At 40.7% G+C, this 72,089-nt stretch overlaps 3 protein-coding genes across 3 annotated transcripts; 2 read left to right on the top strand and 1 right to left on the bottom strand.

The window, feature by feature from the left end:
- The first annotated feature begins 550 nt into the window (after window positions 1-550).
- On the top strand, window positions 551-2,544 carry LOC307018635 (tripartite motif-containing protein 29-like). Its single transcript, XM_079648966.1, has 2 exons — window positions 551-2,135; window positions 2,299-2,544. The coding sequence occupies exons 1-2, from the start codon at window positions 1,545-1,547 to the stop codon at window positions 2,368-2,370; spliced, it is 663 nt and encodes a 220-aa protein (XP_079505092.1). The 5' UTR covers window positions 551-1,544; the 3' UTR covers window positions 2,371-2,544.
- Window positions 2,545-13,473: 10,929 nt separating this feature from the next.
- On the top strand, window positions 13,474-34,830 carry itgb2 (integrin, beta 2). The gene is made up of 16 exons (XM_079648953.1): window positions 13,474-13,587; window positions 17,891-17,942; window positions 18,250-18,347; window positions 22,361-22,568; window positions 22,780-22,950; window positions 23,206-23,447; window positions 24,230-24,388; window positions 24,650-24,745; window positions 24,853-24,942; window positions 25,054-25,191; window positions 27,054-27,244; window positions 28,839-29,071; window positions 29,459-29,678; window positions 30,043-30,257; window positions 30,861-31,027; window positions 33,425-34,830. The coding sequence occupies exons 2-16, from the start codon at window positions 17,894-17,896 to the stop codon at window positions 33,488-33,490; spliced, it is 2,343 nt and encodes a 780-aa protein (XP_079505079.1). The 5' UTR covers window positions 13,474-13,587; window positions 17,891-17,893; the 3' UTR covers window positions 33,491-34,830.
- Window positions 34,831-53,757: 18,927 nt separating this feature from the next.
- LOC307018633 (beta-1,3-galactosyltransferase 5-like) lies at window positions 53,758-65,100 on the bottom strand. The gene is made up of 2 exons (XM_079648964.1): window positions 64,968-65,100; window positions 53,758-56,222 (listed from the first exon to the last, which is right to left on the bottom strand). Exons 1-2 carry the CDS (start codon window positions 65,035-65,037, stop codon window positions 55,228-55,230), a joined length of 1,065 nt encoding a protein of 354 aa, XP_079505090.1. The 5' UTR covers window positions 65,038-65,100; the 3' UTR covers window positions 53,758-55,227.
- Window positions 65,101-72,089: the final 6,989 nt, after the last annotated feature.

Below are 72,089 nucleotides of genomic sequence, written 5' to 3'. Positions count from 1 at the left end.
ACAAAATGTATTGAAGTTACATGGGATGTTTGCTGAATTTGAAATTCAATTGAAATATTTGTTTATCACAGAAAAGAGTAACTGGCAGTGAATGTATGTTAGTGGAACTGTCAGGAAAGTGAATGGTTTATTAAGGAATGTAAACGAAAACTGAAATGCATATTAGAGAGAGGTAATATGTTTAAATTATTTTGTTGTGTAATAAAACAACCAGAGAAGCGATCTGGAAGGAAACATAACACACCGTGTCCTCATTGCTCCTGTTTCACCTGCTTAATACAGGTATCATCACTGCTCAGGAAGTGAAACCCAGACACTCGCTGCCACTGAGAGGAGAAATGGTGCAGAAAGGAGTTCAGATGGACCGGGAAACTTTCTCTTGTTCGATCTGTATGGATCTACTGAAGGATCCGGTGGCTACTCCCTGTGAACACAGCTACTGCATGAAGTGTATTACAGACTTCTGGGATGGAGAGGATGAGAAGAAGATCCACAGCTGCCCTCAGTGTAGGCCAGTGGTTCTCAAAGTGGGGGGGGCGCAGAGGCATGACAGGGGGGGTGCGAGAGACCAGGAAGAAAAACGTTTATTAATAATTTTAAAAATCATAAATTGAAAAATGATTGATTCGAAAATAATATGATGCAGTACTATTACGTCTGTGTTTCATTAAAGCTCGGGCCATTTTGTGTGCGTGCGCGACAGAGAGAGCGCACCGGTACCGGAGATCGTTGTTGTTAGCTTCTGGTGCTAGCGTGCTACACTAACGGATATAAGGAGTTTTTTCAACAACAAAGTGGAGGAGAGTCCTCTCCTGTCAGACTGAGAGGCTCAGTGAGCTAAAGGACTCTCAGTGTTATCTCATCGGGTCTCAAACATTTTGGTCACCATTAATGTAAACAATTATTTCCGAGGCACACGTTTATGTGATCATTAAATTATAGTTATAAAAAAACAGGTATGACATTAAAAAATGAATAAAGTTTAAAAGGGGAGTGATTTGTAAAATATCCATAAAGAAATAGTAAATCTATTTACAGTTCTGTTTCAAATGGGTGTTGAGAGATGTATCCATAGATCTCTTCATGTTGCTCTCAAAGTGCACCAAATTGATGCTTTTCACTTCAATATTTAAAAATCTTCCCGGGGGAGCTTGCCCCGGACCCCCCTATGTGAGGTCCACACACCACCTATAAAAATAGCACTTTACCCCCGCTTACACCTATATGCCATGAGCTGATTATCGAGCCTTCATTGTAACTGGTACATTGTGTATATGTGTGGGGATTGTTGAAGTAAAAAGTTCCACTGTAGCACCTGGTACATTAATGGGAAACCCTAAATGTTTGAGCACCCTCTATGAAACGTCAAGCTACCCCACAGCACCCCCAAAAAAAATCTCTGGCGCCGCCACTGAGCCTGACTATTTGTGTTTGGGGGGGCCTGACTTTTTTTCTCCTCCAAAGGGGGGGCCTGACAGAAAAAGTTTGAGAACCACTGGTGTAGGCAGAGCTTCACACCGAGGCCTGTCCTGCTGAAAAACACCATGTTAGCAGCTTTAGTGGAGGAGCTGAAGAAGACTGGACTCCAAGCTGCTCCTGCTGATCTCTGCTATGCTGGAGCTGGAGATGTGGCCTGTGATGTTTGTACTGGGAGAAAACTGAGAGCCTGTAAGTCCTGCCTCGTGTGTCTGGCCTCTTATTGTGATAAACACCTCCAGCGTCATTATGACGTAGCTCCATTAAAGAATCACAAGCTGATGGAGCCCTCCAAGAAGCTCCAGGAGAACATCTGCTCTCGTCACGACGAGGTGATGAAGATGTTCTGCCGCACTGATCAGCAGTGTATCTGTTATCTCTGCTCTGTGGACGAACACAAAGGCCACGACACGGTGTCAGCTGCAGCAGAGAGGACTGAGAGGCAGAGAGAGCTGGAGGGGAGTCGACTAAACATCCAGCAGAGAATCCAGGACGGAGAGAAGGAGGTGAAGCTGCTTCAGCAGGAGGTGGAGGCCGTCAATGGCTCTGCTGATAAAGCAGTGGAGGACAGTGAGAAGATGTTCACTGAGCTGATCCGTCTCATGGAGAAAAGAAGCTCTGATGTGAAGCAGCAGCTCAGATCCCAGCAGAAGAGAGAAGTGAGTTTTATGTATTTTATCAGAAAATGTCCATACAATTATATTAATCACCATTAAGATCATAATCAATAAGTAAATAAGGTATTTTATTTTAAATAGCTCAGATTTTGGTCAAACTAATTGAATCCCCGAGGAAAAAATACCTTTTAACATATTTTTGCAGACGAACTGTTGTTGTTGTTGCCTGATATACGGAGGCGTGTGGTGCATACGGAGGCAGTGGGTTGTGAGTTGATGTTCGGATCAGGGGGTCACAGGTTCAAACCCCACTGCAGTCAGCATGTCGTTGTGTCCCTGGGCAAGACACTTCACCCCAAATTCCTCCTGTGGGGATTGCCCACAGTATTAAGTCGCTTTGGATAAAAGCGTCTAACATATAATGTAATATGTAATAACTGTACACATTAAGTGTTTTATTAAACTTTAAGTGAATCATTTCTTATTCTGTTTTAATAGCTGAGATTCTGGTTGAACACATTGATTGTGCGTGAAGTGAATCTGATCTTGTAATCATTGAACAGACTTTACTGATGGGATGCTTGATCTAAAATGGAGGTTTACATAATGAATAAAGGTGTTTCAATTAAAGGTTGTTTTGGTCTTCATTTTATGTCATCATGCAAAGCTGATGGAGAAAATGTGAAATTGATCAGAGAATAGAACTGAGGCAGTAAGTAATGCAACTGAAACATCTCAGAGAAGTTTTCCTATCACTTGTTGCTTTTTACAACTAAGATGGTGTTTGAGCACTAAGACAATAAAGAGGATTGATCACAGAGGCTTAAAAACTGTAAAAATAGTCTGAATTAATTTGGTCAAGTTTGGTTGTGAAGACATTTTGTTTAGCCAGACACACACGAGGAAACAGATATTGAGTAGTTCTGGTCTTGAGGTCATTTTATTCATGTTGGGTCAGAGTTTATGTCGCCAGTAGGTTGTTGATACGGGAATAGTCTTCCACCTTCTTAAAGTATTGCTAAGGAAACAGTAGGCTTATGTTGCAGAGCATGCTGTAAAAAATATCTGCACCACCATTCAAAACAACATAAGATAAGTTATTCTTTACAACTCACATATGGAAAAAAGAATTACTCCCGTGGATGTTATTAAAAGAAAAACAATGCGTGCTTGTGTTCGATCCAACAAACATTTTCTAAGGTTTTTATTTCATACTTTAGTCTGTTTTATAATTGTGAGTGTGATAGAGATTGTTTTATTGTGTACCTGCCCAAGGACTGCAGTTGGCCATATGTCCTTTGTAAACATTATGTGACTAATTCAATCTTTACCATCTGCTGTTTTAGTTTTCCGTTTTCCTCTTGACCCAGTAGGCTACTACTCGGCAGTCATTACTAAAACCGTGTTTATATTTTCATCTTAGTACTTATACTTAATTTATTCCTGCAGATTGTCATAAGAAAGCACATGTTGGATGACATTAAAGCTGCTCTCTAGGGCCCTGAAACACCAAGCACAAGCAGTCACCAGAGAACTCGCCGACGCCGACTGTTGCGTTGGCGTCTTCTCCTGCGTCTTGGACATGTGTCGCACTGGAACACACCGCAAAGACTTCAGCCGAGCCAACACACTCTCACTCCATAAACGTCCAGGAGCGACGCTTGGTCAGGGTCCCGTGGCGTGCAGTTGTGACGCTCCTAGGCTCCTTCCGCTTCATAAAGGGACGCAAATAGCTTTCAACTGATTGCAATGTATTCCCATCTGCGGCGGGATTTTACGCTCATGGAAGCACGGCATTCGTTTGTGTCGGCTGCCCTTAGAGGCAATGTGAGCGTCCATTCCCATTGGATAACGGAGAATTGTACACCCGGAAGTAAGTATTCCCCTCGATTGATTTTACAGTGATATCTGCACTACTCATCGACTAAAAAACACCAGATTATCCTTGTTAATTACACAACATTGATTGGTTTAAATTGTGTGCAATGCTTTTGTATTTTTCCCCTTTGATTCGGAGAAACAAATATTTGTTCTCAATAAAGGATGGCAGAAGACACTACACTACCCAGAATCCCCAGCTATCGTTTAGGACTACACCATGTGCTCTGTTTGACAAGCCCCGTGATTAGTTCTCAAGCTCTGTGATTGGTTGACCTCCAACTGCATTCCATTCATTCCAATGGCTGGCATCTATGTCACGTGATCTTCAAATTTCTCCCGGCAGAAAAAAAAAACATGGCCGAACTTTGTTACTCATGCACTGATTCGCTAGCTGAACAGCCAATCAGAGTGATTTCTTTGTCCGACTGCCTGTGGCTGACGCACGGCCATGAAAGGCCAAATAAGGCGTGTCATGGCCGATGGTGCGGGACAAACCAAATTGAGTTTGGGCGACAGGGCACGCTTCGTCGTCCGACTAACGAAAACGGCCGATTTCGGCCTGGTGTGTCAGGGCCTTTAGGCGTGTCACGGCCGACGGTGCGGGACACACCAAATTAAGTTTGGGCGACAGGGCACGCTTTGTCGTCCGACTAACGAAAACGGCCGATTTCGGCGTGGTTTGTCAGGGCCTTTAGGCGTTTCACGGCCGACGGTGCGGGACAAACCAAATTAAGTTTGGGCGACAGGGCACGCTTCGTCGTCCGACTAACGAAAACGGCCGATTTCGGCCTGGTGTGTCAGGGCCTTAACGGCCCGTCCACACGGCGGCGTGCGTTGAAGCTTCAGCATTCACTTTTAATGGGCAGAAGACAATGGAACAAAAACAATGTCCAACTTTTAAAGTTTTGGCGGAAGCGTCAGCCAATCGAATCGTATGCCAGTACAAGCTCTAGCCAGTCAAACCGCTTGCTTGTGTGTCCGGGGCGGGAGATTCATGTGATTGGTTGTTGGTCAAGTTTCAGACACGCCCGCCGGCAAGATTCAATGCACGCCGCTGTGTGGACGGGCCGTGGACACAGCCTAACCCTACCGTGCACTCTATGAGGTGTGATTTGTGCCAAAGACTGAACTAATTGAGCAGCCAATCGTGTCGATCGTCGCCTACCATGCCGTAAACTATGCCGCGAGAGAATTAACGTGACCCTCTCGTCGCCACCCCTCTCGTCTGAGAAGCTACGTGACGTCTGCGTCTGAAGTTACTTTACTTTGGTAGTTATCACCAAATAACCCAGTAATGTTACAGCTACTTAGTTGCTGTTCAAACTAGACTCTATATCAATATCGTTTTAGTATTCAAATAATGTTACACCTCTTGTTTCCCCTGAACGCAAAAACAACCACAGACAAGAATATATATTTGTAATTATCAAAATGATAACAAAGGCTGAAAAAACAGGAGATGCCTGTCTTCCCTTGGTCTCCAGGAGAAAACGCCACTGTATATTACCAAGTTTTCATAGTTTTGTGTGTGACATAGATTGCTGTAGTGAACACCGCTTTATGTATTTGTTTATGGTTTATTTGATATGGAGGGATGCAGTATACATAGAAGTTCAGAGAAGAAGCAACCCCTATATATTGTTTATTTCATTTCATTTTGGCACCATGGTAGAGGCAAATATAGAGTTAATGTGCGGAGATTGTAATGTCCCGTTTACTAAAATATGTATTGTTTTATGATGTTTAGTTGACAAAATAGTCACTGAGCTAGATTTTGCTGCACTCAAGCATACATCTGAAGACAAGAGTTGTGTCCCCCTTTGGCCACAAGGGGGAGTATATCTATTGTATAATATATACTGTATATGTTTGTATAGATGTTGCAACTATACAGAGCTTTGGCAATACTATGTAACTGAGGTCATGCAAATAAAGCTATTGAATTTAATTGAGTAGACCTTTAAGTGAGCTGTCAGGAGGAAACAAAGGTTTGCCAACTCATTACTCTACTGCTGTGTATTTTTGAAGAATGCCAAGTAAAGGAAGAAAGTAATAACTCACACTGAGTCTTAATACATCACTTTATTACGCGTTACTTTACTCGTTACTTTACTATCAGGGCAGTTCTGTCCCAGCACTGAGCTCTGCTTGCATCTCTCCCTCAGGGCCATCACCATCAGCATCATCTGATAGTGGAACTGAATAAGGAGAACATGTAATCATTACATTAACAACTATTTATGAAATAACATTATTCAAGAACATATATTATACAACACTTATTTTATCACTTCGTTTACCCTGTATTTGCATGGCCTAATACCATAATTATTCTCTCCCCTTTAGACAACATAACCATCTCAAGTTATTCACTCACAGTATGAGGGGTTTGTAGCCCCACAGTAGCTGCAGTCTAACGGCTATATTACATATATTTGCCTTGAGTAAAATTAAGGACATGTTTGGGTTTTGTGTAGCCTTATAGTCCCCAGTCACACAGGGTCTGCCACTAACTTAGCATTGGACTGAGAAACTGTTTTGTTGATAGTCGATGTGCTATCAGGCTACAATATAGAAAGAAATGTGGCTCATAATGTTTGCTCACTTACTTTCTGCTTCGTCATTCTATACTATACGGGGGGTTCTGAATAAATCAGTGATTTTAGCACATTTCGCTGCCTTTTTTTGTTGCAGGATGGGGTTCCATCCTTCCACAATGATTAACCTTGCCGTCAGTTTCAGTCGGTCCAGTCCACACTAATGTAAACAGCAGCGCGCTGGTCTCATGAGAAACGGAGAGTGGAACAACCAATCACAACTTCAATATTCTCCTGAAATTCAAATGTGCCCATTCGCTAGTTTGACCCAATAGTATGCGTGGTTCTCACTGCGCCTCATACCGGTGCAACTTTGAACAACTTCAATATATGCCGCATTAATGGATTTGGCCAGCAGTCACCGCATCCGGGCTGAATTAAACAATTATTATTTTAGTCCTGTGTGTTTATTAGAGGCCATGTCAGCAGGCCACATTATATTATGCCAGCGTTGCGTTCACAAGACATACAAGCCACAAACTGGCAATCGAAACATACCACAACCTGTGGGAGAGTGAATGAGACACACAGACACACCCACACACACCTTGAGGGAGGGAGGGACAGCTGATCGCCGTGCAGCGATCAGCTGTTCCCGAGCAGAGAGAGAGCTGCTAGACACAACTCTTATTAATCCACACCAGAGGCGTCAATTGGGTATGGCAAGGTATGGCAGCTGCCACACCTTGGCTCCAGGGGAAAATGTAAATGTTCGTTTTTAAAAAATTAATTTATGGAATTACTCTGTGTCAATTTGTATTGATTATTCTATTATTTAATACATATAAATTAAATACAAATGAAAATCAGAACAACACAATCGATTTCTCTAGTCTAGATATTATCTTTCCCAATACTTATCGTAACGTATCCCCCCTCCCTATCTTGAAATGTGGTATCTCCTGACGAGAAGCCGCCGGAGGTCAGAGCGGGTCATGTTATCGCGGTTTTTTTTATTTTTCGGCTAAGCTAATTAACTAAAATGAAAAGAAAGCAAAGAACTTTAGAATCTTTTTTTATCAAAAAAAAGGCAGGTGAAGGTGATGGCTCCAATGTTGCCCCAGCAGCAGAGGGAGAAGGACCAGGTAGTGAAGGTGGGATTCAAGCTGTTAACGAGGCTGTTAGCCACTCCAGCACCTGCGCCGGGGATGCAGATGCTAACAGGGAGACGGAGACTACATGCATGGAGGCTGAGAACTCGTCCACACCGACTTCTCGAATTGAATCCGAGTCTGAGTCCCCACCAATTTCTCAGATTGAAAGAGCTGGATCAGACGTGGACAGCGATAAGGAAGGTCAAGGCCCGGGTGCAGCAGCAGTAGCAGCCTCTGGGTCAACTGGAGCAGAGAAGAAGGATATTAGTGGATGTAAAACAGACGGACTCAGGCGTCCTCGTTTGACCCACTTCCCAACTAGAAATGGAAGACGCTTTAATGTCAGTGTGTATCAGGAATATGACTGGGTTGAATATTCTGCGCAAGAAGATGCAGTTTATTGCTTTGCATGCCGTCATTTTGGAGGAGCCTCAACTTTAACAGGTGACAGGCATGGACTGCGTGTCACACTGGATACACATGTTGGAAGAACATGAAAAAAAATCTCCGGGATCATCAAGGGAGCAGTAGACACAATTGTGCTGCATTAGCGTGGTCTAACTTTAAGGCTGTGATCAGCGGACATAAGGAATCCATCGCAAGTCGGATTGACGCAAACAGGACAGATGAGGTGCAGGAGAACCGGGCTCACGTCAAATCCTTGTTCAAAATCACGTCATTTCTGGGAAGACAGGCCCTCCCTCTCCGTGGCCACAACGAGAGAGATGAGGATGAAAATAAAGGAAATTTCCTTGAACTTTTTGACGTTATTGCAACAGATGACAGGAACGTGAAAAGCAAACAGGAACGCAGGTATGCGCACTATTCTTCCCCAGAAGCCCAGAATGATATGGTGAGAGTTATTGGGGAAAATATCAGAAGTATAATCATAAATTAAGTAGGAGAAGCACGGTACTTTTCAGTGTTAGTGGATGAAACGAAAGACCTGTCTAAGAAGGAGCAGCTGGCCATTTTGATCCGTTATGTACATGACGGGATTATAAAGGAAAGAGCCATTGGAACCTATCACATGAAGGACCTGACAGCTGAATCCCTGGCCCAGAAAATAATAAAGGAATTATCGAGTTTAGATATTCAGCTGTGTGTTGCACAATGCTACGATGGTGCAAGTGTTATGCGGGGTAATGTGCGTAATGTGCGTAATGTGGTAATGTACTGAATTGATTGATTGACGTGCGTAGTTAAGTGTTTGTGTCCATAGTTACTTGCGCTAGCGGGATGTGAGTGAGGCTGCATTTGAAAAAGTTCAAATTTTCCTAACCACACAGAAAAGCTACATAGCAGACTTGTCACTTTTGTTATGATTATTTGCTGGGCATGTATATTGATTGATACTGTAGTTAAGTCATGTGACTAGTAACCTTGCCATACCTTAGCTTTGGCTGAATTGACGCCACTGATCCACACGTACGTTATTCACGCGCATATCCACACGTACGTAATCAACACGCAAATCTAAAATAGTGCCTTCTAACCTATGAGGTGTGACTTGTATGAGGTGTGATTTGTGCCAATGAACGAGCTCACTGAGCTCACTGACGTGTCGATCGCCGTGACTATGCCGCAAGAGAAGTAACGTGACACTCTCGTCACCACCCCTCTCGTCTGAGAAGCTACGTGACGTCTGCGTCTGAAGTTACTTTACTTTGACCAAATAACCCAGAAATGTTACAGCTACGCAGTTGCTGTTCAAGCGAGACTCTATTTCAATATAGTTTTGGTATTAAAATAATGTTGCACCTTGTATGCCCTGAACGCAAAAACAACCACAGACAAGAATATATATTTAAATATGTATTGTTTTATGTTTAGTTGACAAAATAGTCACTGTGCTACATTTTGCTGCACTCAAGCATACATCTGAAGACAATAGTTCTGTCCGCCTTTGGCCAGAAGGGGGAGTATTGTATATTTATATTTTGTATAGATGTTGCAACTATACAGAGCTTTGGCAATACTATATGTAACTGAGGTCATGCTAATTGAATTGAGTATACCTTTAAGTGAGCTGTCAGGAGGAAACAAAGGTTCACCAACACATTGCACTCTACTGCTGAGAAAGGCTGTCATTTGAGAAACACTATCCAATGATGTATTATTTCTGCGTTACACACACACCATTACTGAATTACCTACAAGGACGGACAAAAGAAGGACACCACACATGATTCTTTTCCAATTACAGTATATTTATTTAAGTAACTAAATTGTGATATCAGTTTAATCAGTAATGTGTGTGTATGGGTGTTATGTGTCAGTATATCAAGCAAAGAGAGATAGAGAACATCTTGCATTTTATGCAATAAAAATAACTTTATATATTATAACAGATAATAAGTAAATGTAAAAAGAACTATTTACAACATTCAAAATAGGAACCAAAAGCCAACAGGCTCAGTGACCAGAAACCGGCAAAACATGCCACAATCTTAATAAATATTGCCTGATTTGCAAGTGTATGAAATATACAGAAATGCAAAGAAAGGAGAAGTGTTAAACTCTAAACAGCAAATGTTACACAATCCCAAAAATCTGACATACATATTTACAAGAGATTTACTGGTGAACAGGAATCTTAAAATAAAAGGCGATGTACTTTCCAAAAGCATGGACTCTTGCAAAAATAGTCAAGCTTAAAAATGTCCAGGTTCTGCTTGACTCATGTTACAAATTGCTGTACGAGGAAATGAGCAGAGCCCCGATAGAAGTCTGTAGAAACCCACAACGAAGAGTTTTCCCTCTGAGGCTGAAACGCAGCTAGCCAGGGCAGTGGACAGACGCAACATGGAGAGGAGGGTTCGGGCGGAGAAAGAGAGAGAGAGAGAGAGAGAGAGAGAGAGAGAGAGAGAGAGAGAGAGAGAGAGAGAGAGAGAGAGAGAGAGAGAGAGAGAGAGAGAGAGAGAGAGAGAGAGAGAGTGCTACCTCCCCCCCCCCCGTTCATAAAGTCAAGTACCCCTCAAAAGGTCTGTTTATTTCATTTTAAGGATGCGCACCAAGCACCATCTCCAGGTGCTCCTTTGAGGACCAGGGCAAAAAAGTTATGTACACCCCTGGTCATGTAATCTTTGCTGTTATGTTCACCATTGGTAGTCCCTCCAGCCAGCAAGGGTAGAGCAGTAACAGCCTGGGTGACAGGGTGGTCTATAGGCACCAGGGCCGTGGGAAGTAGGGGTGCTGAGGGTGCTGCAGCACCCCCTGGTGGAGGACAGGGGATCTGCACTTCCACAAGATTAAATACAAATATAATACGGTTACATTTTCCATTTGCCCCGTACGATGGGCGCTGTAAGTGATGAAAGTGGGGGATGTTGGCTTATCAGGCGCCCGCAGCTCACAGCCAGCGTGAGAGAGAGAGAAATAGATAGATAGAGAGAGGGGGTGCACCGGTACCGGCGGGGTTTGTTGTTAGCTTCTGCTGCGCTAACGGATATAAGAAGCTGTTTCTACAATAATGTGGAGAGAGAGTTCTGTCCTGTCAGACTGAGAGGCTCATTGAGGTAAAGGACTCTTGAGTGTTTAGATAGTTCACGTTAGTCTAAGTTATCTCAGTGGGTCTCAAATGTTTTGATCACAATTTATGTAAACAAATATTTCCAAGGCACTCCTTTATAATTATTAGGATAAATAAAAACAGTTTTGAAATCATTCCAATGTATACTATAGGACAGCAAACCAAAAATATTGTTTAAAACTGGAGATATTTAAAAATATGCATAAATAAATAAATGTTAACTGATAAAATAAGATATAAATTAACCACAAAAATAAAAAAAAGTTAGCATAAATTTATTTGTTATTGGCTATGGTAGGTTATTGGTTATGTTCACATACTTATTTGATTGTTAAAATGCAAACTGATCTTTTTCATATGGGTGTTTTAGAGTTGTATCCCCTAGATCAGTCTCTAGTTTGGGGGGTCAAAGTGCACCAGATTGAAGTATTTTACTTTAAAATGTTAAAAAAAATCTTCCCGGGGGGGACCCCCGGACCCCACTAGAGGATGTGAAGTCCACCCCCCAATTAAGACATGTTCATTCAATACTGAATACATTTGAAGCCTTTTTATATAAGCTGTCCACCATATCAATACGTTTCTCTGTTTGTAGTGTATTGGTCTTTTGTAGAGGTTTTTCATTGCCAGCTAAAATCTTGCCTCGGGCAGCAAATTGGTCAAAACCGGCCCTGGTGTCATCCCCACAGCACCCCCCATTTGAAACATGTTCCCACGGCTATGATAGGCACTGCATTACTTGAGGAGTTCCTTGTGAGAAGTTTGGCTGACATGGTCCCTTATGTGTTAGGCTACTGTTCATGAACTTAACTTATAATAAAGATTATTGTGTTACCTGAAATCTGCCTGCTCCCCGTGTGTGTGGGTTAATTGGGGGATTAAAATAACTGGGTGCCAGCCAGTGGGCCATTACATGGAGGGCTCACTGGCGACACATGCACCCTTTAGGCCTGATGGTCAAACAGCTTCAACTGTTATGCTGCAAATAACTCTTCCACTGACTTCAGTTTCCTCAAAGTTATTCATTGTTGTTTTTATAAATGTCTTACAGGAAGCCTTTTTCTGGTGTTTAAATCCTTATTGATGAGTCAACAATAAAGCAGTTGGGTGTTTATGGTCATTAGGCATGTGTATTTGTTGATTGGTTCATGTTTGTAGCATTTTTAATGGAAGTTTTTTGAAAATGGCAAACAAGTGAATATGTCGGATTGCTGTGTCTTACTTAGAGAACTGTGTGCAGTGTTTTGCAAAAAGTGCCAAGTTGAATTGCATATTGGGTTCAGAGCTGAAAATGTGTTTAGAGTTTTGGAGATTTTAGTTGAGGTTTTGCTTTTTGACTGAGTTTAAATAATTATGCTTTATGTGAAATGTGTGTGTGTTAGCTACTGAACAAAAACTGTAACAACAACAATGGATATATGGACAGCACTAAGAGGGAGAGGTAGAGGGAGGATGAGAGAGAGGGAGGATAAGAGAGAGGGAGGATGAGAGAGAGGGATGAGGGAAAGAGGGAGGATGAAATGAATTCAGTTGAAGAGTTATCTGCAGCATAATGGTTGGAGCTGTATGACCGTCAGGCCTACAGGTGATGCTTCTTCTGGAGGTGGATGAGGGGCTGTGGTCAGACCCAGCTAGGTGGTAAAATATATTAGGATTTTCCTTTCCTCTGCTTTTCTGTAAAAACATTTTGTTTTATTTATTTTTCCTCAAAGTTTTCAATTTACTGTGTTTGACAAATGCATCCTTGTTGTTGACATACCTGTAACTATGAGTTCTGCATGAATGTTGCACCAATTTGTTTTGGAGAAAAACAAAAATATAACAGCAGTATATTTGTGTTTCTACACATATTTTTGTAGACTTCAACAGTCTTTATACACCATAAAAGATGAGTGTGCTTTAGATTGAGCCCCACAGTGTCTAATTGGTTGGACAAAGAGTCTGGTATACTTTGACTGAAGTGTGCCATTAGATGCAAAAGTTTGGTTTTGGTAAGTGTTAGTTTGAGTGCAGTGCTCCCTTCTGCAGGGTAAATGAGGTGTTTTTTACTTTGTGTGTGGTTTTGTGAATTGTGTTTATTGTTTTGATAAAATAAACCCTGCTTTAAAAGCACAACTTTAATTTAAGTGGAGTTTTTAAGCTTGCTGCGTAATGTATGTTAAAATGATGTGTGAACACCACCCTTCCTGTTCTCTAAACATACTCTCGTTGCTTCACACTTCCTGTCATGTGGGTGGTTTAGCTGCTGTATTTAAACAGTACATCTTTTAGAAGAAGCCTCATCCAGCTTCGAGTGTTACTGAGACACAGTTCCCTCCGTCACGGAGTGCGAGGGTGTAGGCTGGTTTACCAACCACACAATTCAAATTCTGCTTTAACTGCTGTTACTGGTAAGTTTGCTTTTATAACAATATTGTTTTTTGACTCTCACTACCCTTTTTTCACATTCTTATATGACAACCTGATGATATTGTGTTTCAAGCCAAATCTGATTATATTTTACTTCATCAAACATCGAGTCAAATCTATTTTGTAACATTGTCACACTAAAATATGAAGAAAATCTATGTAACAACACCGCTGTTTTGTACATTTATATTATCAACATAAACAAACTTCTTGTTTTTTAAGAGGAAGTTGACTAACTTAAGAACGGACAGAAATAACTTACCAAGTATTGGTAGTATTGTAGTTCTTTATTTGATTTCTGAATCCAAAACTGCTTAATTATAATATAAAGTTGAGTGATAAGTTATAAGCAAGGTCTTTTTTTTACTAATCTCTCCAACATCATAGGTTATCTGTACAAATGAAACACTGATACATACAAGTCAAGTTCTGCTTTGCCCTGAGACCATTTTCAGCCTCGTGAAAGAGGAAGTGTTTTACTGAACTGACACTTTAATGTTCGCTATTACCTTTTATGGCGTCAACAGTGTTGAGAAAGAGACAAGCCTTTTTGAACACGACACCATGTCAGTGTAAAACTTTAAAACCAGGGCTCTAAATAAGGGTGCTTATTTTAAAAAGACTGTATGCATATGTGGTAATACAATGAGGAACTACTTTTTGTAAGATATCACACAACCTTTATGAGGATACATTATTCACATTTCAACAAGATGACAGTAATTTCTGTATGTAGTCCAATGATTGCATGTTGATCGAGGACCGTAAGATATTTTAACATCAACTGTTCTTTGGTTGAAGTAGTGAGTAACTTAATAATTGGTGAACAAACATAAAATAAAAAGTTGTGCTGTTAAATTGTCAATATGTAAACAATGCTAAAAGGTTTCAAATCATAACAAACTGTTGCAGCAAATTCCCTAGTTTGATTAGGCTAGTTTGTGTTTTTGCATGAATAATTATGGAAAGCCCCACTGTACATTCCCTTATAATGGTATACGTTCCGGCAAGGAACATTTTATTGTTCCCTTTTACATTTAATGTGTCAACAAAGATGACTGATTTCTGCAGTTGGGAAATCGGCAGGTTAGACAATTAATACTCAAGGGCCTTTCTCGTAGCAAATCTGACATAGCAAGGGCGTACCTTTAAAACTCATGATTTTGGTGATTTTTCATCTTTAGTGATGTCAATCCATCAGAAAATATAATTGGATTAATCAATAAAATAAAATGTTGCTAATTATGATCAATTACAAGTATAAAAATACTAGTAGTTACTATTTACGACGCTGGAGCATGGACAAAACCCGCTGTCACAGAGAGCCGCTGTTATACCCCTCTTTATAATGTGTGATACACCGGACATATGCTTTGGTAGTATTTCTACTGCGAGCACCTGCAAACACATTTTCATGTTTGATCAAATGCCTAAAATGACCTAGCCTATGCTTATATTATTCTGATGAACAACTCATTGTTTTGTAATTATACAACTGAGGACTGTCCTCTCATGTGCAAAGGATCAAGTAATGTGAAGTCATAGGGTGAGTCTTTTTAAATATGAACGATATCAGTTTCTAGCCTTACCAGTTTTTTTAACTATGAGCACCATCTGGTGTTTTGTAACCTTGATCCTTATGTTATTTTAACGTTTTCTTATTGCAACTGCCATATTTGACAAGTTGAGAGAGGGAAGGCAGTGCATTCACTGACTGATTCAACCACTCAAACTGATTGTTCCTACTTTATACTTGCAAAGATGTCCAAGGTAGGTTGGTGCAATTTATAGAAATAACATGATAAACAATCAACAAAATCAAATAAATCTAACCTCCTTTCTAGGTAAACATGCGGTATTCATTTCATTTAGAGATGAACAGATGCATCGGCCTGACATCGGCATCAGACTGCGTCGTTTTTCCAACCAAATTTAGCTCTAACCACGGCCACTTTCGCATTAACGTAGCTCTGCGTGACTGCGGGACGGGAGTATAAAGAGAACGTCAACATGTCAACAACGCTGCAGTAATATCGTGTCTACTCTAGCTTGGGAAAAAAACAATGTGGGTTGTTAATATCTGCACCTTAAATGTATATTTAAAGGTGGGGTAGGTAAGTTTGAGAAACCGGCTGGAGATACACTTTTGGTTAGATTCCATGGAATGCTCTTAACATCCCGATAGCAATGAATATCTGAAGTGCTTTGACAAAAATCCATTAAAAAATGTAATCTGTGGAAGCCGTAGCGCTGTAAAAAGCACGACCAATCATTTTAGCCGGCCCGGCTAAAGTAACTGGATGGCCTACCTGCCTATCAGCCTTCCATCTGCACAAACTTATCTCGTGCCCTCATTGGTCATGTGCACGTTCGTGTGTGTTGGAGGAGGGGCTCTGTAAGGAAGTGGCAGATTTACTCCGGTCGTGTATTTTCAAATTCTAGCGATCTCGAGCCGGTTTCTCAAACTTACATACCCTACCTTTAATATATCTGTTCTGCCGATCATAGTTTAAATCAGATACTTTGTGTTATTTCTATGAATAGCCTACTGTTAAAACATGTTTATTCTTATCAAATTACATTTTGTTATTTGACTTTCATTATTATGTGTAGTCTACTATCAGTGTATCCTCCTCTTTCGGTTGCTCTGAAAAAGGACGTGAATTTTCTTACGGGGGTGACTAAAGGTCCATCTTATTTTACCTTAATCGGTCAGACGTAACTAGGAGTCTAGTGGACGGTATCAGTACTACAAGTAAACAAATATATATATATATATTTTTAATTAATTACGTTGTTTATAAATTAATCTGAGGGCCGCAAAAAGAGGAGGTGGCCCCCGGGCTGCCATTTGCCCATCCCTGCTCTAGATGATAGGAAAGGAGGTTCAATACTTCCTTTATAACCTCCAGTGGCGTCGTTAGACTAGCCCCGGATGTTTTTTGCAAAGTCCCGGATCTCAAAAATGTTAATCATAAAATATGAATGTTAATAACAAAACTATGTTCATAATTGAAAAAACAGTCCCGGATCTATTAATCTGTCATTCCGATCATGCATTAAAGCCCTTGAAAATAATAATATATAAGTAATCTAACGTTACTTTTACTGTCTATTGTCACTCCACGCACTGAGCACGCTCACCTGAGTGGGCACAAGAGAGAGACATTGCGTAACTTTGGCATGGTGGTAGATTGCTAGCTAAAATGGATATAAGAAACTTAAAAACAAATGTAAGGGATCATGAAGACAACGAGGCGCAGGCCAGGCAAGATGAGGTGGAGGAGTTATCTACTGTTGCCACTGCCTCATCTTCAAGCTCAGGTTGGTGAAGATGAGGGCTCTTTATCTAGCTAACGTTAATGTTAATGTTGGCTAGTCCAGCTAGCCTGCAGTCACTGTGATATGAATGTGGAACAGCCAGGTGCTAGTAAGCAGCTGCGTGTCGGGCAAGAAAAACTGGGGTGTGCGTGTGTTCACAATTGGGCTGACTTTATGTCTGCATATCCTGATAAAATAACTCGTAAATATTTTAATCCACTATTTTAACATTATATTCCAGTACTTCAGATTGTTATCTCTCGATTAACACCAATAATGACCAGGAACTGTCAGAAACACGGTGGATCCAACCAAATCAAAACATGTCGCCTTCCTAAACCTAACATTGAGTTTTGAAATGTAGCCTACTACATAAACTCCATCACACACATGTTATATGATTATATTTGGAGGAGGAATTGGCAAAAGAGCAGACAGAAAAAGTAAGGTGCATGTGAAACACAGAAAGAAGATTGAGTTAAGAGTGGGATACACTACAAACATTTCACACTATTTAAATGAAACTCAAGGCCTGAAAACCTTTTACTTTACTTCTCTGCATGCATGCATGAAATGCAAGCATTTAATTATAAGGCCAAGCTTTTGATATTTACACCTCATTCTCGGAAAATGTCACAGTTTATTATTTGTTCCAATGATTTACCTTTTTTTGTGCATTTGATTGCCACAAACCTATAAACACAATATCTTTAGTGTTAGCTATATTTTGTGGAAAAAGTATAATAAAGTGAAACTGTAAGATTGTATTTTCATCAATTCGATGTTTGTTCATTTTAAGGAATTGTACTCCTTTAATCAATGCGAAAACCAATTGTGGAACACATTAATTATTCATTAATGACATCCAATCTGTGGCTAGTACAAGTAATGAGGCCAATGTAATGTTAATAGAATAATGAATGTCAGTTAAGGTTTACATTGAAAATGTGTATTGGTTTACAGGAAATGGAGAACTATTTGCTGTTTCTTCTGCTCATGCTGATGGGTAAAAATGGTAAGTTTTTAAAACGTTAACATTACCTAATTTAATTGAAAATCTTTAAAGCTCAACTAAAACATATTTGTTATATTAATGAGTGAAATGATTGCAATGCCAAATTAGACATGTGTGCGAGCAAGCCCTGCAGTTCATCAGAGCATTTTTTCCACTGTCATTGCATAGTAAGAGAGGCTATATGTAATTGTCCAAAAACAAAACACACAATCTTGATAAATAATAATGATAATAATGTTTAGAATTAAGAATTCATGGTTCAATATCTAGAGTTGATGTTACACATAGTTTGTGCTTTTCTCTGCAGGATTGTGTCAACAGGAGAAAGGTTGCTCAAAGTCGATGGTCAACTCATGTGGTGACTGTATGAGATCTGCGCCAGAGTGTGTGTGGTGCAAACAGCTGGTGAGAAACACAATTTATGTAACCTATAAACTTTCTACTCAGGAAAGGTATGTCTAGATTTTCCTGATTTAGGTGGGGCACTGACTGATGGTCGACAGGGGTTACACACAGGGGTTAATCTGGGCAAGGCCTGAGCACATAGGCCTACGTACTCACCTGGGGCCTCATTTATAAAGGGATATGCGCTCAAAAAATGGCGTACGGCAGTTTCTACGCAATGTTTGCGATTTCTAAAATACTAACTTGACGGGAAAACGTGCGATCCTCCACGCAAACTCTAACCCATGCGTACGCACTAAGCACAAAAACAGGAGAAACGAGAAACTGCGACACCGTTGGCAGAAGGAAGAATGGAGAGAAATATTTGGAAATAATACCATAAATAAAATGTTACCTCTCATTTATCATATATGAAGAGTTCATTTTCAAACATTGATCAAAGCCAATCTTAAAATGATTTAATAAACGCCTGTTTGAGACACCTCAGTGCACACAAAAACATAACTGAGAGAAATAAATAAATACGGATATGTTATTTAAAACCACCTCGAATATGTTGTGTTAATGTTATGAAATGTTTCATCATAAATGATGCGGTAAGAAGGAGGACAGAATTACGTCTAAACTGACGCCGTTTTACATTTCTATAGGTTGTAGATACGAGCATGGTTTTATATACTTTCATGTTTAATCGTGTTTTATGCCGTTTGCGGGGGGTGGGGGGTTGAGATGCACAGGCTGCAGTGGAGACGCTGCGCACAGCTGATCGACAGCTGGTACACAAACCACCAAAAACATAATTCAGATCCAGTCGTCATGACTCCACTCCGGAGGGATTCCCCGATAATTTCTTACAAGGGGGGGGGGGGGTCTCCTGTCCCCGGTACAAACACACTGCCTGTGGAAGGCTATGTGTATTTTTTTTGTCATTAACCTTTTTCGGACCACTTATTTATTTATTTTGGTGACGGTCCGACCTCCATGCTGCTACTCTGGTTCAAACTGCATCCACCAAACAATATGATTTATGTCGACCTCCCCAAAATAACCAAAATCTGACACGGTGTGAGATGTCTTTTTTAGCTGTTCTGTCGTCATTCCCTGCGATCTTCTCCATGCAGTCAGTCAAAATGAATGAATGAAAGGGCGTTTCTTCGACTATTTATAGGCAAATATGGGCGTTACGTGAAGCCCGCAAAAGCTGCACCGCATTTCGAGTCGGTTGTGATTTATAAAGGGAAACCGGCGTAGGAAGTGCCGTACGCACTTTCCTCCCCGGTATGCAATGTTTGGTGAATCGGAAAGTGGCGGAAAATGTATGGACCTATTTTTCGGATTTCTACTACGTAAGCAACCTTCCCATGTCAATCCTACGCACGGCGTTATACATGAGGCCCCTGATCAGCCTCACACATCTTCAACAATGGATATGTTTACGAAAATGTTTTGTAAAATGCCTGCTCTTCTCATTAAAACCATTGGTGCACATCGAATCAAGCGCATTCCAAACTAATAACTAGACACCAGCCGGCTACCAAAGAGGTTTTGACTTCACTTTTGGAGAGCCGTCATCCCAACCGGCTTTAGTTGGTCAGCTCTTCAATAGTGAGCTATAATGTTTATTTATTGTGATTTCAATATTTATCAGAGAAATATTGGTTATCGTTTTGGTGCACATGTGATTTCGATTTTCTCGAGCAAGATTGCAAGGAGCTGGTATTTGAAAGTAGCATTTTAAGGTAATGGAAAGGTTTGGATATCTGAAACGGTTTGTGTAACATGTTATATTTTAATAGGTACAAATATTTACAGTTAATTGTGTAAGAGTGAGTGAGCAGGCAGGACCCAAATGCAGATTTCACAGATAATACCTTTATTTAAAGGCTAAACTATAATAAACAGAACACTACCCCGTGAACACAGTCATAGACAAACAAGGAACAAGGAACTAACAAAGACAGACAGAAAAACCAGAACTTAAATACACACAAGACTAATCAAAGAAACCAGAGACAGGTGAGGAGGAAGGAGAAAACACAGGGGCACCAGGTGAACACAATCGGGTAATCAGACAGGAGGGAACACAGACAGAAAGCAACAGGCAAGACAGGGGGTGAACACTTTTCAAAATAAAACAGGAAACCAAAGACAGAAAACGACAAGACAAAAGACAGATCGTGACAAATTGTAACTATGACAAATTATGTTCTTTTCATAATACCCCCAAAAAAACCCATTATGAATAGAATTAGCTACTGACATGTCTACCTCCTGTGATGGAAACTTCTGGAGCAATGGAGAGGAAACTCATCGAGACACGGGGAGAGCTGGAACTTTGATGGCAAACACTGATGGTTTATTATGGAGTTACGGCCGGAGAACTGAAAAGGAACGATCGAGGATCAGGTCTGGAACTTGATTGAAATCTCCTCCCATGTGAGGGTCCGATAGATTCAAGAATAATTTCTCAAATAATTGGGGATTATAAATATTGGGTATTTGTACCGTATGCATTACCCAGTGTCATGGGATCAGATTGTAAAAGCTCTTATACTATCACAAATCTTCCAAAAGTGTTGTTGGTGACAGAGTTTACCTAGGATGCAGTGACGTGCGGTGAGGTTCATGGCTGGGGAGGCACTGACTCTTTCAGAGTCAGATTTACAAATATTATATTTTGACCGTAATCGAAATATTCTGTTATGTCCAAAACAAAAGGTTACCCAAAATCTAAATATTGGATTGTTCTTTCTTAGTAAGATCCCATTTTCATTACAATTGTGGTCTTACCTTGACTTGAAGATGAAGTCCATGCTCTCCTTCTGGACAACAATCTCTATTACTTGTTTGGTAAAGTCCTCCTTATCTTCCTCTTGTTTCAAAAGTCTAGTTTGTTGTTTGCGTCTACCGTCTCAGCGTAGAATAACAGTAGCAACAAGAACCTGTGGGCTCACGTGCGCCCCTTCAGTGCGGCAGAGGTTATGGCTGCTCCTCTGGTGCTTTCTCATTGCCGTTGTATGATGAGACCAGCGAGCCTAAATTTCATATACGTTGTAAGGGAAACTTCTGTAGCAATGGAGAGTCAGGACTCAGAGAGACACGAGGAGAGTTGGAGCGTTGATGTCAAACACTGGTGGTTTAATTGGAGTTACGGCCGGAGAGTTGACAAGACAGGTGGTGTGTCACGAGTTGACACAGCGGTTGCCAAACCAATTCTGAAGAACTCTTTCTGTAGCTCGAGGTTTTATCTAGTTCGGAGTGTAATAATCAACATTCTTCATCAGTGAGACTAAACACATATGGACCCTGAATCTAACTAGAGCTCTCGTCCATAGAAAGGAGCCAACTAAGAGAAACTCATCTGATGAAAAGAATATCTGGCTATAATTTCCTTGTGTTAGTTGAACATGCTCTGTGTCTGTCAGATGTGTCTCCTGCAGAAAGGCTATGTCAATATTATGTTGTATCGAATAATTTTGAATATGTTTCATTTTCACATGGTTTTCAACCCCCCTTACATTCCAATCCTGTCTCCTAAAAATTAAAGGAGACAGGGTTGTACATTCCAACCAGACACCTTTATCCCATTGGTCATGTTAATTGTGCTTAGATATACTATATAGCGCCTGCAACAAATAAGATGACATATTTAAACTATTACTGAAAAGTTCCCTCCTTTTCCAATGTAATGTTTAGGTAGACCTACTTTGCTGATTGTAAATAAAGAAAACTTTGGACTCTAACGTCTTTTTCCAAAACTAAAGAGGTACCTCAAAAAACTGGTATCTGGCATTTTAGATCATTACAAATTTGCGCAACACTCAATTATAGTGATCTTAAAAGTAGCCTTCAAAAGACTTACTGCGGTTCTATTTATTATGTCAGTCCCCAAGTATGAGTAGACTATAGTTTGCTAAAACCATATGCAAGAATTAATATAAACAACATAATAGGCAGACACAGATGAGTGAACATAATATATATTTTGTGTGTTTTTCATCCTCTTCGTACAGAATTTTACAAAAGCAGGTGAGCAGGAAGCAGTGCGCTGTGACACCACAGCTCAGTTGATGAAGAGAGGCTGCAAGAGGGAAGAAATCATCTCCCCGGAGAACACTCTAGTCATTGTGAAGGCAGACCGTCTGTCTGTGTCATTCGACAAACAGCTGAAACAGCCTGTTCAGCTGACACCACAGAAGATTAGTTTGAGACTGCGACCTGGTGAGTGGAATCAGTTGATGCGGTCATTTGTGAACGGAAAGGAACTACAGTGATTTGTTGCCTGTGTTGGCTGGTCAAATTGTTTTTCTTAAATAACCACTATCATCAAATTTGATTTGAGGAATTGTAAAAACTACGGGCACTAAACGTCAAATATGCTTGAGCAGTTTTCTTTCTTTTCTGTTTGTGTGTTTATTTTTTGTTTTTACAGGGCTTCCTAAGACATTCAGGGTTTCTTTCAAAAGAGTTCAGGGTTATCCTGTTGATCTCTACTACCTGATGGACCTGTCTTACTCCATGAAAGATGACTTGGCAAATGTCAAAGAACTGGGAAAAGATCTTTTTGCAGCTCTGAAGAGTATCACTAATTCTGCTCAAATAGGTAATAAGATTCAAATGTTAATCCGACAATTCAAATCATAAAAAATACAATTGTCTATTATTTGGTAACAACCTCGTAGAATTGGTATAGAACTGCCACTGTGTATAATGTGTTTATAAGTCTACACAAATATCACTGCATTTCACCATTCAAACATCTTGAGAAACAAGTAAATCACCCCTGGCTTTGCCTTTTATTTCAGTTAATGAAAAGGCAAAAAAGATTACAAACCAATTGCCCTTTCTTTAACTACAGGATTTGGTGCGTTTGTTGATAAGACAGTTCTTCCTTACACTAACACCAACAAGGAGAAACTGCTGAAGCCGTGTGATGAGAATGACCAACAGTGCCAGGCTGCCTTTGGCTACAGACATGTGCTTAGTATGACGTCAGAAGAAGAAAAGTTCAAGACAAAAGTAACAGAGGAGTTCATTTCTGGGAACTTGGACTCTCCAGAAGGTAGTCTGGACGCCATGATGCAGGCAGCCGTGTGTGGGGTAAGGAATCTACCAAATAAGTATGAACTGTGAGTTAGACAAGGAGAGCAAGAACGGGTTCATTATTAGAAAAGGATTAACAGTAAACAAGAAAAAACTCTTCGGCCGTTTCAAGTAGAAGTAAAATATCAAATTTAAAATGTTTCAGGGTCTATGCTTTCAAGCAGTGAAATAGCCGTACTCACTATGAATTGAAACTGAATTCTGAAGTAGACATAATGACATTGTCAAAACTTCAAAATATACTTCATGTGTCCTGACATGTAAAATTAGGCTTGATGCTATTTTTTCTAACATCAAAGGGCCTGTGATCTGAGGAAGCAAGTATAGACATAAAAGAGAGTTGACAGGAGAAAGTATTTTGTTTATGTACAAAGGAGGAGCCTATCAGAGCAGTACATAATGCCCCTTGATGTAGGAAGAGTAGATCACATCATTTGTACATTTATCCCATCATCTAGATGGTTCATATATCAAGATATAAAATGCAGCCCAACAAAAGCTTACCATCCCCATCATTTCATTTTGTCTTTAACACAATCACAATGTCAAAAAAACGTTTTCTATCCAAACTAAATACACAATCTTATTCTGGTATCCTAAACCTAGGACCAGAAGCATTACAACATCCTCATTGTAGTTACTCCCACATGTTTTTGACAATGCATCTTACTTGGGTTTAAATGTACTTTGTAGGAGACTGATAAAATTCAAATTTCAATTAAATGGGCCTTTAAATTGTTCTTACTTAAATTGTCCCATACGCATGTATTGTTGTTTAGGAAAGAATAGGTTGGAGGAACAGCAGCACTCGGCTGATTGTGCTGACCACTGATGCCGGATTCCACATGGCCGGAGATGGAAAATTAGCTGGCATACTGGAACCCAATGATGAAAAGTGCCACATAGAAAGGAGCTTGTACACCAAAAGCAATGAAATGGTATGGAATCACATTAGCAAATGCCTTTTTTGTACCCGCCATGCCACTTTTGCTGTAACAATGTAAATGTCCCCGATGTGGGACTGATAAAGGATTTCTGATTCTGATTTCTGAATTAATTTGTTGCAGTGGCATGGTTACCAAGATTGTAATACATTGTTGAAAAACTTGTGTAGTGAGGTTAGCACATTAAATAGTTATGTAAGGTGTGTAACATAAGGTTTACAAAATGTCTCTGATTTCTTGGATGGTTGTGTGCAGGACTACCCATCTGTTGGACAACTAGCCATTCAGTTGGAAAAAAACAATATTCAGCCGATATTTGCAGTGACAAAAAATGTGGAGGATGTGTACAAGGTAAAATAAATGTACCTTTTGTTTTTGTACCTCATTTCATTTATTCATGGTTCACACATTTCATTCTTATGCTAATTGTTTTAATTTAACCTTGTTTTTTATCCCAGCAACTCACTAAATTGATTCCAAAATCAGAGGTGGGAGTTCTGTCATCAGATTCAAAAAATGTGGTTCAATTGATCAAGGAGGCCTACAAAGTAAGTTGTCCGTTTATCACATTCTCCTTTTTGTTGGGTGTGCATCAGTCAGTTATTTTCCTCACACGTTTTTGTTTCATCCAACCCTCTTGAATGTGCACTCCACGGCAGAGGTTGTCCTCCAAAGTGACTGTGACCCATGACAATCTGCCTGAGCATGTGAGCGTTGTCTACACCCCTAACTGCAACGGTGCAGGACCAGCAGGGGAGAGCGAAGGGATTTGTGATAATGTACCAGTGGGAGAGGAGGTCAGTTCTTTCTGTAGTATTTTTAAACTTTTCAATTTGATTTAAAATGACTGTTATATTAATTTGAGGTCTTTGTGGCACTGGATTTAGTAGGGTAATAATAATGACATAACTAATAAACACATTTAAATGTATCATAGCTCCTTTTATCTCATTACTCAAAGACACTTTTACATTTTAAAAACATTTCATACCAACATCCAAACAAACACATACACAAATGAAAAAAAACACAATGCAATGAAATGAATATTACTTACTGTTTCATGGCAGACACAGCGACACCACGAGAATAGCAATCAACTGGTTAACCTGCTAAAAAACAACAACACAGAACTCACCAGAGCAGTGCAGAGATGGAGTACTCAAGTCCTGGACTCGGACTCCAGTGCCAATTTTCGGACTTGTGACTCGACTCGGACTCGCGCACTGATTGAGAAGACTCGGACTTGGACTCGTGAATTCTCACGATGACTTGGACTCGGACTCGTGAATTCTCCCCCCCCCCCCCCACGAAGACTCAGACTCGACTTGTACATTGACGCTCCGACTTGGACTCGGACTCGAGCAAGTTTTCTCTGGAGTCTGATGTCCTCTATCCTGGCTTGTGCACCTGCGAGGCGAGTTCACGTACTGGGCCCCACTATTCCAGTCTAAAGATGTCCAGAGACACACCCCGCACCGTGCTGTATGCTTTCACACATTCTGCTTCCACATTGGAAAAGAGCAGCGCAAAAATGCTCGTTATGTGGAAACAATATTGAAGAGTAATAATAATATAATAATAATAATAATAATAATATTAGTAATAAGCTTTATATTTGTACAGCACCTAAGAATTGTAGCCAAACTCGCTTAACAGCAGTTCAATAGATAGATTAGTATAACATGACAGGATAAAAGCAATGTAGAGGAGCAGCTACATTTCAACACATATATCCACGAAGATTAATACATGAAGACTGGTGACTCAGACTAGACTCGGACTCTTCTTAAGTGACTCGGACTTGAACTCGGACTCGACTCGGACACTCCTTGGGTGACTCGGACTTGGACTCGGACTCGACTACGACCCTCCCTAGGTGACTCGGACTAAAGATAAGATAAGATGGACTTTTATTAATCCCTCGTGGGGAAATTGTTTCTCTGCATTTGACCCATCCTAGTAGTAGGAGCAGTGGGCTGCCATTTGGAACGGCGCCCGGGCAGCAGTGTAGGGAACGGTGCCTTGCTCAGGGACACCTCGGTAGCACTTGGTCTTGCCGGGACTTGAACTGGTGACCTTCCAGTTGCCAAGCCAACTCCCTATTGACTTCGCCACCACTCTGACTCGAAGAGTGTTGACTCGAGAGTGACTTGGATTCGTGAATTGGTGACTTTACTACAACACTGGAGCAGTGCGCGCACCTAAAGCGACACCCCCATATAATGCGGTCAGTGCAGTCTCTACGGGGGAAGCGGGTTGAGAAACTTGTTGCAGCACATTTCACCTGAAATATCTTCACCGCCAGTCCTGAATTACCAGGAGGAAAGAAATACGTCCGTGCTGCTTAAACTTTCAAATATATCTGTTTTTTTTTTTATTAGTGGTAAAAAGGCACTTTTCATCTGAAGCCAACAGCCAACAAGACTTTGGTAAAGAGGCATGTACAAAGGCACTTAAGACATAAGACAAATTACTGTAAAAAGTAAAGAAGCTGGAAGGGAGAGTTCCATTGAAATGAATATAAGTACAAGGGGGGATCAAGAATGTAGCTTTCACAAGTTTACCATTTAAAACCAGTGTGTATTTTTTATATATTTAAAGTGTCACAATACATATTTTACAGCTCTGACCCTTTAACCCTGCCTTCCCTCTCCAGATTTATTTTGATGTCACAGTGACAGCAGACACATGTATTGAAGACAAGTCTTTCACCATAAGACCACTGGGAATTAAAGACACATTGACAGTGACCCTATCTTCAAACTGTGAGTGTGATTGTAAAGACCCACAGGACATCAATCACCCACACTGCAACGGCACGGGAAGAGTTAGCTGTGGTATTTGCAGGTAAGCTTTACAACTCCTAAACATTGACGGTAAATTGGCATGTATTTAAATAAATGCAGTGAAGCAGTGTGAGTAAGCGTGTACAAGTTGTTTATGGTTATTGCAATGAAAACATAGACTGGAAAATAAAGTCAAAAATAAACGACAGACTATGAAGCTGTGAGTTCTCTGCTAATCATAGGGGAGGCTTGTGGAGGGTTATTCCAGATGCAAAGATTTCCTCTATCTGTCCTGTCAGTGTGTGGAGAATAATCTCTGCTGTGTGTCCAGCAGCTGGTGGAGAGGGTGGTCAGGATAATCAGTCATGGAGAGCAGTTTGTGCAGAGTCCTTCCCACCACAACTCCAAACACATATTGACATGATTACATGTAGAAGGCCCTTTAGGTTGTATGTTCAATATGATGAGTATGGTGGCCGATATGGGCAAATACTGTACATTAAAACAGCCCAACGTAAGGAGAAACGCGCTGCAGTTTCAAAACCAATGCAAATAAAAAAACACAAATGTGCTATAATACATGCAAATGAAGAAACATCTTCAGCAACTTGAGGAAACGTGCGCAGCGTTTACTAAAAGCTGCAGAAACCAAACGCTGCAAATACAAAACGCTGCAAGAAGCTCAAAACACAACTGAGACCAGGGGACACTAAAGAGTGACGGACACAGCTGGGAGACCAGGGGACACTAAAGAGTGACGCACACAGTTGGGAGACCAGGGGACACTAAAAAGTGACGCACACAGCTGGGACCAGAGCGCTTGGAGACGTGCACGATTGTAAAGCTGGACAACTGTCTCCGTTGTTGGAAACTTACCTAAAATGTTTTATCAGCTTATTTTTAACAATATCTTCACATGTTTCCGATCATATTTCAGATCTGCTGTGTTTTTTGTATAACACATGCAACGCGTTTGCCCCTGCCCGTAAATATGATCATAATGCGCTACAGGAACTTGGAATTAAAAAAGAAATGTACTGAGAAATGAACCATTCATCCATCAAAGAATTTTACTATCCAGATCGAAAACTGAAGAGGTTTATGTTAAATATGCCCACAAACTTCAGTAAATGTCATAAAATAGCCTATACTACACCTCTTCAACCCTATCCCTCCAGATTAAATTTGATGTCAAAGTGACTACATATTGGCAGGGACCCTATCTACACACTGTGAGAGCCAATGGGAAGACCCACAGAACTGCAGTCCCCAACAATGCATTAGTGTCCCTTCATAATCACGGAGACTTAAAGGAACCATTCAGTGTGACATTTCAAGGGATCGTGTTTATTTCAAAATTGTAAACTACATGACCTGCAAAACTTCCCATCTGCCTCAGCTGTCTTTGTGTTCAGTGCTAATTAGCAAATGTTGGCATGTGTGAACATCATAAACATTACACCTGCTGAACATCATTGTGATTTTTGAGCATGTTAAAATACTGGTTCTAACATTTACCTCAAAGCACAGCTGTGTCTACAGCCCCACAAACTTGAGCCTGGTAAATGTTTCCAAACAACATACCGCTTATACCAACACGTAAAAATTGTTCCTGTAATTAAGGTGTTGTTGCTCTCCGACTTGTCCTCATTCAGCTGCAGTGAAGGCTCCATTGGTCAGTTCTGCGAGTGCTCTATTGGGGAAAAAGACGAGGTCACGCTGCGAGCATCCTGTCAGAGGGACAACGGCACCGAGTGTGAAGGCCGAGGAGATTGTGTATGTGGCAGGTGCCAGTGCCACACCACAGAGAGTGGAAGTAGTTACCATGGTGACTTCTGCGAGTGTGACGATGAACACTGTGAGAAGTTCCAGAATAAACTATGTGGAGGTAGAGTTTTAGTAATTTTCCAAAATCATAACTTTTTTCATTGTGTGTTTTACCAGATAGCCTATAGGTACTTTCATCAAAACACTTTGTATCTCTAAGACCTAACATATGGGTAAATTGCATTTGCTTTCTCATAAATCATTTGTAAAGCATAAAGCAAAGTACCAAGAAAACCCCAATATTTGTTTTAACATAAAGACATAGCATTCATGAAATGTTTTTACAAGATATAGTTATAGAACTACCAACACCTCCCACATTCTGCCCAATGGGATCTCCCTGTCACTCACAATGTTGTGTACCTATAGGCTCTGAGTGACACAGGACATTATTATTTGACATACTGCAAATGTACTTTAACTATTTTCTCCATTTCTCTACTTGTAGGAAACGGTAAATGCAATTGTGGCAGCTGTGAATGCTTTTCAGGCTACGAAGGTTCAGCCTGTCAGTGTAAGGTGTCTGAGGAGGGCTGTCGGACCCTCAACAACACTGTGTGCTACAACAGAGGGACCTGCAAGTGTAACCGCTGTGAGTGTAAGGGGGGATACCAGCATCCACGATGCCAAAAATGCCTCAGCTGCCTAGACCCCTGCCAGACCAAACAGTAAGGATGTAAACTTCTACTGAACCTATCACATTTAAAAAATAAATCATTCCAATAATATGTCGAAGCTGAGGAAATGCGCCGGGTGATTTAAACTGTTTTTGGGGGAAGATGGTGCAGCATAAAGAACATTGATTAGCTTAACGTTTTGTTGGGTAATTGTTTGTGATGTTACTTCTTTGTAGTTCTTCGCTGATATCATCAGTATCTACCCAGAAAGATCATCTGAACATTTGTTTTACTGTTGTGTTTCAACATGTTATATCTTATCCAATCAATGTAAGTTTAGCAAACATGTTTTAAATGATGGCATGTTTAAACAATTGGAAACATTTTATGAATTTAAAAATAATCTTGTTTTCAGGAACTGCATTGAATGCCTTGGCTTTGAGTCCGGTCCCTTTAGAAAAAACTGCAGTGTGGCTTGCAGCAAAAGCATTTATCACGAGATGGTTGATAAGTTCACCATACAAAGCAAGAAGTGCCAGCAGAAGGACACGGAGGGATGCTGGATCAGGTACAAACTGGACCAGTTGGTCGGAGAAGATCGCTACAAGGCTGAAATTATCAAACAGAGAGGTGAGCAGCTCATAATGTGTGGAACATTCTTAAGAGCTATCAAACTCTTACATTTAAGTACTATTGTATGCTATTTGGAAACATTTAACAAGACTAAAGTTGTTAGCAGGTTTGTGGGGCTGTAGACAAAGCGGTGCTTTTAACTAAATGCTAGACACAGCATTTTAACATGCTCAAAATGATTATGCTTTTCAGCAGGTGTACTATAATGTTTATTATGTTCTTACATGCTAATATCTTTCTAGTAAGCACTAAACACAAAAACAGGCTGATGGGAAGTTTTGTAGGTATTTGTTCATGAATATGAAGCAATATGGAAAGTCAGAGGATCACTAAAGTTATCACATTGCAACTAGTTTTTATATAAGTTAGTCAGAGGATTACCATAGTTTTTAGGATTCACTCTCCGAGGACCATTCATGTCAACACAAAATAGTTCAAATAGTCCAAAGTGGTATGCCGACTGACCAACAAGCCGGCCAAAATAAACACTCACATGTCAGCAGACATACTCTATTCTTCAATTCATAATCTTTTGATATAGGCTGTCCTTTCCGATATCAGTAAATCTTTCTGTAGCCTAATTTCTCCCTGTTTCTCCAGACTGTCCGGAGCCCCCCAGTGTCATAGCTATCATCGGGGGCTCCATTGCATCTGTTGCTCTCATTGGCATCCTGATGCTGATGATCATCAAGCTACTCATCTACATGAAGGACATAAAAGAATTCAGAAAATTCGAAAATGAAAAGAAGAAATCCAAGTGGGCAGAGGTGAGACAATTTAGATATTTATATACATTGTTGCCCAAAAAGTTGGAATAAAATATTTTTTACCGCTTCTCATTTAATGATTGGGACAATTTGATTTATTCTTGATAGATAGTGTATCTTCTCAAAACGTTATTGATCAATCTCTTTCAAACATATTACAGTGAAAATTAAATAGGAATAAAAAAAGGAAAGTGTCTGAAAACTAAATTATTCCAACTTTATGGCTAACATTGTATACATATATATATATATATACACATGTATATACATACATACACACAATGTCATTTTTCTGTGATCTTTAGATGGACTTCCTGTTGCCAGTAGTTGCACATTGACTATTGCTGCATCCCAAATCTCTTATTTGACAATTCCTCAATCCTCAGGGAGCGACCACCTGATCATCCTTCAAAATCATTAGCCCTCAGGGAAGTGCACAGAGATGACGGATTACACTCAAGTGCATCACTCCTAATGTTGATAAAAAAAAAAGATGTATCATCTAGTTAAAATATGAGCTAATAAATCTGAACACCTACAACTTTCATCATCCATGAAATCAATTAATTGTTCATGATCTATTGTTTCTCCCATTAACTTTGATTATGAATACAAATACATTCAGTGAGAGTATTGCCCCTTTCACACCAACGAGGTTACAGGGCCGGTTTGGAGCTAGAGCCTGATAAGCACCGTTTTTTCCTGTTGACACTGCAACCCTCGAAAACCGGTTCTTACCAAGCTTGAAAAAATTGTCGGTCTAGAAGCAAGAACTGCATACGTCACGCTTACGTCGGAGGGGTGCAAGATCAACCTGAGCCAACAGTTTATGGCGAGTTTATTGGCAAGAAAAATCTACAAGAGATTGTACAGTGCAATCAGAGAGATACAGTATGTCCACGTTTTTGAGGAAGTCCACGAATCCAGTCTTTGTCAAGTCTGTCACCACCTTTGCGCAGCTGCTGGTGCCACTTCGTCCGGTCCCCCGCCAGCCTGTCCCAGTTATCCGTCGCAATGTCCAGGGCCTTCATGTCACGTTTTACGTCATCCTTGAAGCGCAGCAGTGGTCGTCCTCTGCCTCTGGAACCAGCGCTCAGCTCGCTGTATAAGATGTCCTTTGGCAGGCGGCCATCTGGCATTCTGCGAAGCACTGAGCAAAGTGACGAGAACGCAACCACACACTTGTAAAAAAACACACTTTATAAAGTCAGGCAACACTAAGCAGGCTTCGTCGGTAAATGCCATTGAAACACATTAATAAACAATAAACCAAGGCACTCTGGAGAAAAGTACAGGGTTGGAGAAGTAGTTATCTAATAATCTGGCTTTGTATGATTAAAAGTAACACGATCATCGACCTGACGCAGTCCCCCATTTTTGTTGTTGTGAGCGACGTATATATTACGGCGTGGGGGGGTTGTTGATCAGAGTTTGAATGCTAGAGAGAATAAGTGATTTTTGAGAGATTTTGTGAAGGATACAAGAGTGTTGGCCTTTCAGATGTGACTGGAAAGGGTGTTCCAGAGGGAGGGGGAATGCAGTGAAGGCCCTCTCCCCCCAGGCCCAGAGGGAGGGGGGGAATGCAGTGAAGGCCCTCTCCCCCCAGGTCCAGAGTTGTGTCCTGATGGGCTGTAGTAGATTAGCTTCAGCAGTTCACACCGCAGTACTTTTCCCACTTTAGTTCCGATATAGTTCCGAAATGTCGCATTCACACCAAAAAGAGCCGGAACTAAAGTGAGTTCATGAGAACTTTTTTACCCCCTTTTTCCCTGCTAGCGAGCAGGTACTTTCGTGGGAGAAAAAAGGTTACTATGTCTGATTGGCTGAGCGGAATGCAAACCACGCCCCGTAAAACTAAAAAAAAGTTTTGTGAAGCCGCCATTTTATTATCCTCGCATTAGCATTATTAGCATTATTAGCATTAGCCCAGCGCAAAAACACAGAGAGACTAACTTATGGCAACACAAAAGAAAACATGGGAGCGGTGGACATGAGGAGGTGTCGACGTTCTGGCGATTTACTCTGAAGGCATCCAAACTCCGGGGACTTCCGGCCGGGGACTTCGGGTGGCAGTATACGCCGTGAAGTTGTTTGCGGCTTGCCAGTAAACCCAAAGCAGAAGAAGAAGAAGAAGTGACGTCAGCGGCTTTATTTGCCTAATCCTCCCTCAGGGACTTATTCCGGTGTGAACGCGATCTGTACTTAGTTCTGATGAACCTTTGTGGGAAAAGTTCTGCGGTGTGAAAGCGCCTAATGGGACTGTGTGGAATTTGAATTTGCTTGTTTCATATGATTTTAGTGTTAAAGAAAATATCACACAGAATACCTGAAAACATAATAACTTTTAAAAACATTATAGATGAAAGAAACTAAGCATTTTGATTTGTGTGTTGCCAGGCTGACAACCCTCTGTTCCAGACGGCCACCACCACGGTGAGCAACCCAACCTTCACCGGAGAGTGAGACACACAGAGGTGCAGCGCTCACACAACACACATCCATGTGTGTTTAGGGCAAGGTCATTTGTAATGCACTTTGCAAATATGTATCAACTTGTGTTAATGTTGACACGCTGTCGTTCTTAAAGAGGCCCTATTCTGCTTTTTGCGTTTTTCCCTTTCCTGTAGTGTGTTCTAATGGATTTTAAATAGATGTAATCCCTGTGTTCCCTCCAGAGGGAGTTTCTTTCCCACACCTGTTATTATCTGAGGGGAGCAGAAAAGCAACATTCATGCATCAGTCTCATTCTAGTCACCCAGATTCACTGTATATCCTCAGGTCCTGAGTAGAGAGAGTCTGACAGGACGTTGTTACTGGGAGGTGAAGTGGAGAGGGGGAGAAGTTGATGTAGCAGTTGCATACAAGAATATCAGCAGAGCAGGGGGTGAAAGTTTATTTGGATTCGATGACAAGTCTTGGGCGGTAGATTGCGACCAAAACAGTTATTCATTTCGTCACAACAGTATCAAGACTCCCGTCTCAGGTCCTCGGTCCTCCAGAGTAGGAGTGTACCTGGATCACAGAGCAGGTATTCTGTCCTTCTACAGCGTCTCTGAAACCATGACTCTCCTCCACAGAGTCCAGACCACATTCACTCAGCCGCTACATGCTGGAGTTTGGCTTTGTGGTGATGGAGACACAGCTGAGTTTTGTAAACTGAAATAGCCTAAAGTCATTTGAGGAAATCTTCTACTTCTTAAACTCATTGTGTCTCCATCATTGTTGCTGAGAGCTGAGTGTTCATGTCTTCACTGCACAGAGATCAGCTGTCAATCAAACATTATGGGATGTGCTCTAACATCTTCTCATGAGTTGTTCTGTAGATGTTGGAGTTTCTTTAGGCGGCGCTCCTTCCTGTGTCTGTTTAGCCATGGAGGCTGTCACTGCTCAGGAGGATTTCTGTTAACCTCAGCTCATATTTCTCTGCATGGAAATGTAAACTTTGCTTTAAATATTTGTTGAATATCGATATTGATGTATTTGTATGTTGTTGTTTCTCTTGTAAAGCTTGAGTCTTCAGAGAGAAAGCACTAGAGCTTCTTTCATTTTAGATATTTCTTTCTAAAAGTCTTTTATTTTTGACTGAGTTTCAATGTGTTGAATGCATAAATGAAAGTTTGAACAATGAAACAACACACATTAAAAGAAAACTCATGAAAAAGAAAAGCTAACAGGTTGAGTTTGTAATCAATTGTGTTTCTATTTTCAACATATGAGATGAGTGCCTCATTTACATATCCGGAAAAAATGTAATGCTTGGGTTTTTGTTGTTAATAAAAGAGTTAACAGGACAAAAGTGAAAATCTAAGTCTTTCTATTTTTTTATTATAAAAATAACTTATTTTTCGGAAATAAAATATGTTCATATATTTTATTTGTTTTTAGGATAAAGAACACATTACCTTTTTGCTAATGCAGCTCTTTTAGTGAATCCTGCACATGTTTCGTCAGGTTGGTATAGATGTTTCTACACACTACATGAAAGGGAACCCCAAAAAGCTTAATAGGGCTTCTTTAAGTCTATTTAAGTCTTACTGCTAAATCCCACCATACATAAAGGGCTTTAAAGACTCACACTCGCCCTTTAAATGTGATTGATTTGGATTCATTCTTGGTTCTCCAGCTCTTACTCACAGCTCAGTTTGATCCAGATGAAGTCTTTTGGCGGATTTCCACTGCAGGGCCTCGCACGGCTTAGTACGGTATAGTTAGGCCTTGGTAGGCCAGGCTCACTTTTCATGCTGAGGAGATAATATGAGATAGCCTTGGGAGAACATTCATTTTCAAGGTTTCTGCTCTGCCCCATAGAAAGTGGTATGGCCATCCATCTGTTAATTTCCTCCTTAATAGACTGGAAAATAGCAGGGCTGTTAAGACTAAAGATTTTAGAGATAGGAGAGACAATGTTAATTCCCAAATACCTCATTCCATTTGTTTTCCAAATAAAGGGGGTGTTCATTAGGGGTTCCAATTTATCTTATATCCAGAGAAGCTGCCAAATAAATGTATCATATCAAGAACTGCGGGTATAGAGAGTTCTGGCTGCTCAAAGTAAGAAGTATATCGTCAGCGTACATATTTAATTTGAAATCGTGTCCATGAATGTTCACACCATGTATGTCACCATTAGAGCGAATTGCACAGGCTAATCGTTCTAGAGCCATAATAAAAGCTAGGGGACTAACTGGATACCCTTGCCTCACGCCACGGTGTAAGGGGAAAGGTTTTGAGATTAATCCATTAGTTCTAACAGAAGAGAAGGGAGCGCTATACAAAGCCTTTACCCAGCTAATCAACTTGGGCCCAAAGCCACATTTTTGTGAGCGTGTAAAATAGATATGCCCATTCTATTTGGTCAAAAGCTTTCTCAGCAGTGATGCTGCAATCATTGGCAAATTGCTGGAGCTTGCTTCTGGGATAATCTGAAAAACACTCATGTTATTTGAGGACTGGCGGCCTGGAATGAAACCTACTTGGTCTAGATGCACTATAGATGGAACCACCTTCTCCAAACGGAGTGCCAGTATCTTAGCTAGAAGAATCTTGTAGTCACAGTTTAAAAAGGCTTAAAGGGCGGTGTTTACCCATCAAAGAAGGATCTTTGCCCGGTTTAGGCAACAATGACATAATGGCCCTGCTCATGGAGGGAGGCATGGCTTCAGATTCTAATATTTCATTGAATAACAACAGTAAATATGGTGAAAGCTGTTCTTTAAAACATTTATAGAACTCTGTTCCAAAACCGTCGTCCCCTGGAGTTTTTCCTGATGCCATCTTCATGATTGCGTTTTATATTTCATTTTGGGAAACAGGTGCATCTATAGCAGATCTGTCAGCCAAGCTGACGCTAGGTTAAAACCTCAGAAAAAACTATCTAAGGCTTCTTTGTTTAAGTTATTTTTTGTGATATATCATTTAGAATAATAATTCTTGAAAGATTCATTGATTTTGGCTGCATCACACTGTAGCCTGTCATGCTTATCTCTGATCGCTGGAATAATCTGCCTGTTTTCTATTTGTTTCATATGAGCCAACATTTTCCCTGCTTTGTCTCCGGATTCAAAGTATGTTCTTTGTAAACGAAAAAGAGCAAAAGCTGTCTCAAGTTTCTGCAAATTAGTCCTAGCGGTGAGAAGTAAGTTCCTTAGATCTAAATTGGATGGGTCTAGCACAGACCTGGGCACTGTACGGCCCCCGGGCCACATACGGCCCTTTGGTTGACTCTGACCGGCCCGTGTAAGGTTAATTGGAAATTACAAAATAAACATATTTTCTAATTTTACCTCATTCATGGACTAAAGCTGCAATGCTTTTATTTTGAAGTTGTTTTTTATTCACGTACATAATGACGCAATACGTCAAATCAAGACGTGCGCGTTATTGGATAATTGTCACAAGACGACTTTAGCGCTCAAAAATGTCAGCTGATGCTAAAAAAAGAAAGGTAGATGCCGAATGTAGGGTTTTCAACAAAAATTGGACTGCTAAGTATTTATTTACTGAAGTCGGAGGTAAAGCCGTGTGTTTAGTTTGCGGGGAGCAGATCGCCGTGTTCAAGGACTACAATTTGAGTCGGCATTACGAGACGAAACACGCGGAGAAATACAAAAACTTGACTGATGCTGAAAGGGCGCGCACATCGAACGCTTTGCTAGCTAAGCTGCAAAAGCAGCAAGGCTTTTTTACCAAGCTTCACACATCCAAGGATGCAGCAACCAAGACCAGCTTCGTGATATCCCACAAAATAGCTAAACACAGTAAGCCATTCTCAGAGGGGGAGTTTGTCAAAGAGTGCTTAGTGGACTCTGCAGCACTAATATGCCCTGAAAAAAAAGAAGCCTTTGAGCAAGTCCCGCTGTCCAGGCGAACCGTGACGAGAAGGATCGAGGACATTGCGGGGAATCTGGAGCTTCAGCTGCAACATGAAGTGGCAAGTTTTGACTTTATCTCCTTGGCTTTGGACGAGAGCTGTGATGTCCGCGACACAGCGCAGTTACTCGTATTTGTCCGTGGGATAACGCCGGACTTCAAGATTACGGAGGAGCTGGCAGCAATGCGGCCGATGAAAGGGACGACGACAGGGAGCGATCTGTTCACAGAGGTAAATGCGTGCATGGACACGCTGGGACTGAAATGGGACAGACTGGCAGGTGTCACAACAGACGGTTGTCCAAATCTTACAGGTAAAAATGTTGGACTTTTGAAACGTATGCAAGATAAAGTGACTGAAATCGACGCAGATCAGAAATTGGTATTTTTGCATTGTATTATACACCAACATGTGTTGTGCAAGTCAGTGCTAAAAATTCACCATGTTATTGATGTTGTTACTAAAATAGTAAACTTCATCAGGGCACGGGCATTGAATCACAGACAGTTTGTTGCACTTTTGGAGGAGCATGAGACTGAGCATAGTGACATCGGCTACCACACAGCTGTCAGATGGCTCAGCCTGGGCAAAGTGCTAAAAAGAGTTTGGGACCTGAAAGCAGAGATTCAAGAGTTTTGTGAGAAGAAAGGCAAAGACATCCCAGAGCTCTCAGACGAGGACTGGATGGCAGATTTTGCATTTGCTGTTGATGTGACTGCACTGATGAATGAACTGAACACCAAACTGCAAGGCAAGGGCCTTTTTGTTCATGAAATGCACAGCCTGGTGAAGGCTTTCATGAGAAAGATGCAGTTTCTTTCAAGCCAACTGGAGAGCAACACTCTCACTCACATGCAAACCCTGAAAGAAGTCACACCATCAGCTGATCACCTCCGCAGGTACTCATCCATGTTAGGAGCATTGCATGGTGAGTTTTCAAGGCGATTTGAAGATCTCCGAACAATCGAGGATGAAATGCTCATGATTTCCTCTCCCTTTACCTGCAGTATGGATAATGCACCCAGTGATGTTCAGCTGGAACTCATTGACCTGCAGTCTGATGCAGTACTGGCAGAGCGCTTTAAGTCAGGATCTCTGCTGGATTTCTACTCTTCTCTCGAGGAGGAGAACTTTCCAAACATGAGGAGACATGCTCAGAAGATGTTGGTTCTCTTTGGCTCTACCTACATATGTGAACAAACATTTTCAAAGATGAAGTTTATGAAATCCAGGTATAGATCCTCTCTCACTGATGATCATCTGTCAGCTGTGCTTCGCATCTCCACCTCAGACATTCAACCTGACTTCGATGCACTTGTTAAAGCCCAGCAGAGACTAGATTTCTCTCACTGAACAAGAAAAAAGAACTTAAAAACACCAAATGAGGTGGTTAGACTACAAATGTAGGCATGTAAAGGAACCAACTAGCAGTGAACTGGGACACTTTCTTTGGAAGCCTTTTCTCAAAATCACAGTTCAGTGATGTTCAGTGACAGTTCAATATGATGTATCTTGCTGAATGTTTGGAGCACAAAGACAATGTTGTGATGTCTTAAGAATGCTAAGAACCTTTACACAACTTTCCAACAGTATATGAAACTCAAAATGTGTTTTGTAGTGAATGCGACTGAAAATGTTCACTAATATGAGTCAGAAATGGTGAAAAACGTTCACATTTTGTTTGCCATTGTTTTGGGAAATTTGATTGAATAAATTACATTTTTTGTAAGGCAACCTCACTTTTTCATTGCTCAACTATAACATATACTCTTACCAGCTTGTCAAAACAATGCTATTTACTGCTTTTTATAAAGAAATACAATTAATATTATGCAGAATTGAGTTCAGCCTTTTGGCCCGGCCCTCCACAATATTTTTTGTTTCTCATGTGGCCCCATGGAAAAAATAATTGCCCACCCCTGGTCTAGCATATGCTGCTCTTCTAGAGTCTTGAGTTTAAAGTTTAATTGGGATTTCACCTCTCTGCGCTTTTTATTCTCTGCCGAGGAGAAAATAATTAACCAGCCCCTGCATGTTGCTTTGAAAGCCTCCCAGACAGTGACAACGCTTGGTACAGAATTTAGATTGATGTCAAAGAAATCTAAAATGTGGTCTTTAATGAACAGTGTACTTTTTTCATTTTTGAGTCGCCACTGTTTGGATTTGCAAGGGTTGGTTGGAGGGAAAAATGTGACAGATACCGCAGCATGATCACTTAATAATATACTATGCATTTTGATTTCAATAACATTCTGGATCAAATGTAATCTATCCTTGAGTAGGAGTTATGCGCATCGGAATAGAAAGAGTACTCTCGGGCATCTGGAATCTACTTAGAAATTAATATGGGGAAGTGTCAGTTCAACTGTATTTGGTTGAAAAACATCTAATTTAGTGCTTGGTTGAAACCGGGGAACGTGTTTGAAGCCCACCGCACCATTTTCAAAAAAAAATAAGCGTTTGTTTTGCTAGTGCAGTGTTAGCTAGTGGAGCGTTAGCTAGTGCAGCAGCTCCCGCAACAACACCGGGGGACCTCCGGGCGACGTTCGGGTCTACGTCAACCCTAAAAGCGGAGGTGCTGTAGACGCTAAATACCGTAGCTAAACACCAATCATACAACAGCAACGATGAAATAGTGTAGCCAATTTAATTTAAGGGGTAATTTCTCAAAATGTTCCCCGTGTGGTTTATTCACCATTACAATAGCCCCACCTAAAATAATTTCCACCAGCCGCCACTGCTGCTGGGTCTGCACTCTGTCCGGGTGGCCGAGAGGATCCTGCAACTCTGGAGCAGATCCTCTCCCCTGATGACAAAAGACTGTTAAGGAGCTACGGACAGGGAAGAGCCAAACCAGACCCAGCAGACCCCTTCCCGGAGATCTACCTGAGCCCAGGGCTCGGAGAACTGACCGGTCCCCTGCTCAAGGTCGCAAACCAAGGACAAATGACTATTCACAAAGCTGACAAGAAAACACTTTACATGAACATTGTAAAGACGACCAACAAAAATGTGTTGAAGGACAGGGCCTCCACTGTGTGGAGCACCAGGCTGGGTGCAGGAGGCAGACCAGGCCCACAGTGGAGGGTTTTATAGAAACTTCCCATTAAAAAACGCACTGCCGACCTCCAGTGGAGAATTTTACACGGTGCCATCGACTGTAATTCTTTTATATTCATTATTAATCCTGCTGTTTTTAAGAAGTGTCCATTTTGTGGTTTTAGAGAGACTGTTTTCCATGTTTTTACAGAGTGCAAGAGACTCACGGGTTTCTTCTCTCTTCTAACATTGGTTTTTAGTCTTTTTAGTATAGCTTTTACCGAGTGTTTTTATCATGGGGGCTCCATATAAAAAGACAAGCAAGGAAAAGTGGCAGCTCCTGAATCTCTCTGGTGAAGCAAAAATTGCCATTTATTTAAGCAGGAAAAACAGGGTTGAAAATAAGAAAGGGGAAGAGGCAAAAGCGATCTGGCTGTGTAACATGAGAGCCAGACTCTGGCTGGAGCATCGTTTTTATAAACATATTGGGGATCTAGATGCTTTTAAACAGCGTTGGTGTTATGATGACATTGTGTGTTCTGTTATCAATGAAGATTTGCACTTTGCACAGTTTTTTTAAGACAGGTTTTAATGTATTATTTTAAGTGATTTGTTTTTTTAGTGCACAATGAAGCACTTTATTTGAAGAATGTATAATTGATCGTATGTAAATAAAGTGTTTTTGCAAAAGTCAAAAAAGTCTTCCTCTTTTCTCGGTTTTTGGCGGATTGCAAACAACTTTAAGGTGCTTACCGCCACCTACTGTACAAGAGTGTATCACCATATCATCCTATCACCACTTGTGGAATTATAACACTGTATTTACGTTGTTTTAAATTATTCCAATCAATCCGGTTTCACTCAAATACTTAAGAATGGCCTTCCTGGTATCTCTTACCCCCTCACCTTCTGTTCCCAGTATCCCCATCAGCCTCCACTCCCTTCCTGGCTCTCTGACCCTGTCTCTTAGTTTGTACCTCTCTGTTTTGTACATGTTGCAGTGTAATATGATGTGTTCCACATTTTCTTTCACTCCACACACCATGCATTCTTCAACTTCGCTTTTTACCATTATAAACATTGTGCCGTTTCATCATGTATGATCCAGTCTGAGTCTAGTGATAATGATCTCCTTCCGTCTGTTCCTTTCTGTATAGATCTTTGTTATGACTTATTTTTGTAACTTGAGGTATCTCCTCCCTTTCTGATCTTCCTCCAACCATTTCTGCCATATTTCCATACCCTTCTTCTTAATTAGTGCTTTTCCTTCTCCTTTTCCAAGTGAAACTGGTATTGCTATTTCCTTCTGTAACGCATATTTTGCTAACTTATCAGCATGCTCATTCCCTTGAACCCCCTCATGTGCAGGCACCCAGCATAACTGCACATCTATTCCCCTTCTCTGAAGTCTCAGTAAGCAGTGGTTAAGTTCAATAATTAAATCGTCTCAACAGTTATTGTCGAGTGTATGCTTTTCAAAGCAGATAGTGAGTCTGTGCATATCACCACCCTATCAGGTCTGACCTCTTCAACCTATTGTAGCCCAATAATTGCTGCTAGTATTTCTGCTGTATAAACTGATAAGTTATATGACACTTGTTTTGAGATTGATATTTTGGTATATACACGCGCATTCTTGCTTCTTAGATCCATCCGTATACATTTTTGAGGTAATTGTAATACTTTTCGTTCAGGTACATAGTCGTTTTAATTCCCACTTCATTTATTTGCCACTCTTTTTTCCTTTCTATGATACTCACATTTATATTAGCTTCTGGGGAAAGGCATGGGGGAACACTGCTAAATGGGCTTGCTTTGGCAAACTTTATGGTCTCCACTCCATATGCCCTCGTTCTCTCCTTACTTGTCCAGCCAAACCCACGCCCCTGGAACTTTGTATATTCCCAGCAATCCTGTTTGTGATATTTTCCTCTCCACTCCCTTGTAGCCTGACCCAATAGGCCTATGACAGAGCAATTTGACCGTTATGGTGTAAATACAGCCTATCTACCAATTGGATCAAATATAAAAGTCAGCCGAATTAGTGTTGATACTGCGAAGAGACGTATTGTGTGAAAAGAAATGTAAGATGTTGTTTAATTGCTGATATATTTATGATCCACGTCACGCTTTCAGTCTTGGCGGCAGTTCTTCCTGTTTTTCTGGAAGTCTTCTCATCAGGAGAAGACTTCAGTAGAAGCTGCTGGGAGTCCCAGCAGCTTCTACTGAAGCCAGTCCCCAACTCCGGGGACTTCCTGCCGGGGACTTCGGGTGGCAGTATACGCCGTGAAGTTGTTTGCGGCCTGCCAGTAAACCCAAAGCAGAAGAAGAAGAAGTGACGTCAGCGGGTTCATTTGCGTAATCTTCCCTCAGGAACTTATTCTGGTGTGAGCATGATCTGCTCTTTAGTTCCATGAACTAAATAACTCTGGGGAACTAAGTGCTGGGAACTAAGTACGGCAAAGTACTTGGTATGAAAGAGGCTATTGAGCACTTTGCTTTTCAGGTGACTTTCCTCCATACTTTTAGAATGTCTACATACCAAGGAGAGGAAAGGAAGAATACTTTGAAATGGAATGTAGAATACTTTGAAATGGAATGTAGAATACTTTGAAATGGAATGTAGAATGTGTCGGTAGACCAAAGTACATTCCGGAATGTTCGGCTCTGAAGTCGTACTGAACCTGATGATGTCATATCACATTGTCTGCAAGAGAGCATGCTCTCTGGTTAAATAGCAACTCAACTTATTTACAGTTTGTGCAGGACGATAAGAAGCCAGGTTTTATCCCAGCCACATCGAGTTCACATTATCAGTGAGAAGCAGCTATTTCTTCACGATGAATAGGATGGACAGAGAAAGATCAGCTTTCAACGTGACGTTCAACAACTCTCCATGGCACCGAAAGAATTGTCCCTCTGAGGACAGTTCTGATGAGGAGGAGATCGAGGAGGAAATTGAGGAGGAAATCCTGGAAGAAACCATGGCGGATGTGCAGGAAACCATGGTGGAGGGGCAGGAGTTTGCAAACAAGATGAAGGAGGAAGTTGAGGATGATCGAGTGTTTGTATTCTCGGTGGCTGAAGACTTTGAAGATTCATTGGACCTTCATGACGAGGAAGAGTCCGACATTAATGAAATGTCTGACCTAGATGAGACAGAGTCAGAAATGGAAGAGGTTTTGGAATTTGTAGCAGACACAGAGTCTGAAAACGAAGAGATTTTGGACTTTAATGATGAGAAACAGTCCGAAATCAACAAGATTGCGAACTTTGATGAGACAGAGTCTGAAACAGAAGAGATTCTTGAGTTTATTGAGGAGGTGGAGGAAGAAATCCAAGAGGAGGTTCAGGAGTTTGCTGAGGAGGTGGAGGAAGAAATCCAAGAGGAGGTTCAGGAGTTTGCTGAGGAGGTGGAGGAAGATATTAAGGAGCAGACCTCCATCTCCAGCAACAGAGAAAACTACAGCGTCACTTCCTTTGATGAGGTAAGAATTCAATTCAGTGACACACATGTCTACAAGTACACTCAAGAAAACTGTAAAAAAGCTAATACTCAACGCTTTAGTTTCTTTACTAAAGTTTTTCCCAAAAATAAATCAACATAGTAAATCATCTTTAATGCAATTGATCACAGCATACTTTTTCACACCGATTGATGCAGAGTTAACTCCACTTCTGTTTTCTTAATAAAAAACACTGCACATAGACAACACAATAATATTTGTTTTATGTTTCACAGACAGAGGACTCTGAAAGATCTGAGGGATCTGACGAATCATCTGGCCTTCAGGAAGCCTTGGATGAGGAGAGAAAAGGCAAAGCTGCTCTTGAAGGGGCTTTGATGAAGGAGAAAACATCTACAGCTCAGCACAAAGCAGCCCTGAAGGACGAGCAAAAAGAAAAAGACGCTCTTGCAAAGGCTCTGAAGTATGAGCGCGATGAAAATAATTCCCTTCGTGATAGAATAAAGCTCATAAACGCTGCTCTGAAACAGTCACACAAAGAGCCGCAGCGTGGTACAACAAAGCTGAAAAACATAATCACTATAATGACTTCTGAGCTTGAAGAGGACAAGAAGGTGATTGAGAAGCTCCAGATAGATCATCATGCATCCTCCAGCCAGCACCAAAGAGAAATCTCAGAGCTGATTCTGTTGAATACTGCCTCAGTGACAGCAATAAAGGACCGCCTCACTAAGCTGCAGGAGGAAAGTCTGAAAAAAGACGAAGACATTGAATCCCTGCACTCAAATGTCCAGAATCTCCAAAGCAACATTGTAGCCAAGGTCAGCTTTGTTACCTCACTACAGGAGAGAGTGAATAAGTGTGCCTCAGACCTCAAAGAGGAGTTAACAAAAAGCAGCTCACTGCAGAGGGACTACGAAGCTGCTGTCTCTCAGCAGAAGAAGGAAGCAGAAGGACTGGCCCGTCTGACTCAGGGGAACCAACACCTCGCCAATGAGAACAAAAGACTGCAAAGTGAACTGGAGGCTGCTCTCAATAAACAGCACATTGAAGAGAAGAAGCTTCAAGGTGACAGAGGAGCTTCCAGCAGACTGGAGGAGGCCCTTAGGAAGGAGGAGGCTCGTTTCTCCAGAGCTTCAAAGACGATCCAGAGTCAAGAGATAGAGCTGTCTGAGAAGACCCTGGGTTTGGACGGGCTGTGGAGGGACTACGAGGCTGCTGTCTCTCAGCGGAAGAAGGATGCAGAAGAACTGGCCCGTCTGACTCAGGGGAACCAACACCTCGCCTATGAGAGCAAAAGACTGCAAATTGAACTGGAGGCTACTCTCAATAAACAGCACATTGAAGAGAAGAGGCTTCAAGGTGACAGAAGAGCTTGCAGGAGACTGGAGGAGGCCCTTAAGAAGGAGGAGTCTCGTTTCTCCAGAGCCTCAGAGAAGATCCAGAGCCAAGAGAAAGAGCTGTCTGAGAAGACCCTGGGTTTGGAGGGACTGCAGAGGGAATATGAGGCTGCTGTCTCTCAGCGGAAGAAGGAAGCAGAAGAACTGGCCCGTCTGACTCAGGGGAACCAACACCTCGCCTATGAGAACAAAAGACTGCAAAGTGAACTGGAGGCTACTCTCAATAAACAGCACATTGAAGAGAAACAGTTAGAAAACAACGAGATTGCGAACTTTGATGAGAGAGACTCAGAAATCGAAGATATTCTTGAGTTTGTTGACGAGGTGGAGGAAGATATTAAGGAGCAGTCCTCCATCTCCAGCAACAGAGAAAACTACAGCGACACTTCCTTTGCTGATGTAAGAATTCAATTCAGTGACACACATGTCTACAAGTACACTCGTGAAAACTTTAAAAAAGCTAATACTCAACGCTTTAGTTTCTTAACTAAAGTTTTTCCCAAAAATAAATCAAAATAGTAAATCATCTTTAATGCAATTGATCACAGGATACTTTTTCACACCGATTGATGCAGAGTTAACTCCACTTCTGTTTTCTTAATAAAAATCACTGCACATAGACAACACAATAATAATTGTTTTTTGTTTCACAGACAGACGACGACATTAAAGAATTTCCTGACCTAGACCTATGCCAGATAGAGTCAGAAAATGAAGAGATTTTGGACTTCAATGATGAGAAACAGTCGGAAGTTGAGGAGGATCAAGAGTTTGTGTACTCGGTGGATGAAGACTTCGAAGATTCATTGGACCTTCATGATGAGGAAGAGTCCGAAATTAAAGAAATGTCTGACCTAGTTGAGACAGAGTCAGAAATGGAAGAGATTTCTGAATTTGCATCAGAGACAGAGTCTGAAAATGAAGAGATTTTGGACTTGAATGATGAGAAACATTCTGAAATCAATGAGATTGCGAACTTTGATGATGAGAAACATTCCGAAATCAACGAGATTGCGAACTTTGATAATGAGAAACAGTCCGAAATCACAGAGATTGCGAACTTTGATGGTGAGAAACAGTCCGAAATCACCGAGATTGCGAACTTTGATGGTGAGAAACAGTCCGAAATCACCGAGATTGCGAACTTTGATGGTGAGAAACAGTCCGAAATCACCGAGATTGCGAACTTTGATGATGAGAAACAGTCCGAAATCAACGAGATTGCGAACTTTGATGGTGAGAAAATGTCAGAAGTTGAGGAGGATCAAGAGTTTGTGTACTCGACGGATGAAGACTTCGAAGATTCATTGGACCTTCATGATGAGGAAGAGTCCGAATTTAAAGAAATGTCGGAACTAGATGAGACAGAGTCAGAAATGGAAGACATATCCGAATTTGCATCAGAGACAGAGTCTGAAAATGAAGAGATTTTGGACTTGAATGATGAGAAACATTCTGAAATCAACGAGATTGCGAATTTTGATGGTGAGAAACAGTCCGAAATCAATGAGATTGCGAACTTTGATGATGGGAAACATTCTGAAATCAACGAGATTGCGAATTTTGATGGTGAGAAACAGTCCGAAATCAATGAGATTGCGAACTTTGATGGTGAGAAACAGTCCGAAAACAACGAGATTGCGACCTTTGATGATGAGAAACAGTCCGAAATCAACGAGATTGCGAACTTGGATGGTGAGAAACAGTCCGAAATCAACGAGATTGCGAACTTGGATGGTGAGAAACAGTCCGAAATCAACGAGATTGCGAACTTGGATGATGGGAAACAGTCCGAAATCAATGAGATTGCGAACTTTGATGGTGAGAAACAGTCCGAAAACAACCAGATTGCGACCTTTGATGATGGGAAACAGTCCAAAATCAATGAGATTGCGAACTTTGATGGTGAGAAACAGTCTGAAATCAACGAGATTGCGAACTTTGATGATGAGAAACAGTCTGAAATCAACGAGATTGCGAACTTTGATGGTGAGAAACAGTCCGAAATCAACAAGATTGCGAACTTTGATGGTGAGAAAATGTCAGAAGTTGAGGAGGATCAAGAGTTTGTGTACTCGACGGATGAAGACTTCGAAGATTCATTGGACCTTCATGATGAGGAAGAGTCCGAAATTAAAGAAATGTCTGACCTAGATGAGTCAGAGTCAGAAATGGAAGAGATTTCCGAATTTGCATCAGAGACAGAGTCTGAAAATGAAGAGATTTTGGACTTGAATGATGAGAAACAGTCAGAAATCAACGAGATTGCGAACTTTGATGGTGAGAAACAGTCCGAAATCAACAAGATTAAGACCTTTGATGATGAGAAACAGTCCGAAATCAATGAGATTAAGACCTTTGATGATGAGAAACAGTCCGAAATCAACGAGATTAAGTCCTTTGATGATGAGAAACAGTCTGAAATCAACGAGATTGCGAACTTTGATGGTGAGGAACAGTCTGAGATCAACGAGATTGCGAACTTTGATGGTGAGGAACAGTCTGAGATCAATGAGATTGCGAACTTTGATGGTTTGGAACAGTCCGAAATCAATGAGATTGCGAACTTTGATGGTGAGGAACAGTCTGAGATCAACGAGATTGCGAACTTTGATGGTGAGAAAATGTCAGAAGTTGAGGAGGATCAAGAGTTTGTGTACTCGACGGATGAAGACTTCGAAGATTCATTGGACCTTCATGACGAGGAAGAGTCCGAAATTAAAGAAATGTCTGACCTAGATGAGACAGAGTCAGAAAACGAAGAGATTTTGGACTTTGATGATCAGAAACAGTCCGAAATCAACGAGATTGCGAACTCTGATGAGACAGAGTCAGAAACCGAAGAGCTCCTTGAGTTTGCTGAGGAAGATATTAAGGAGCAGACCTCCATCTCCAGCCACAGAGAAAACTACAGCGACCCTTCTTTTGCTGAGGTAAGAATTCAATTCAGTGGCACACATGTCTACACTTACACTCATGAAAACTGTAAAAAAGCTAATACTCTACACTTCTGTTTTCTTAATAAAAAACACTGCACATAGACAACACAATAATACTTTTTTATGTTTCACAGACAGAGGATTCTGAAAGATCTGAGGGATCTGACGAATCATCTGGCCTTCAGGAAGCCCTGGGTGAGGAGAGAAAAGCCAAAGCTGCTCTTGAAGGGGCTTTGATGAAGGAGAAAACATCGACAGCTCAGCACAAAGCAGCCCTGAAGGACGAGCAAAAAGAAAAAGACGCTCTTGCAAAGGCTCTGAAGTATGAGCGCGATGAAAATAATTCCCTTCGTGATAGAATAAAGCTCATAAACGCTGCTCTGAAACAGTCACACAAAGAGCCGCAGCGTGGTACAACAAAGCTGAAAAACATAATCACTATAATGACTTCTGAGCTTGAAGAGGACAAGAAGGTGATTGAGAAGCTCCAGATAGATCATCATGCATCCTCCAGCCAGCACCAAAGAGAAATCTCAGAGCTGATTCTGTTGAATACTGCCTCAGTGACAGCCATAAAGGACCGCCTCACTGAGCTGCAGGAGGAAAGTCTGAAAAAAGACGAAGACATTGAATCCCTGCACTCAAATGTCCAGAATCTCCAAAGCGACATTGTAGCCAAGGTCAGCTTTGTTACCTCACTACAGGAGAGAGTGAATAAGTGTGCCTCAGACCTCAAAGAGGAGTTAACAAAAAGCAGCTCACTGCAGAGGGACTACGAAGCTGCTGTCTCTCAGCAGAAGAAGGAAGCAGAAGAACTGGCCCGTCTGACTCAGGGGAACCAACACCTCGCCAATGAGAACAAAAGACTGCAAAGTGAACTGGAGGCTGCTCTCAATAAACAGCACATTGAACAGAAGAAGCTTCAAGGTGACAGAGGAGCTTCCAGCAGACTGGAGGAGGCCCTTAGGAAGGAGGAGGCTCGTTTCTCCAGAGCCTCAAAGACGATCCAGAGTCAAGAGATAGAGCTGTCTGAGAAGACCCTGGCTTTGGAAAAGAGTCTGACAGTTGAGAAACTCCTAAAGTCGTCTCTAAAAAGTGAGAAGAAGCGATTTGAGAGGATGGTGGGAAAGCAGGCGTCAGCTGGACCTATTTCAATCCTCACTCAACAACTGAGAGAAGCATCTGCGTACGACATGAAGACATTAAGAATGGAAAATGATGACATCAGCGCTAAATTCCTTGACCTGGAGAGAGAATATGACAGAGAAAGATTTGAACTCCGCGCTCTCTCTGCGGGCCATGAAGAGATGCTTTTAAGGAAAAATGATAGCATTTCTGACAATCAGTTTACCATCACTAATCTACAGTGCATTGTAAATGAGTTAAAAGCCAAGGAGTCAAAGATGAAGATGAAACAGGCCAATCTCGAAGAAGCCCTTAGACACGAAAAGACAAGAAACTCTGAGCTGCACCATACTGTTGATCAGATCTCCTCCAGTTTGGAAAAAGAAAGGACCAGGTGTGAGGAGCACCGCGTCGAGCTTCAAGAAGCTTTGAAGAAGCAGATCACAACTCTGGAGGAATACAACAAATGTACCTTGTCTCTGCTGAAGGCTCAGGAAACCTTCCCCAGGCTTCAGGAAAAACAACGTGCAGAGACAAACTACAACTTTGGAAACATCAGTGACACCGAGTTCAGGCTCAGGGAGCAGAAATATTCCCTGGATGAGAGCAATAAGGCGCTTCACCACCTGCAGCAGGAGTACACCAATCTGGGTAGGAGGCACTGCGACATCAACGCTGAGTATCGTGAGCTGCTCAAGATTCACACTGCCCTCCAAGTCAGACATGAGAGGCCCAGCAATGCTCAAGGAAACCCACGCCCAGACTTCAGTCCATATCTCTTCCAGTCAAATTGTACAGCGGACTAGAAAATTATCCTCCAAGGACATTTTCAGTGTGCGACTGGCACCTACGCAAATATGTTTTTTTGTTATAATTTTGACTATGTACTTTAAAAAAAATGTATTATCTGTTTTTATTTTCACACAACATCTGTTGCACGTCACGAGCACCAGGAGGTTGTGGGGCAGCAATGGGGCGTAGTAATCGATTTATGTTTGTAAACAGTTTTCTTGGTTGGTATTGTTAGTCGTTGATTATGGTTGAATAGTATTGAGCTTTATGCTGTGTATGTTATTTATTATATGTAATTTATTATTTGTAGTCTTGTCTTTTATCTATGTAATGTATTGTCTTTTATCTGGACGCTGAGTCTGTAATTACGTTTTTTGTTGTTGATTGATTGTATGTTATATTTTCACGTTTATCAATTTTCTTTAATCAATAAATGTTGAGTCATCAACCATTTAAATTTCAAGAATTTGTGATGGATGTTTTTCTGAAAGTGGCATAGTGCAACAACATTTGCTGCCCAGTGTTCAAATTAATAATTGTGTACCAGACTAAGAAGACATTTTAATACAAATATCGGTAGAATTCAGCCTTCAGTGAGCAAATCTCCACATCCACATTTCTGAGGAATATATTTTACTTTTTACTCCACGACATTTACTTAAGCACTCACAGTTACTAGTTACTTTGCACATATAAAATACCGGATATGCTGATATGGTATATTGCAGCACTGCACCAGTAATCTACACAGTATTTGTAGTATCTACATTTGGTCCACGTTGTCAAACTACAATGCTTGAATGCTCTTACTGTACATTTATAAAAACAGGATAACATAATTACCATAATATAATACTGTGAACCTATCCATTCTGCATAAAGACTACTTTTACTTTTAATACTTGGAGTACATTTAGCAAAATTCTTTGCTATTTAGTACTTTTACAAGGGACTTTTTAAGTCTTCTATTTTTAACTAATCAAACCAAAGAGAAAATTATGGTAACACTTTATATTAAGGTACACAAATTAATCATCAACTAGTTGTTAATTAACATGCATATTAGCAGTATATGGGCTCTTATAAAACGCTTATTAATGCCTTATTCTACATGGCCATATTCTACAAGTAATAAGCCATTAGTTGAGAGTTTTTCCTCAATAACCCTCTAATTAATGCTTATTTATTGCAAGTAAGGAAGTTGTTGTACATGAGTTTTGGTCTTAATATGCGTTGCTCAATATGGGCCTAATAAGGCAATAGTACCACCAGAATAGTAATTCTCCCATAATAACACTTAAGAAATATGATTATTCCTATATAACAAGACATGAAACTGTAAGTGTTAATTGTGTCTAAATAACAAAACATTTGGTATTTCTATCTAAAAGTATGTTTTGGGGTATATTAATTACTCGTTATTAACAGTTAATTAAAAACTGTACATAATTGCTATTTTACACATCCCTTTCAAGATTTCAAGATGTTCTAAGATTTATTGACATATCATATACACAACTACAGTGTAGTTATGCAATGAATGAAAAGCTTGGGTCAAAGGTTCCTCAACAGTGCATTACAAGACATCTATCAATATGTGTGTATACCTCCACAATTAAACTGTCAAATTCTGCACATTTCTTATACTATCTACATACATAAGAGTACAATTAACGTGTATAATATCAGTTAAAGTAAGTGCTTCAACATAGTTAACATTGCAGGAAAGCAATATATTAAACGTTAAGTACTTTGTCAGGCTTAATATTTATCTGTAGATAGATACCCCCAAAGCTTTTTTCTTATTTGAAAGAATACCTCAATCAATCAATCAATGTTTATTTATATAGCCCAATATCACAAATATTACATTTGTCTCAGTGGACTTCACAGTTTGTACAGAATATCAGTATGACAATACGACACCCTCTGTCCTTAGACCCTCACATCGTACAAGGATAAACCTCCGGAGCAAACCCACAGTTTAAAGGGGAACATGGGAGAAACCTCAGGGAGAGCAACAGAGGAGGGATCCCTCTCCTAAGACGGGCAGACGTGCAATAGATGCCGTGTGTAAACCTTAACCTAAAGTTTTCTTTAATGTGTTAATGAAGGTTAATTAGTTTGTCTGTTTTGCACATCCTCATATTAATATATTTGTACATCCAGCACTAAACTGTTTTATTGCAGAGATCTCTTACAGTATCTTCTTGATTTTTTATATTCTATATTTCTATCATAGACCTTCTACTTTCCCCCTATGAAAGTATGTACTCTTAAAAATGTTTTCATCAAATAACATTATTCAACAAAAATGACATTATTCAACACAAATAATTCAATAACTTGCTTTAACCACTAGGGGTGCACACAAGGTACACAAAGCATACTAATAATAACTTTGTATTATTAGTGTAGGACACTTACAGTATGTATGTATAACATCTGAAGATGTGTAGTTTTATTCATTTTGTTTACATAATTGTACAGGGTATTGCTATACTATTTAACATGTTTTACTTCTACACATTAATATCTGATTTGCAAAAACATCACAGACTGAAAGGTATATCCGTCATTTAATGGTAAGCTATTGAAATTGTGATTCCATAGATGTGTCTCCCATCACCCAAATCCCCTAACTATTCTCTCAACTCAGTATTTACATTCTTATATTCAAAGAAAATCAGTAATATCTTTAAACACTACAAATCCTTTTCTATCAGCTGTGCACCATTATGGTGTAAATATAACCTATCTACCAATTGGATCAAATATAAAAGTCAGCCGAATTACTATTGATACTGCCAGGAGACGTATTTTGTGAAAAGAAATGTAAGATGGTATTTAATTGTTGATGTAATGATCCACGTCACATATTCAGTTTTGGTGGCAGAACTTCAAGTTTGTCCAGAAGTCTTCTCATCAGGGCTCTATAAATAAAGAACTACGGCAGATGTGTAGTATTTAATGCAGCCGAACCGTGTATTACAATGCAGTTATGTGATGACTTCCAAAGAGAAAAGCAAGAACACTCGGAATAAAGTTTTTTTTTTTTTTTTTAAATGTTTTCGGATATCATATCTCATTAACATCATATCCCAACATGCATTGCGGCTAAAACATCCAATCAACGAGCTTCAAGCTGAGGATCTTGGGTAATCAGTTCAGTGGGTTTGTGGCATGGGTTGCGGTCGGATAATCAAAAAATCAGCTCCTATCGTCTATTCCTTGACCTCTGAGTGAAACGTCACGGGGTTAAGAGATAGTCGATAGGAGAATTCAAAAGGATTTAGGAGAAGATACTTTAGAGAATCCGACTGCACTTTCACTATCTGACGTGTTTACGATGCGCCAGTGGACGTCATAAATGTGCGCCTGCTGCTGTTTGGAAACTATGGAAACTAGTTTTCTATACAGCGGACTACAACATGGATGTATAATAAGAACGAGGGACTACTGTAAACTCATCTAGAGACTCTGCACCGTGCTCTGATGGTGTTGCTTTAGTTTATGCTTTATGAACGTGGACAACAGAGAAACATATTCTTCATGACCAAAGTTGGAATTGAAATAAAAAAGGAAAGTGAAACGTATGCTCGTTTATATTTCTCTTTTTTATTATAATACTGATGAACGTTCAAAACATAGCACTTTGGCAAGTTACCACATACGTTTTAAAATGCTTAATAAGCACCGTAACTTTCATGATATCATTTCTCGGTCATAATCGGTTGTTTCCGTGAACGGCCGACTGTTGTGTGACGGCAAATGCTGCGGCTGCAAGGCATTGTGGGGCAGCATTTTCTCCTCTCCTTTCGTCAAGGGAGGTCCAGTGGTTCCTAAGCTAAAGGAGGTTATAAATGAAGTTTGAAACCTCCTTTCCTCTCATTTAGAGAATTCGAATGGCACTTTTCATGGCTGCCACTGAGGGACTTCCGGGTCATTTCACTCGGTTAGGAAGGTTCCTAAGCTAATTGGACTATTCGACTGCAGCCATGGTTAGTGATGTGTATCGCTCAAAATGTCCCTTATAGGCCTACGTCTGTTTCCGGTGACTTTATTTACGGCTAAAAAGCATGCTAAAAAGTCCAAGATTATAGAATTAAAGGAATACATAAAAACAAATAATTGTGTGTTATTGTTGAGTAAATAACAGCGTGTTATTTAGAAAAGAATAATAAATTAGATGGAAAAAAAGATTTTAAAAAATACAGATTTCAGTATTTTGAGGCTCTAAGCCCCATTTCTTTTCCCCATAGATGACAAAAAAATAATTACGCTGCGTTGTCAGTACACTTGTCCCTTTTTGTGATTGGTCAAATGTACCCTTTCACGTGAATGCACTCTCAGCTGGAAAAAGAAACCCTGGCTTGATCTACTGAGTTGATAACCAGCGTCGTAGGACCGCTTAGCGAGATCTCGTTTGTTAGGGTTAGTTAAGATAACTCAAACATATCCAAGGTCTGTTTAACTGGCTTGGTAGTGCACAGGGCACAGGTGGCTGCATAGCAGCGCTTATGTCAAAGACCCAAACATTATACATTATATTTTTATTTTACCAGGATGCAGTGACACAAATATTTGGGAAGGCTTAGCCTTCCCTAGCCTACAGTACCCGCCGCCCCTGGTTAGAAGTCATTATGGAACATGTTGTGCATCGGCAGCATAAATACATCCAAAAACTGCGGATGAGGCTAAATAACCTTACAGACTTTTTCACATATTTAAATGAAAATGTAGTTAATTTTCTTCTATAACTAGAAGTGCATCAATGGTATTTTTGTGTTTCGCTTTTTTAACAGTGCTTTCTTGGACGGCCATCGGACGTGATTCAACAAACAGGCTCTATGGTCTTTGTTATGATAGTCCACATCAAGCTCCGTCCTCTACAGTGACACAAGTGCTTTTCTGAAAGAAATGTGAAGGGTTTAGCGCTCAGAAAAAAATATGAGTTTTTTAAGGCATCCTCATGCCACGGCACACGCCCACTAAGGAGAACCAACCCACTCTAAAAAACATCTGTCTAAAAACTAAAAACTATTCAGAGTTTTAAAACCTGAACAGTTCAACATTTAGCCCCCCTGCTCCTCTCCCAGTAACTGGTCATCTGTGGGATGCTGGTGGTGGTCGCAGCGATCACTCTTGAGAGGCTGCAGTCGCTCAGAGGATGCCTGGGGTCCACCATGAACATGGTGTTTTCAGGAGCGTTGGTGGGAGAAAGGCCATGGTGTTTCAGGCACATACCCAGGTAGGCGTCCTCGATGAAGATGGGTTTAATGTGAGGGGCGGTTGCCAGGATCTTGGCAGGCAGGTCCAGGGACATGACGTAGGCCATGCCCAGAGGATACGGCGGGTACTCCGGCTCAGCAATCACATATCTCGGCATGTAGAACTTGTTGAACGGGTTTCTCAAGACCGGACTGTGCCACCACACCAATCCTGTCATGTAGTTCTGTTTGGCCGTGCTGGGATCCAGTAACAGTTTAACCAAATTCTGGACGTGCAGCAACATATCGGCGTCAATCTTCATGACGTAGGAAAGCTTGTCGCAGCGCGCAACCAACCACTCCAGTGTCATCATTGTCTTGATGGTCAGATTTTGGTAGCTGTCCTTGAAGTTACTCTGGATCAGGTCCTTGTGCTGCATGTTTTCCTGTTGGAGCTTCTCCTGCTGCTGCTTGGCATCAGCTCCTGAAGGTAGGCCCAGTATGAAGAGAGTCTCGACCCGCTGACCCAGAACCAGTTTCTCACTTCCCCACGTCCTCCGGATGGTGTCCCGAGCTGCCACGCCCCCGGGGGCCACCGGGACCACCAGGAGCAGGTAAGGAGTCGTGGTTTTACACGTCGGGGTGTCGTCCATGATGAATTTGTAGTTTCCTGGGTAGGCCACGTAATACGGCCCGGGATCCTTCCATGCTGGTGCTGCCAGTGATGCTGGTGCTGGTGTGTCCCTGCTCTCAAAACCCCAGTCCGGGTCCAGATAGACGAGAAGTATTGTCACTGCTCCCACCATGCAGATGAAGATGTGTGCAAAGTGTCTGCTGCTGCTCTCCATTAAAACTACAAAGAGAAGAGACTCACATTATGACAGATAGCAGCACGTTCCTCTGTTCAGACAGCCACACAGAACACATCATGCTTTGACTCATTTTAGTTCAATATATATATATATGGGAGGCGTGTGGCGTTGGTGTTCGGATCAAGGGAGCAAAGGTTCACCCCAAATTGCTCTTGTGGGGATTGCCCACAGTATTGAGTATGTTAGTCGCTTTGGATAAAAGCGTCTAACAAGTAACATGTAATGTAATATTATGAAGTCAGAATTTAAACGGCACTTCCAAATCCTATAGAGTGGCGAAGTCGCGCCCATCTACTTCTGGTCCATGGGACCATATTTCGGAAAAATAATGTATTGAAGTCAATGGAGAGAGAAAACGTATCTTTCGATCCCGTTTGAATTGTGCCATGAATTACACATACGATGGTAGTCAATCTTAAAAAATAATTTCCATGTCAAAAAAGTCACAGTTTGTTGTAAAACTGTTGAAATATAAGACTATGAAAAATATGCAACTAGAAAGACTACAAATCCCAGAGTAAGTGAGTAAGTGATGTCACAATTGTTTTCTTCCACTAAGAGATAGCTAAGATCAGCGCCATATAGATATAATCTATCTATATGGCGCTGGCTAAGATAAGATAACTTTAACAAGATGCCTGTGTGCTTAGTACCATCAATCAATCAATCAATCAATCAATCAATGTTTATTTATATAGCGCAATATCACAAATGTTACATTTGTCTCAGTGGACTTCACAGTTTGTACAGAATATCAGTATGACAATACGACACCCTCTGTCCTTAGACCCTCACATCGTACAAGGAAAAACTTCCAGAGAAAACCCACAGTTTAAAGGGGAACATGGGAGAAACCTCAGGGAGAGCAACAGAGGAGGGATCCCTCTCCCAGGACGGACAGACGTGCAATAGATGCCGTGTGTAAATTGAAAAGATAATACATTTGCAACATAGGTAGTCCAAATGTTTGGAAATGCATGTGTGTATAATAGGAAGATGAATCCACGAGGATATCCAGCCACGACTCGCGATCCATGACACAGGACCGCAGCAACAGAATCATCCATGATTCCCGATCCCGGCGTATATAGACACCAGAAAAAAAAGATTTGGGGAAGCTGGGTTAATCGGAACATGAGAGTACATAGGTATAGACAGAGAGAAGGAAGAAGTAAGATGTCCCCCGACAAACTAAGCCTCAGCAAAACTAGGGGCTGAATCTAATCAGCCCTAACTATAAGCTTTATCAAAAAGGAAGGTCTTAAGCGCACTCTTAGAAACAGATAGGGTGTCTGCCGCCCGAACACAAACTGGAAGCTGATTCCACAAATGTGGAGCTTGATAAGAAAAGGCTCTGGCTCCCATTGTACTTTTAGAGACTCTAGCAACAACCGACAACCCTGCATTCTTGGAACGCAATGCCCTAGTAGGACAGTAGGGTATAATGAGTTCTTTAACCCTTTGGAGTCCTGGGCTAATTTGGCCGTTTTCGCATACTTTTGATTTGTCTTACTAAACCCCATTAAGAAATGTTTGGCATGTCAATGTTTGGTATCTTTTTTTTAAGGACAACCTCACCTATATAACCTGATAGTTATTTCTTTCATTTTGAGATACTATATGAACATTTTGGACCTAAAATCACAAAAAAAACGTAAAAACTGATTTTGAAAATGATATTATTTTTCATATAGGTAACACAAACATACACAACGAAACCATTTGAAAGCTGGAAATAGATGCATGGAATGTCACTATCATAATGTGAAAGTTTGATTGAGGTAGCATGAACCTATATACGCATTTTATGAACAAATAGCAGGTGTATCCATAGGCTTTTTTTCCTCATTTCTCAAGTTCTGTCAACAGTGACACAGTAGGCACAACAAAACATTTAAAAGCTTAAATAATGTACATGGGATTTCATTCTGCTAAGGCAAAAGTGTTATTATAAATATAATACAAACATATATATACACATTATGAACAAAAATCAGTTTTTTCTGTCTTTATCTGTGCCACGCTTCAAAGTAGTTTATGTCAACTACGACACAGAGGGCAACATCACAGGCTCCTCCTCCTCCTCCTCCATGTCAAAAAACAAGCTCATAGCTTGACTCACGTTCAGAGTTCTCTTCATCATAGTTGAATCTTCTAAACTCTAAATCTATCTAACTATATTTAAATTCTCAATGTTTGTCTGTCACTTTACTTCAATCGCAGTCTCCCCCGTCTCTCTTTGTCTCCCGCCGCCTGTCTTCGTACAGTATATCTTCGTCTCTCTCCATTTCCCGCCGTCTCTTTTCGTCTTGCTTCGTATCACTCCGTTTACCTCACACCCTCCTTGGTAAATACATCCTGTTGAGCAGAATCTACAGTTTCCAGTATTTTCCGTTTCGTAAAATGATAAAATACGGCGAAGATATTCAAATGTGTGCTTCCATTATTCATACTTTTGAAATATATTTGTATTAACTTTATATCATCGTATCTCCGTGTTTATTGGGTCTTTTTGCATGAAACAAAGACTGGCATATAGTTTCAAGCCAGTACTTTCGACAGATATACACATATATGTACATCCTGTTGAGCAGGATCTACAGTTTCCAGTATTTTCCGTTTCGTAAAATGATCAAATGCACCACCACACGCATGTATTTATATACCACCATGTGTATTTATCAGTGATGCAAACACAGGTATGGTGAAAAAAGAGAGAACTATTCGAAGCAGGAAAAAAACAGCGTAATATACCATCTGACAAAGGCCTGTGCTATAATGCTTCGATTAACTGGCTATTCTTTATAATATACTCAGATCAATAGGAGACAGAGATGTTAAGTTATAAATCAAGGGGTTTTATTATTATTTACAACAGGGGTGGGGAACCTTTTTCCTTTCAATTTTTACAACATCACACGAGGGCCGTACAAATGATTGAACTCAACCTCTGCTTAAAAAAACTAAAATCACAGCCCATTCATTTCGCCTTTCTTTCATGCTGTGCAAAGAAAAAGCAACCTCTTAATCCAGAGATCTCACTATGACTCGCGTATGCATTCACGCGCACGGTGTGGCATAACCACCCAAACAGAAAGATATGGACACAAGATGTGTGCAAATATATTTAGTATCCTATCCATGTGAACATGATTTAAGTGGGGGGGACCTAACCTCCTCTAGGGGGGTCCGGGGGCATGCTCCCCCGGGAAGATTTGCACTTTGGTGCACTTTGAGAGCAACATGAGGAGATCTATGGATACATTTTTCAACACCCATTTGAAACAGAACTGGAAGCAATTTTTTCTTTTTGGGTATTTTACAAATCACTCCCCTTTTATTCTTGTTATTTTTAACAACTTTTTTGTTACTGTCATATCGTATTTTATACCTGTTTTTAATTTAGTCTCTAATGTCTCATTAATAACTATAATGATCATATCAAGGTGTGCCTTAGCTCTCTTCCACCTGGTTGTAGAAAAGCTCTTTAAATTTATTAGCATAGCTAGCTAACCAGATGCTAAAAACAATAGATCGCCACTGTGCTTACAACTAAAGACACAGCCACGCAAACACTGCGGCATGTGTACGGCTCCTTATGGGCACTGCAATATTTGAAGAACTGGAGCAGCACTACACTCCTTTCAGACGAGACATAACCACATGAAGACACGTTACGCTCGTGTTGTGTTCATGGAACCTGTCCTTGGCCAGGAAAAACAGGCACTCGCTTGTTTAATTATTTTGCGATCTAGATTTCTTCTTCTTTTTTGAAGTTGTCCGTCAGTCGGACGGACGGACCCCCCCCCCCCGCCCCCCCCAAAACGAAAACTCTTCGGTTCTCCACGAATTACACAAGTCACCCAAATCAGCGTTAAAAAAGCGACTAATTTGCATCACTGATTTATATACTACGACTGTGTGTATTTATATACCACCATGTGTATTTATTAGGGCCGGGACTCGATTAAAAAAAATAATCTAATTAATTAGAGGCTTTGTAATTAATTAATCAAAATTAATCGCATTTTTAATCACATATAAATATTTGACCTGAGAACAGTGAGAAGCAATTTTTTTCACATGGATTTTAGTATACCATTGAATAATGACTGAATACATAAGCTTAAGCAACAAAACATTGTTTATTTTGTTCAAGGTGGTCCTTAACAAAGACCAACAGAAAAGTGCAATTTTTGCCATAAAGTGTAGCAATAGCATATTTAGGAATATAGTACATTTCAGAGATTCAGGTAGCCTATAGGTAGGTAGACCTTCTGTAAACTATAACACTTAGTTTTTTAAGTAAAACACAATACTTTCAAGTACATTCAGAACATTGGAAACCCTGACTATTAGAAAACATCTCTCTGTTGCTTCAGAGGCCATAACAGACTTTGTTGATTTACCAACAGTTGATTTAAAAAATCTAATACATTTCAGACCAACTCTCTCAATAACCTTGGCCGAAACAATAAACAGTTCAACATAAAGTGCCAGTTGCACCAACAACATAATAAATAGTTCAACATAAAGTGTACTGTACCATTTAAAATTAAAATTAAAAAGTGCCAGTGATTGACCTCAATCCCTCCTATTCTTCCAATATCCTGATGAAAAATAAAATCTCTCTGTTGCATAGGCCACTCTGTTTGATCAACGCGAATTGGGTGTGGGTCCTTGTACTCCGAGTCGGGCTAACGTCCACGCTAGCTTCCATGCTAGCTGCTATAGGTTTTGCATTGAGGTGATACTTGAGGCTTGATGTGCTGCGGTGATATGCAAATTCCTTTTTGCATAATTTGCAAACAACCGTGCTCTTATTGACGCTTCCATCCGTCCGTTTTTTAAAACAAAATGTCCCATCCACGGGGCCAACCAAAGCGGTCTCATCAGCTTCTTCATTCGACTATTGTTCACTGTGGTTTGTTGTTGTCTGAAGTCGTTAGTTGAATGAACGTTAGTTGGTGCTCCAGTATAATCGGTACCCCTGAAACTCATCCAGTGAGAAACGTTCCGCGGTACAAAAATAAGTGCGATTAAAATGCGTTAATTTTTTTAACGCGTTAATTTTTGTGTAATTAATTAATCTTAATTAACGCGTTAAAGTCCCGGCCCTAATATATATACATATATATATATATACATACAGTGCAATCATAGTGCAATAAGCTTCTTAGTGCAATAAGAAGCTACAGGGACGTTAATCTAACGTCGGTAATATTAACTTTATTTAATACAACATTTACGGTACAAGATTTAATCATACAGCCCATGTAGTATGATAATAAATTACAGCAAACATGTGCAATATATCCATTATTACAGCTCCGTGGGATGGCAGTAAGACGATATGGGTCCATTCTTATTGTGCATTTATGGGTAAAGATAAACGCAACTCACATTGGTTTCTCAAACAGCATCTCTGTAAACTACGTGTATTCACTGAATTTCACGCTCCAGCCCCCACCCTCCCTGTGAGCACAATGTGCTCTGATTGGTCGGGACACGTAACATGAACGTGCCGGGCGGCGCGGTCCCGTGGGTTAGATGCGCGTTCATAATACAGAGGGAAATAACTCTCAGAATAACGTTATTAGCACATTATTACAACTTGAGGAACGAATGTTTTTAATAAGGGCTATACAAGTGTTCATTCTGGGTAGTTTATTTAGTTTAAAAAAAATTATCCAACGATTTACAGACCACTCTTTCCCCATGTAAATCAATGGGAAATAGTGTTTCCGGGCCTGGCAACCAAACGGAAGTGTAGTACCGCCGTTTGGCCACCACGAATATTTTCATCTGAGTCCGGCGCACTTCCTGGGGGCTTGATTGAGGCCCATTCCCAAACCGCCCCCTACACCCTACCCCTCCGTTTGCGCGTTCACGGGGAGGGTCCGCCATATTGAGGGCTGTTCCAAACCAACGAGTGTGGAGCGGTGTGGAGGGGGAGTGGGCTATCAATCCCTCAAACGAGTCTGCAGCGGTGCTGACTTGAGACCGGTCTCTACCTGACCGGAGTCACGCTGTGTGTGTCCGTCATGAAACACGCTGTTTACAAGTAGTTCCAGCAAACATCCACTGATAAACTGCAATGTTAACAACCTCTTGATAACCTCATGTTTTTAATTTAGGATCATACCTGTGTTTAGTCTAGAACAAGGTAAATATGTGTATTTTATTAGACTGTTGCAAAAACTAAGAAGCTTATAAACATCAGGTTTAAAATTAAAAGAGCTTTACAAAAAAGTAACACAATGAAATATGTTTGGAGTTTTATTTGAGTTATTAATTTACATTTTTTGTCTAAGAAATGCTGATTTGAAACCGTTGTTACATACAGTTACGGCATTTCCTGTTTCTGCCGGACAGAGGGGAGTTTGTCCCAAAGCTTGCCGCTGTATTTACTCCCTCCATCTGACAGGAGGGAGCCTCGTTGAGCTGCGAGTGTGGCTACAGACGGAGTTCACTCTGTCACGGAGGGGTAGGGTCGAGGGAGTGGTTTGGGATTGGGCCTGAGACACAAGGTCTACTTTTCAAGAGAGACCTGTCAGTGGTAACACTACCACACAATATAGGGAGGGGGGCAGTGGATTCTCTGCCAGTCAGGTGAGGTATTACTATTTGACTAGTTATTGTAACAAATTACTTTTTTAAAGTAACCCTGCTTATTGGTGTTCTCAGTTGAATATATTTAGTGACAGTCAGTGGTGACTGGTCATTAGGCACAGCCCCACCTAGTGTCAGCAGAAAGTATTAAAAATAATGATTACCAAAAATATATATTTTAAGATCATGTTTATTATGTATATTGCTGTTGTAGTCTGTGTTCTTCTAATTAGTGTCTACAGTGCGTGCCTATTGAGCTGTTTAGAGCCATGTGGGACAAAACCCGATCATGCACCTCCCTCTCAATGTCTAAGTCAATGGTGACATGTAAAATCTACACTGCGCATGCTCTGAGTATTTTTCAATTGAATGTGTGTGGCAAAAAAATAATGACCATAAGGGCACTGAGCTGCCATCCCCACCATACGTCATCTCACATAATTCAGAGCTGATTGGCTGTAAGTATGTGTGCCGCGAAAAGTGTAGTGTATGAAGAGGAGACGAGAGAGGTGCAGTGACGGGTCCTAAAACCCCTCGACAAAAAAGCAATGAGATTTCTCCATAGGATTTTAGAAAATAGCTCCAAATAAGATCTGTGGGAAACGTACCTGTTAGATAAATGCAAGTTTTGTTCAGCCGGATAATATCTACATGTCTACCCTACTTTTATCATTTTCGAATCATAAATCTATCGATTAGATTTATGATAGACTTTTGAAGATAAGGAGGAATTTTACAAAAAAGTAATAGAGATTTTTGTCCAGAAGGATAGGCAAATAGACTTCATCTTAAAGTCAAGAGAGGTTTCTCAATACTCAAATTTCCCCTCCTCGACTCCTCGACTCCTCGGTCCTCCGGTAGTGACCCGGAAATGAATTTCAGCGCGCCATGTTGAAGGACATCTCATTTTTCTAAATGCACTTCGAGGACCGAGCATCGAGCGTCGAGGAGGCTCTCTGGAGGAGCTATAACCGAGGAGACACTGATGGGTCCTCCATGGCTCCTCCACGGATGCATTTCCGGGAACGGTGGTGGCGTGACGCACGGCCGGACTTATCTCAGCCAATGACAGCTCTGCATGCATCCCCTGGATATTATTTTAGTAACTGCTTTCATCGCGACGAGATGTTTACAGTGAGAACAGCTGTGAGGTCTGTGCAGAAAGCAGAGCAGTGTGTATAATATCACTCAGTATAACAGGCGTACTCTCTTTATTTGCTTTAGTTTAGTAGATATCTACAAACAAAGAGTCGATATCTTTCTAAGACCATTTAGTGCTTCACATAATAAAATACACATTGGCTGTAGCCTGATTATGCTTTAGGAGCTGTAGGTGTGTGTGGTACAGTGTGTAGGTGTGTGTGTTGTACAGTGCGTAGATGCGGCGGACAGACGGGTCTCAGTTGGTTTGGTATCCTATGCTTACTTTAAATAATGGTAAATACAACTTTTGGCCCGTAATTTCAATTCCCCATTTCAGCGACCAGAGAGAGAGGGGGGGATATATCCAGTCTCTGATTGTGTTACGTTATTATGAGAGTGCTCTCATACTTGTTTGATTCTGAAATTGTACATTTATATAAATATGTGTGTGTATATGTCCGCATCTGTAGCCTGTTGTTATTGTCTCATTATACCGCACTGTGAATGAATTAAAGTACATAAGTGGTCATGAACACATCTGTCCATGAGACAGAGGGCTGCTGTGCCTCCTGTCATCATCGATGGACGTCTCTTTAAAATGACCGCTCAGAGGAGAGGAGTTCTCATTTCTCTAACCGCCTGCTGCTTCCCCTCCTCTCTCCTCGGTTCCCCTCCTCAGTCCTCCGCTCGCATCTCCTGTGGGCGGGACTAAGTATCGAGTATAGTATTTACTCTAGACTGTAAAAATATAATAGTTCAACTATTTCGAAACACTTTTCTTCTACTTATTGGTGTTTTTAGTTAAATATCTTGCCCTACAGTGGTGAAATGAACCAGTGAATGCACGGGTTAGCTGAAGCAGTTAGATAGAGGAAGCGCTTCCTGCTTCAGGCTGAGGGGCTGAGGGTGCTGCTCCATGCAACCCGTCCGAACAGCTCCAACACCGCTCCTCTCTCTCCACTTTCTCTCACCTGTAAGCGTATTTCCTCGTCTCTGTGAACCTGCTCCGGTTCTCCGGTGGCCGTCCTGCGAAGCTGACATCCGGGTACTCGAGACTCCTCTCCGCGTCACCTCCTGGTTCTTCGTCTGCCCCGCCCACACCTGGGTTGCAACGGCGATCTAGCCTGAAGCCACAGATATCTTCTGTCCTTTCTTCTTAGAGGAAGTACAGAAAAACGTAACTCTGGATTTGTTTTAATGTTTGAGGTGCAATTAACAACACAGCAGTTTTTTGGTATGTTAAAACAGCTGGCGAAATTACAGCCTCGCCTACTGATTTTAATTTAACTATATATCGAGCCCGATTCTCGATTTCAAATGTGTGCTCTAAAATGATATTTATAAATGACTATTATCATTATTATAAGCAAGACAATAAATGGTAAAGATATGTAGAAAAAATAAACGTATTTAAGATACGTTCACAAACGTCACGTGGGAGAAAAAATGTTTCAAGAAGATATGTAGAAAATAAACGTATTTGAGATACGTTCATAACAAACTTAACGTGGGAGAAAATACGTTTCCAAATAAACGTAATTGAGAATGCAGTTTAGTACTGTGGGAACGTATTTTTTAGGAGACAGGGTTGCTATATTCAATGTGTCAATTCACAGCACTGGGATCCTGTGAGTTGAACATATAGTAAAACTGATTAAACTTGGAGACCATTGCAGACTTCACTAGATTTAATAAAACAGGAATATGAGCAGGGCCGTGGGAAGTAGGGGTGCTGAGGGTGCTGCAGCACCCCCTGATGGAGGACAGGGAATCTGCACGTCCACAAGATTAAATGGAAATATCATACAAAAAAAAGAATTTTCAGCCCTGATGTAACAACATTCATAATTAAGTAAAGATAACACCCTTTTCACCCCGGTTACAGTTTCCATTTGCCCTGTACGATGAAAGTGGGGGATGTTGGCTTATCAGGCGCCCGCAGCTCACACACAGGACAGATATCAGCTGTCTGGACAGGACTGATAGCCAGACAGACTGAGAGGCTCAGTGAGGTAAAGGACTGAGTGTTTAGATAGTTCACTTTAGTCTAAGTTATCTCAGAGGGTTTCAAACGGTTTGTTAACAATTTATGTAAACAAATATTTCCAAGGCAACCTTTATAATTATTGGGATAAATAAAAACAGGTTTGAAATAATTCCAGTGCATACTATAGGACAGTAAACCAGAAATATTGTTTAAATCTGGAGAGATTAAAGAATATGCATAAATAAATAAATGTTAACTAGTAAAATAAGAAATAAATGAACAACAAAAATAAAATAAGTTACATTTACTTGTTATTGGCTGTGTTAGGTTATTGGTTATGTCCACATACTTATTTGATTATTAAAATGTAAACCAATCTTTTCGATATGGGTGTTTAGAGTTGTACCCCTTAGATCTAGTCTCTGGCAATTCAGCTGAAAGTGCACCAGATTGAAGCATTTTACTTTATAATGTTGAAAAAAAATCTTCCCCCCTGACCCCCCCTAGAGGATGTGATCCCCACAGCACCCCCCATTTGAAACATGTTCCCACGGCTATGAATATGAGAGAGACCTTCTGTGGGTCAAACCTGGTGGAAGAGTACAAGCCCTCAGAGCTGCTGAAGGTCATTTCAATAGCTTGTTGAGAAGCCTGCCAGACTTAGTGTCTTGGAGGTTCTGTGGCTTTTCTACGACTCCATCAAACTTTTCTCAGCCTTGGGCTACATCTGTCTTTTGACCTTTACGTCCCGCTCCAGGCGTCGGCCCGGTCCCTCTTCACTCATCAGTGTCAGTGAATCTAGTCCCCGATGTCATCATCCCTTACATGACTGATGGAGAGAAACAAGAGTGAGCCGCTCTATGAGGAACGCAAAGGAACAGCCTGTGGTGCACAATTACCTTGGAACTTCATTCAAGGCTATAAGAAATGTAATTTGGCGCAATAAATCTCTAGGAATTAAGAGAGTATGATGAGTCAATTTACTTTTTACACACGCCGGTGACAGAGGTAACATTTTCTTTACAATCTAGGTGTAGTAAGGTGAGAAAATGCACATAAAAAGTAAAGCAAAATCATCTAACCTGCTTTCTAAGTGGTGCACATTTCTCAATCACTTGCATAAACGAAACATTAAAGACTTTGGATTATCTTTCTCACGCACATATCCCCAACAGATATTTTAAACACCATTTCTAAATGACTCTTCACAAGATGATTTCATTGAAACTCCTCTCAATGACTCACTTTAAGTAGTTTAAAATAAACCTGGCTGCAGATCCACGCACTGACCTCCAATCCCAGCCCGACCTCTGCAAACAACCGTCTCCCCCGTTTCTCACCCTCTGCCCGGCCCCCTGAGCTCCGTCTTTTACCCTTAAACTGTCAAACACCTGCAGACCAATCCCTCTGTTTTCCACCTCAGGCAGCAAAACCAATCAGTGTCTCTGACAGTCGGCTGCAGAGCCTCTCCTCAACTTCCCAAACTCAGCTTGTATTTGCTACTCCCTGTGACCACCAACAGCTCGCTCATTGACCCTGTGAGAAAATCTCGGTGATGTTGTGATCCGTTTGTTTCCAAACTGCTCAAATCAGATCATAATCATCCTTGTTTGTGTTTCCAAATATAATATAAGATCGGATTAACTTTATTGATCCCAAATTGGCAGCATGTTAAAACAAGACATTGCAGAATTTTTTTTTAGAAAATAAACAAACAAAATAGAAACATCTCAAAATAGAAAATAAATCAGAACTAAAATGTTGAAAGTGAAAAATACAAATCTGTAGACTATATGTCAAATAAACACTATCAAGGATCAAATTACAGCTAACAACATTCAAAAGTATATTTATTCATATTAATTGTGAAAGGATTTTAGTCAGAATAAATCCCTGAGAGGATGTTATCTTTGCAATCGCAGCAAAACTACTAGAGTTTGTGAAGCTGTTGATTTCCTTTAGCAGCATGTTTCTCTGTTATCTTAAGTCTGTCAACTCGGTGGCATTTAGAAGTGTATCTAGTGTTCGAGTAGCAAAGCAATGTGTTGTGAGAACAAGCTGACCATGAGTTGAAAGTATGACAGCATCCATTTCTCTTTGAATAATTTCATCAACAATCCTCTCATTGAAGGGAAAGACAGTAATTCAGTTAAATCTCTGCCGGCTCTTTGCTAAATATTTGATTCATATTTACTTCTAAGAGAGTTTGTATTTAGATAATTAGTTCTATAATGAGTTATCAAGTGTCTGAAATGTTTTATGCCCTTAAATGAGGCCTACATCATCAACATTTTAATACAGTTTTTCAGAGATTGAAAAGATCACCATGTCCATTGACAGCTTCCCTTTCACCTATTTTCCATGCAGTGTTGTCCGTCTGAAGGAGATGTTTTAGACGTCTGAAGACATCTGATTACATTTCACATCATTGAGTGAAATGAGGAATAGCCAGAAGAAGAAAGACAGGAGTGCAAAAAAGATAAGTGCATGTATGAACTCTTGAACTTGACATTTTATGTCCTTGGGCGTGAAACAAAATGTCCACAAATTGGAGAAAAATGGGGAAAGTGGATGAGAAATGGATTCAAAGATACTTCAGTGAGATTTACGATTGTTTTACCTTGAGTGCCTTTCTCCTGCTCTCTAACACTTTTATTTCTCAACTTTCCTCATCTCTAAAACTTTTATTTTCCTCTCGTCTACAAGTCCCACTTAGTGGCCTCAGCCTTAATAATGTCTCCTGCCTCTCCCATGCTGAAAACATTAAACAACATTTTGCTAACTCTTCACCACTCTGTCCTGCCATCAGTTAACTTTCCAATTAATATGCATCCTGGGCTAATTATTCACAGGCATTGTGACCCAAACCATTAATATTCATTCACTTATTGTTCCCGTTTTTATAAATATTCATCATTTTTTAAGTCAAAGTAGAAGTACCAGAGTGTAGAAATACTCTTCTACTTTTATTTAAGTGCAAAATCTGAGACTTCAGTTCGTAAACCGACTGTGTTGCCAACATACACATTTGTTGGGTTTAAATAAATTGTATGAATAGCAAGAATGTGGTGGTAGTAATCGGACAGTGCGCGCATTTAACTCAAAAGTACACAGTATCAATCCATGAAGATATTGAGGGGCAATAGTCACCACATTTCATGTCATTGTTATCACATCGTTCAAGGATTGAGAATGCTGTCCTAAAGCCTCATATTGAGAGAACAAAATCTAACTGATGTTGAAAATTAAATTGCATCCATCACTTTCACAACCGCCTCAACATATTGTGTTTGTGGATCAGCAATATTTTGCCTTGGCTGTCTTTTTGTGAGATTTCTGTCATTAAGAATAAACCGCTGACTCAAAGTGACTGACCGTTTTTAATCTGGGGAAAACACGTTCACTCACCTCAACATTTTCTTTACACATGCTATATATATCCTGCAGAGATGGGAATGCTTTTTTTAAAACCCTAATTTCAACAGGGCCATATCTGCCCAGTGGGAAAATCAAACCATAGCTGTCAGCTCGGTGTGAACACAAACCAACAGGAAAAAGCTATCTCGGTTTTAAATGGATCCATTTGCAAAATACATTATTCATGTTTCCCCCGATAAGCACTAATATTTTTGTACCTGCTGCTATGTTTAATTCATTACTCCGAGACATTTCTCTTGCCTCCAAGCTGGGCGAATCGATTGTGAGATGTTGTGTTGTGTTATATTTCTCAGAAGTTGTTGTGTCCACTCAGACTGCATGCCCCGGATGGCAGTAATGATTCCTCCAGAATGAAAATAGACATTACTTTAGCAGCAAATATTTCTCTAGGGGTTACCAAATTGGCACGAATAGTTGGCTGCCTCAAGTGTCAGTTTGTGGTAAAACTTGTTATTTTCTACCTGACAGCCAAGTGTTTTTAGAAATGGCATCAGCCCTAATAAACCATCAACATTACCCAGACACTCCCTTCTTCCAGGTTTCTCAAAAGTGGGAGGAAAGTAGCTTCACTAAACTTTTATTTATGCCAAACAATTACTCTAATAAAAAGAAAAATGTGCAACATAGCTTCACAGGAATGAAAAGGGAGAGAAGATGGTTACATTTAGTTGAGGTTGATGTGAGTTTGGCGTCTGGGATTTCTTTGTGTGTTTTAATCTGCTTATATATCTGACCTATTTATGTGACAGATGGATTGTAAAATAAATGGTAAATGGACTGTAATTATATGGCGCTTCATCAGGTATTTTAGACCCCTCAAAGAGCTTTACATACTGTGAGTCATTCACCCTTTCCCACCTCATTCATAGAGCAGTACCACTTGCTCTAGGGAAGCTAACATGCAAACACACACACACACACACACACACACACACACACACACACACACACACACACACACACACACACACACACACACACACACACACACACACACACACACACACACACACACACACACACACACACACACACACACACACACACACACATGTAATAGATATAAGTCATGGTTGATGACCTTCCGGGTCTGTCCAGCAGAGGGCGCGTGTTGCTTGCCGCGGGTGCATAATACATAAGACTTGAAGCAAGCTAACATCGTCTCTGTTTCCTTTGTCTTATATTTTCCCCATATTAGGTGAGTTCATCCGTGAGAAACGTTATATATGTAGACTGACTGTGTATAATATTAATGTGAATAGTGATAGTTGTTAGAGGTATTTTTGGAGGGTTTCTCTAGGTTCTGTAATTGTTGTAGCTGTGTATGCTAGCTTTGCGAGCGCCGTTAGCTATGCTAGCGCAGCTAGCTATGATAGTGTAGTTTAGCTCCAAGAAGGGGAGTTTGGGTGTTAATTTGGATATGTATGTTTGTACTGTGCATTTAAAAAGTGACATCTTGTGTGTTAAATTGGATGTATGTTTGCAGCACTAATACATTGTTAGTGGTTGTTTTATATCAAGAATCCATGTTCTGTATTATACAGCGTGCTATGTGTACCATGTTGTTGGCGGGCATAATACATAAGACTTGAAGCAAGCTAACATCGTCTCTGTTTCCTTTGTCTTATATTTTCCCCATATTAGGGGCATAACATTTGGAGGCGCTGCTGGGAGATTTGATTTGAGGAGCATCCCTGAGTTGTTAGTGGAATCCTCTGATCAATCATCCCCTTAAACAACCCAGTCATCGGAGAAAGGAGCTTGGAAAGGCAGTCGAGGTCGTTTTCAGACAACGTTGGTAACCTGCATCCTGAAGTGTGAAAAGTCACCACTAGGGAGCAGCAAAAAAACCTAATTAAGTAAGATAAACCCTCATTTGCTATTTCTGCCCACTTCTCTGATACAATGGAGGCTGAATTGGAGAAGCTGCAGCTGGACATTACAGGTGCATTGTATACACTGACTGTAGAACAACTGATTAAAGTGTGCAATGAACTGGAGATTTCAGGACCGGATAATGTGCATGTGACTGGTAAATCTCGCAGTCAATTAATTTCTCATGTCACAGAGCATAATGAACGTGAAGAAATGGCCGAGCTAGAGGATGAAGGCATGTCCGAACTTCTTAATGTGCAGGATATCATAGACAAAGCCAAAATTACAACAAATGTACATGACAGTGTCAAAAGGGAAGATCTCCAGAAGGAGGTAGAGGCACTAAGGTTGTCATTACAAGAAAAAGAAAATGCAATGCATGACCTAATGAACACAAGCATGAACCACCCTGCCGGGTTCAGCCCCCCAGAAAGAAATCTGGCCCAAGTACTCCCCAGTAGTTCTATGTGGCGCAAAGATCTTAAGATCGCAGGCCAAATAGGCGAGCCAGGAGAAAAAGATAGGCTCACATTTTCTAGTCTGGCCAGACAAATTGAAAATGGCTTTAGTAAGGGCTACCCAGAGTCAGAGATCATTGATGCTGTAATCCGTGCCATCACACCAGGCCTGCAGTTACGGAGTTACCTTGAAGGGAAGGAAAACCTTACACTGCCTGCCCTTCGCCGAATTCTCAGGTCTCATTACCAGGAGAAAGGTGCCACAGAGTTATACAAACAACTCACCTCTGAGGTTCAGAGTAGTAAAGAAACGCCTCAAAACTTCCTGATTAGAA

The sequence above is a fragment of the Notothenia rossii genome (assembly GCF_949606895.1).
Source record: "Notothenia rossii genome assembly, chromosome: 9".
Taxonomy (NCBI): Eukaryota; Metazoa; Chordata; class Actinopteri; order Perciformes; family Nototheniidae; genus Notothenia; species Notothenia rossii.
This window is presented reverse-complemented; position numbering and strand designations above follow the sequence as displayed.

Bases quoted from the DNA above. Each gene is read 5' to 3' on its own strand.
- LOC307018635 (XM_079648966.1), top strand. From the start codon at position 1,545: ATGTTAGCAGCTTTAGTGGAGGAGCTGAAGAAGACTGGACTCCAAGCT. The intron at 2,136-2,298 runs GTGAGTTTTATG...ATATTTTTGCAG, and splicing joins GATCCCAGCAGAAGAGAGAA to ACGAACTGTTGTTGTTGTTG.
- itgb2 (XM_079648953.1), top strand. From the start codon at position 17,894: ATGGAGAACTATTTGCTGTTTCTTCTGCTCATGCTGATGGGTAAAAAT. The intron at 25,192-27,053 runs GTCAGTTCTTTC...TTCCCTCTCCAG, and splicing joins ATGTACCAGTGGGAGAGGAG to ATTTATTTTGATGTCACAGT. The intron at 29,679-30,042 runs GTAAGGATGTAA...TCTTGTTTTCAG, and splicing joins GACCCCTGCCAGACCAAACA to GAACTGCATTGAATGCCTTG.
- LOC307018633 (XM_079648964.1), bottom strand. From the start codon at position 65,037: ATGTCAGCTTCGCAGGACGGCCACCGGAGAACCGGAGCAGGTTCACAG. The intron at 56,223-64,967 runs GTGAGAGAAAGT...TTCTCTTTGTAG, and splicing joins ACGAGGAAATACGCTTACAG to TTTTAATGGAGAGCAGCAGC.